The following is a 72,089-nucleotide window of genomic DNA, read 5'->3' as shown; positions in this document are numbered from 1 at the left end:
CCGGGTGCTCCTTTTCCCATAATTGAGCTGGACTTAACTTAGAGCTATAAAAGCGAAATATTTTACCGGAAGATTGTGGAGTTGGAGGTTTTTTAATAACGGGAACTGGTCGGGAAATATTAGCTGGTGACCTAGACACATCACTGTTGTGCGATTTCTGGACACTTTGTTTGATAAAATTTACATTAGTTCCTATGTTACGAACCTTTTTCGACTGAACTTGGACCCGTTTATTGTTCAGTTCAACTGGTTCAACTTTCGATACTTCCGGACTTGGTTTCCTAATAATTTTAATCGCTGTAACGCGATTTGGTTTATTGGGTTTTTTCTGTTCTGCTACCCATTTCGGTGGAGTATTCAACTTTTTATTGCTTCTTTTCTCCTGTCTGACACATTGAACGGCATGTTCTTGAACACGTTTTTCTTGGTAAACGGTAATCTGGCTCCTCGTCTGCTCGATGAATCGCTTTGAGTATTGGATCAGATCGTCAATGTCCTCTTCCTTCAAAATGTCCACCGCTTTAAGATTTTCCGAATCGTCGGGTTCACTATAATAAAGATTATCCACTTTTGGGACTTTTGAATCACACGTACTCAGCGCACTGATTTCATCGTACAGCTCCTTTAACTCAGAAATCGTTTCCTCTTCCATGATCCACTGAAAATAACTCACTCGGTTGGCTCAATCCGAAGGTAAACCTATTCGCGGTCGCAAGAATGTTCTGTCTTAAAATAAGGATACGTTACCAACAGTTGCCGAATGTCGTCTGAACACTGTAACGCACCTGGTGAAAGGGTCACTTTTCCCCTAGGACCTTCCGATGACGGACGGTTACGGTTGGATGCACCGGTTTCTGTTATGGTTTTTTTTCTGAATGATTCCATAAGTAACTAGCTTTCCAAACCGTTGTTTTGTTTGCCCCAAGGGAGTGGTGACGAATGGTTGTTTACCGCTTATCCCCTTGACAACCAGTCATACGTCACTGTGAATCAACTTATTCAGTTTTGAGGAAGATTTTTATGTTGAGTTGGACATTAAGTTGATTTGTGCCATCGGGTTTTAAAGTGATTTTCCCACACAATTTTTTTTATACGGGATAACTTATTGCTTGGAATGTTCCTTTAGTTATTTCTTCTTCATCTTTTTCTAGCACAAACGTGGTCAAAACTTGTATGCATCCTGGAAAACGAAAAAAATTGCGTTCTTCATTTTTCTTTTCAACGCAGTATCTGATACATAGAACATGCATTGCCGATACTACTACGGCCAGGCCAACTATGTGATGAAAACGCAAAAGGTACAGGAACGAAGGAAAGATGAAGCGTGGAGTTCCCTGCCGAACGCTTCTTTTCATATAATTATATACAGTTAGGTTATAAATGAATAATCAGGGTTGCTAGCAAACCGAGAAAACCAGGAATATCGGGAAAAAAAAATCGAAAATTTTAAAAATATTTTAAAATAATTTCTAATATTAGGAGTAGTTTTCGGTAGTCTCGACTCTCGATATAGATTTTCTTTTCTCTTATTAACGACTTTCTATAATTTCACTAATCTTCAGTTCGAATATATAGGGCACTGCTAAAGTTATTCTTTGTTGTATATATTTATGTTTGGTTCCACCATAGGGAGCAAGATTCAGTCCATGCGCGGTCCTATAGGGAGAATGATCGGGATGATCACACAAGATACGTCCCATTTGGTTCAAAATTGTGAAGTCCGAACATGCTTTTTTTCTGAAATAATTGAAAAATATAGGGGAATTGAGGGTAAAAACAGCCATAACTTCATGGGAGGGATGAATCATCCTAAAGGATGAAAATCCCGGAAAAAAAAGCCATAACTTCATTTTCAGAAGCGTGCGGTGGCTAAAACAGCCTTCATTCGATTTAGTTTTTAGTTTAGTTTTGTGCAAAATTCTTCAAATCTAAAATAGTTTTTTTTATGGGTTGTTTACAAAATGTAGGAGAATTAGGAGATAAAAAGGCACTCTAACTCCGTTCGTAGTCGCTCGTGCGGCGTCTGAAACTATGTACGTCCAATCGATTCTCTAGATACTTTCACCATAGGAAAGTATTTTTTCTTAGATTTGTTTCGTGTAGGAGGAAAGATAATCTTCACGGTTTATACACTTTTTTCCCCATTGTGCATTGAAGAAATTATTTCAAATCCAATTTATGTTCGCTAAAAATTCACAGTTTTGTTCTATGATTACATACAACTCCCACTGCCGGCCAAAAGTTTGGGATAACCCGCTAAAAACATGCAAATTTTGATCGTTCAAATCTCAGACGTCTTAGGACATATCTCCTGATCTCATTTGAAAGATAATGAGATTATGAAATTCCAAATGAAACCTTCCGATCTGCAATACGATGTTAGATGAAAAAGATATGAATGAGATAAATTGCAAGTTTTTAAAAGAATGATCCCAAACTTTTGGCAAGGATTTCTAACGTTACCAAAATTGTTATTATTAATATTATTATACATTATTTGAGACCTTTTAACCACCCGGGTCATTTGGATCTAATTGACTTAAATGATAATTTTCGGAAAATAGGTCCATTTCCAGTTTTCTCATGTTTCAAACTTTTCTAAGGTGTGGCTTTTGAATTAACATTGTAGATTAACATATTTTGAAACATTTTGCGCAAAAAGTAAGTTGAAGTAATGATTGGTAATGATTGGCAAATTTGGTTTTATGCTGATTTAATTTAACCCCTAAATTTTCGATTTTTTTTTCATGAAGTAGTGAAATAAAAACAGACATATATAACAGAGAAAGGCCATAATAATGACCTATATGGTTATCATTGCCTATCAAACATGATTCCAATTGAAAACTTAAAAACTTTGAAACGAAAGAAATGAATTTTTGTTTTTTTTATAACCTTTTAATTTTTTTACATTTTTAACTCTCTAGTGCCCTGCATTAAGACGGTGCTTACTAAATTGTCATAAAACCGCAAGAAATATCTATTTTTGCAATTTTTTTCGATAAATGATTAAAATTATGTGGTTCTGAGGTTGCATAACGGTGACAGTTGTTTGACATGTCTAAAAATATTTTGCTTGATAAATCAATAAGGTTTTTGTAAAACAAAAGTTGATTGTGATAACAAAATAGAACTTCTGTGAATTTTCAGCGAAAAAATGAGTTCTAGATTATTACTGGTAAGTCCTGATTTTGACAGAAAGCATCTCAAAAGTTCATTATTTTTCTTTGTAAAAGACAATTAAACTAACTTATAACTTTCAATCAAGAATATGCATTTTAATTTTAGGATCACACAACAAGTAGTTGAAAAATGTCCACGACACAAAAGCCCTAGCTCAAATGCGATTTCTTCTACGCCAAAGTGCCCTAGCTGTAATCTTTCCACCTATCAACTTTCATTTCCTAACAATAAGCCAGATTTTAACTTTATAATCATGTAAAAAGGGAACATATTCGAAAATGCAAAACTTTTTTTGTGAATAACTTTTGAATGCATGGACAGCAAAACGTAAACAATACTAAGCAGCTTTTGCGTCCATAACTTTTTTTTTTTTAAATATCTCCCCGCTAGCGGTCTAAATTTTTTGCGCACGATTCGATCACCGTATTTTGTTAAGTCATAATAAACATGACTGACATGAAGTCAGTCATGTTTATTCCACTCGAACTACTCAGAAAAAATTACTTTTTTTTATCACTTCCTCTGTGGAAATTTTTGGATTGCGCGCTTGATAGAACGGTTCTATTAGAACCTATCACATTCCTTAACTTCATGGAATCAATCCTCTTTACTTTTATTAAAATTTAAGCTCAAGCTGATAGATTTTCTACGACTGCTTGAACGATGAATGTTTTAAATCAATGCTATTTCCGGTGAATCATTGATAAATATATCTAAATGATTTTCCTCATTTTGAACTAAGAATTTGAGGCAAAATTAATTTTTAAGCGCAACTTACTCTTCAATAATCCACTCTCTCAAAAAACTGAACTTCAGAAACTAACCAAATAGACCAGAGCTAGCCGCTACAGTATCGTCTCTTGGTAGCCATATTGGTAGCCATTTTTAAAATTATACCGCTTCGATCAGACCTTGTTGATCGTAAGAATTTTAAAAATTTAAACGTTAGTTTTTTAATGTATAAGTAAGTTTCAAATGATGAAAATTAATTTCTGGTTCATTCGCAGTGCGACGCACAAAACAATGAAGTAATAGGGCAAAAAAGTGGACAATACGTGATACGATCCGATTGTAAGTAACATTATCAAATTTGTATGCTAATATTTAAGATTTAAGGTCAAATACATAATATTTTAAAATTCCCTGAAGATGATGCTAAATAGCAACGAAACGTCGGAATAATCGAATAATCGTTTTCGATTTTTTTTTATTGAACTGCCGAATAAAAAACGCAATAAATTTTCAACAGTCTATTTTTCAGATTTGAATTATATCTTTCCAAAACACACTTGACGACATACGACATGAAAAGTGAATTTTCGATTTTGAAAAAATCCATTTTGAACTTAGAAGGATTTATTGAAAAGTTGATGATTGAATTTAATTTGTTAAAAAAAGAAGGAATTGAATATTATTTCAAGAACGCCAGTGATCAAAGTCAGAGATAAAACAGTTTTCTAAAATAAAATTCTTCCAGTTATCAAAATAACAGACCAAAAAATATCAATTTTGAAGTTCTAAATATTAACTTTATAAATCATGTTCAATTAAACTGACAATGTGCATGTTGGGAAATGGATAATTTCGTGAACGGTCAGTAAGAAAAATTAAACAAAATAAGGAACTCCAAGTTTTGTTGTAAATATTGGAAGCAAAAAGCAAATACAAATTTAGTTAGTATTTCGCATTCAAACTTAGCTTTAAAGTTGCTACTTCGAATCATTTTTCGAACTTTTCAAAGATTTTTTAAAAAATCATAATCATTTAAAAAAACATGGTTATATATTACAAAAAAAAAAATCTTATAAAAAATCAGATTCAAAGGGTAATGTTTTAAGAACACAAAATTCAGAATTGAAAAATTAAGACAAACTTTTTAAAAAACAATGTCAAAAATTTAAAATTAAATTAATCAGGAAATAAAAAAAAACAGTTCGATAAAATTTGGTTAATTTATTCGAATATTAAATTAAAATATAAAGATGAAAAGTAGAAGTCGTTGAATGAGGTAAAGAAAACCAATGGAAAATTTATAACCGTTGATTAAGTCGCGAATGCCATAAATATGGTAAAACGACTATAATCGAAACAAAAAAAAAATAACCTTTTTCGCAGAATTCAAAATTACTTGAAATTTAGAGGAAAAATGTTAATTGATTGAAAACTTTTATTTTAAAACGTTATGTTTTTGATATGAAGTCTTGTCAAAAAAGTGAGGAAATTTCTTAAATAACTATTTTTATAAGTTGTTTAAATTACAAAAATCTGATAGAAAAATTGCATATTTAAATTCATGGCGCTCAAATTAGTCAAAATGTCTTTTAAATTTATTGCATGTCGAAAGAATCAAAGTTTGTTGGCCTTGTGTAATTCATCAGAGAATTTTTAATGTGAAGTTGAGCATTTTAAAGAACGAAAATCAAAAAATAAAATTGAAACTAATTTGTTTTCTTGGAGAATAACTCATATCAGCGTAACTGCGTAATGACATATATGATTTTTTGAATCAAAATTTTTAGTTATAAATTAGAGGACATAAGTTTAAGTTTTTTTTGTTAATTCCGTTGACCATCCTGAGTGGTAAACGAATTAATTTTGAAGTTAAAATAGTTGATTCCATACTCTGAACTTGTCAAGTTACACTTCCTAGCAAAAACGCATTCTTAAGATGAGTTAGCGTTTTTGTATGTAAAATTAAGAGTTTCAATACAAAAGGTTAAGTGACTCTTGACTTGAGTCAAATCAAAATAAACAATTAAAAATTATTTTCAATTCGTGAACGTCAAATATTGCCGTAAAATGAAATGTCTCAAGCCTATAGTAATTTAAGACTAAATTCTGCCCGAGGCGAGCCAAATTTCTGACTAGCTTGTTAACACTTATTTTAAAATACCGGCCAACAACTTTTACCAGTTGTTATTGAAAAAAAATACTGTTCCAGTTCCTCTCTTTGTCAATATCTCGTTCCAGATCTTTGTCAATATTTCAAAACTTTCACTGAACCTCTATTTTTGAAGTTTTTTTTACATCTCGCTAATCGCAGCAAGCTACGAAAAGCTTTGCGTGTAATCAATAGCTGACAATATTACTAGACATCAAATTTTTCTTTTTTTTCTGTTTGAAAAAAGTTTCTGGCTGGAAACGTGATTTTTTTTTAACCCTCCAAAGCCGTTCGGGTCAATATTCCAATATACTGATGAACTGGTAGTTTTGACATACCAAGTATGTTCTATGAAAATAATGATCAAATTAACGCCAAAAAACTAAAATTTGAGTTTTTAAAATCGGTTCATTGAGAAATGAAATACAGCTAAGCAAAGCCAAAACTGGATGTCGTTTTTTTTAAGTAAGACTTTTTTCTACCGGAGGATCTGTCATAGCGGTAAAAACTTTCATTGGACCCCAACATATCTATACATTGTCGGATAGATGGATTCTTGACAATTTCAAACATCAATGAAATAATTAAATACAGAAAAGCTGTCAGAAGTTATGAGTATTTTAAAAATAAAATTGATTTTTCGGACTTTTAACTTTCTGAACCAGTTTATGAAAACCTGGTAATACATATCGACTTTATTTTGAAATGTTGAGTAATTAGAATAAATTACCTACACAATGAATATAATATCATCAAAATCGATTAACATTTACAGCCAGGAGAACGAAATCAAATTACAACGCATATTTCCCCGAAACGGATATTTAGCGAACGGCTTTGGAAAGTTAAAGAAGTATCTCGTGGAAATGGGCCAAGTGCCCGTTAACAAGCTCGTTTGCTGTTTATAACGAAATATTTCTAAGTATCTCTGCACAAACGGTCCAAGTATTTTGCGCACGGTTTGACCACCGTATTTTGTGCATTTTACCGATGGCCAGCTTTTTTACCTTGAAGACGTAAAGTAAGGTCTGTTTATTTGACAGGTGAACGAACCGAACAGAAAAATTGACCTTCATTACCACTTTTTCAATCGGAATTCTTGGAACTCTCTGTCTTCTTGAACGATTTAGCATAGATGTTTTGACGTCTCTCTGTCTTGGACTTTCCTGGAATTTTTACGATTCTGCCCATTTCAAAAACCACTCGATAGATCGTCACTACATGACATCACTAGGTCGGTTCACAGAAAATATCATCAATCACTCTACAAATCTTTGATTTTTCTTTTGAAAATAATATTGTAAATGGCAAAAAGGTTTTGGCATTGAAAATGCCAAAGCACGTAGCAATTTTTGTAGGCGAAAGAGCGGTTAAGAATTTTTCTGACTAAAAAATTTGACGTTGGATTTCGGCTTCAGCTGATGAAAATTGTAAATTGCGTTCAAAATTTTAAAATCTTCACAAATTACTGGGATTGAAGATTTAATCATGCAACCAATTTTATCTGTTTGGATTTTTGCTGAAATTACGTATATGTATGATAAATAAGCTGTTCAAATAGATAAGCAGTTAATAAATAATAAATATGATTGTGGAAGAAAATCTTCCCAAGCAGTAAAAAGTTCCATATAAACTTGAATGCGCCTTTTCAAAGTAAATATTGGCTGAGATTTCGTAGTTTTTTTTTTTTTTGTATTTGGTTGGATTTTAACTTCTTCAAGTCATTCATCCCTGAAGAGATTTTGTAGGAAAATGGCTATTCTATCCACATCCATTTGGGGTTTATTCATATAACACAAATATCATCACTCGAACAAGCACTGATGAAATAAAAAAACAAAGTCACAAGCTCTCCGAGATGAATTTTCTGTTTAACTAATGGTAGAAAAGGTGTTCGACTTGCCCCACCAAGATATGCTGATTTCGCCTCTAAATCAGTAAATTACTGTAAAAAACGGGTTTTACAATAAGGCTGGAACAAATATCAATTTCTTCTTTTGTCACCCCCACATGCGAAATTTCCAAAATCCCGAAGGGGGGAATAAATAAAGTTTGAAGTATTTTAAGCAAATTTCAAATAAAAATTCAAATATTCGAAAGATTACAAAACCAAAAACCAAATTTTGGAAGAAGGAAGTTAATTCACATTTAGTATTCTAGATTTTATTGATTTTTTCGATAAAAAAAATACTTGATTTATAGGTTTTATGCAATGATTTAGTATGCAATTTGGTTGCATACAAGCTTTCGTGCAAATTATTCCAATTTATTTGTTTTTCGCATTATTTTTTATTGTCCCACGACCCCCCAACCCCCCCCCCCCCCCCCCTCGCGATGTTCCAACTCCGAGTGACAAAAGAAGAATTTGAAATTTGTTCCGGCCTAATTAAAGTGAAAAATCAAAGCCTCAATGAAGTGCAAAAACGAGGAAAAATGTGTTCATCATATTTCCGAGGAGGGCAGATTTGAGATCAGGTTATTTAATCGATCATAAATCTTATTTTCTAGGACTCGAGAATTATGAACTTTTCGTTATCTAAGAACTGAGGTGCTTACTTCGCTCCGGGTGCTCGCTATGCCCTTATTCCTCTTACATCCATAGGCAGTTCCATTTTCGCACTATCAAAGTTCACAGTGGCTTGGTAATGATTTCCTAGGAAATTTGCTATCTATTCCCTTCTTATGGATTTTAAGCTAAGGTTGCCAGAATTTTTATAGCACGTATCCGGTTGGACATTTGATTTCGAAATTGTCGACCAAAAATCCGGGCAATATCCAGGCAAATTGAACAATCCGGGCTTTTTAATGATATCCGGGCAAACCCGCATTCAACCGGGCTATCTGGCGACCTGAGCTTTGTAGCGGTCTTCTCAATCTTTTTTTTTGGAACTTAAATTTGGTTGGCATCAGCAACATTAAATAAGTCCGAATGCAGCTTACGAACCAAAGAACTGTTAGAAACTTTCGGTTGCTTGGACTGATAAAAACGGATGTATTCAATGTCAATAAAAGTTAAAAAATGAAAAAATTTAAAAAAAAGATTAACAACTGCGGATAAATTTCGGGTTTATTTGAAATAACAAAACCAACCAAGGACTAATAAAATCGTGTACACGAGTGGCGATTCCCGCTCGTCTACGATTTTTACCCGTAAAGGTTCGCCAAAGCGCGAGCAGGCTGTGAAAAAAAATCCCTTAGGTTCGCGAACCATAGGAAACACGAGCGAGGCAGTCCAACCAACAGACGATTCTTTTGGATTTTGAATCCTGTCTCGCTCGTGGAAATCGTAACATACATGAAAATTTTCCCCGCGATTTTGGCTCACGAACCATTTAGCGACAAGGTTCATGAACTTTTTTTTGGAAGGGAACGCGTGGTTATTCGATTTTCTTCCGAAGGCAGGCTGTGCGTCTCTTTAGGTACGGGTAATAAATTGTGCTTCAAGCAGCAGCAGGAAGTTCTTCATTTTCCACTGTTCTTTCAATTATTGTATGGAATATTTCTGTTTTATTTTTAAGTTTATTAAAAAAAAATTTTTTTTTTAAAACTTACAGCGTTTTAAGATTAACGAAACTCTAAATATGAAATCAAATTCATTCTGCCATGTCAACTCCTGGGTGGTCAATTGAATTAAACAAAGCTTTTTGACAAAATTATGGATTAGAATGGACACAAGAAGGCCCTAATAATGATCTTTAACAACCGTTTAAGGAATAAATAATCAAATCAAATCTTAGAGCCTTATAATTTCATCCAAATCACTACATTTCTGTAGTAGAGGTTGAGTGTAAAATTCCATAACTGTTTTTTAAATTTGGAAAAGACAACCACGATTCATATGTAAAGTTTCAATAAGAAAACACATGCAAACGTATCAATGATTATTTTGGATTAAAGTGAATATCATAAAAAATTGATAAATTAATTCAATAATCAAAGAAGAGTTTTCAAGTAATTTTTCTTAAAAAAAAAACTTTCTTGAGAGGTTTTGGATTGAGGGATACAAATATGTACGGAAAATTGCTTTTTCACCGTCTTATTCACATGCCCCCAGGGTGGCCACAGAACCGGAAAACCGGGAATTGAAAATCGAACCGGGAAAACCGGGAATTCAGACCCAAAACCGGGAAAATTAACAAGAGAAAACCGAATATCAGTTTTGTTTCTAAAATCAGGGATTCAACCCAAAATTCAAAATTCAATTTCCTGGTTAGAATTTAACAGTTCAAAAATGTGTTAGAATCATAAGTTCGGAAATTTTTAAACTACTCTCTGATTTCTCTTCAACTACCTCTAAATTGAAAAAACAAACTTTTTTTACCGGAACCTATAGTTCAATGAGATGAGAAATTTAGAAAGTCTCTTAAAATTTGTTGAAGTATCGCATTACAATTATTTGAAAAAACCATCAATCATATAAAATCAAGCAAATTAAAGTTAAATCACAGAAAACGTTAAATTTTGGTTGAAAATGTTAAAATAAGTAAATATTATAATTTTCCTGTGATAGTGTTTAATTTAAGAGTTAATTAATAATTTTTTATTGATTTATGATATTTTTTATTTGGTTGTAATAAATTTAGATATCATACTTAAAAATTCCTTTTGCAATTTTTTTCTATATTCATTTTGAAACTGAAATTTCTTAGTTTAGAATAGAAAAAAAAGCAATGGGTGAATCTGAATTGAATAAATGTTTTGAATTTTGTCTTTATCTCAAACTTTGAAATGCTGTTGAATAATCCCCAAAACTGTTTGATAAAGACTCTGTAACTTGTTGCCCATATTTTTTTAACTTTTAAAGTCAGTTACAAAATGTTATTTTTTAGCACGAGTCGTAAATGAAATCAACGGGCTTGCCAAGTTGGATAATTACGTCGAGTGCTGAAAAAAATTGAGTTTTGCAACGAGCGGCATACACAATTTTATGAAAATTTTGAAAATCCTTAGAAAATCCATTAATTGACCTACAAAAAGTGCATCTTACAAATGATCAATGACTAAAAATTTGTGATGAAGTAGATCTTGAACTGTACTTTTGCAGACAAAAATAATTTGGATTGAAAATTATCGCTTTTTGATAACTTTTTCAGTGTCTCAAAGTTAACTTTTTAGCACTGAATTACATAAAATACAATTATAATAACTATTCAAAAATAGAAATTGATTTTTTTTGCAAATATTTACTTTTCAATGTATAAAAAAATCTGTACTGAATTCTATAGAATATAAAACAGAAGACAAGTTCTTCGGAAAATGGTAGGATCAGCTAAAGTTATCATGAATAAAAATAATTCTTTTTCTTATATCTGTTCATAATTACCCAGGTTTATATGTTGAGATTCTTGTTACGTGAAAATTTTTAGTGTTGGCGATATATCTAGAGGAATCTTAACACTGCGTCTGGATACGATTAGTGGTCTTTAAAATTTTTCCCTTTATTGGTCATGGAGAATTTTTGTATTCACAAACGAACAAGAAATCTTGTTCATACAATCTCATATTCACAGATTTTAGAAACTGATAAAGTTATGTATAACGGTGTATTTCCAAGATCTTGCCGGTTATTGGTATTTTAAAAACTAAAGATAAGTCTAGATAATCAAACAATGCCAAGTGTTCATAATTGCCCCGTGTTTTGAAAAACATGGGAAATTATAAACAATCCTCTGTGAATCAGTATGATAAATGTTTGGCAAAAATTTATATTTATTACTGGCAATTATTACTGACTGTAAAACGTCTGAAAACAGCATTTTTACTGAATTTACTGTGACAAGGGAGTACGTGATTGTACGCCCTCAGAACAATTTTAAATTTTAGAGACGTGGATTTTGTGAGCTTTGGTAACACAATTTATATCTGTAATACATCAAAAAATTTGTAAACATGATTTAAAACCCCTTAACGATTTTGAAATTTGAAGTTCCAAACTTATATAACTTCCTCAATTTGAACTTCGGAAGAAACTTGAAAATAACAAAGGGGATACAATTAAGATGCCGAAGTAGCACATTTCTAGATTGGACTTTTATTTTTTTTTTATCCTTCCCCCACCCCATACATCTTTTTAGGATGCGGAGGAACTTTTTATCCTTCGGATAATAAAATCAATATTTTTTCTATCTGTTACTGGGCCAGATTGCATCCTTTCGAAACTCTATATACAAATTTGCCAAATTTCACGTTGTTTAACATCAGAAAGGACAAACTTCAATTCACAAATTATATACATCGTTTAAATTTACAACATTGTAAATTATTTTCAAGAAATTGTTATGAAAACTTTGAAAAATCGATTTATTTCATCGGTCCACGCGTTGCATTTGGCGCAATCAACAACCATGTGGAGACAAAATAACGAAACGGAAAACACGACCATCAAGTGTGCAATGCATTTTCCAATTTGGTTCACGAACCAGAATCGCGAGGTTCGCAAGGTTTTCTGCCACGGCTCGCTCACGATTTTCTGGCGATCGGATTCCCCTTGAAAAAAATCCCCTACAATCACGTGTTTGCTGAGTCGCGAACCTACTGTGGTCAGAACTTTTGTGAACTACGCGCGGTTTTGTTTCTTGGCTGCTCCGATTTGAATACGATTTTTTTAGTCCTTGAAACCAACTGCACCTTATGTACTCCAATTTGTTTGAAATATTTTGACTTTATTGTATGTACAAACATGTTTTTTTTTTCATTTGTGAGTGTTTCGCGTACAAAGTGTTTTTATCATCGATTTCGGTTTTTTTTATCTTCATTCGTTCGTTCCACAAAGTTTATATATATACGAACTTCCGAATTTCGAACTTCAAGTTACTCGAGTTCCGCTGTTTTTGTTTTTTTAGATTATGTCTTTGTTTCGTTTTTTGTTTTGTTTTTTTTATTTTATCAATGACTTCAATGCTTGAATGTTGATATTGTAAGTTTACGGAATAGTGATTTATTTTATTTCACTTCATTTTTAATTATTTTATTCTCAAACTGACCCTAAATTTATTCCAATCCTCGATAGCTATGATTTTCTACAAATTGAATCCTGTTTTTAAAAATGGCGATTTCTCTTTTCATTTATTCTATTGCTTTCTGGGTGTTTTGTTTTATGTTTTTCGTTCCAAGTTATGCCTATTTATTTCAATACAAATGGGAACATCCAAACGAAACTGATTATTTTCATCTTTCCTTTATCTTTCGTTTCTGACTCGTTCCTTTGTAAGGTTTAGTCAGATTTTTTTTGAAGATTTTTTTATAAGGATTAAGACCTCCTAGAGTTAGTATTTGCTGTTTTCTTTTGGGTTTTTAGATAGTTCACATCATGAGATTTCTTTCTTTAATGATTTTACATTTATGTACAGGTATGGCGAGTGTCGTGTTCCAATATGTTTGACTTTTTCGAAGCTTGATCGATGGGTTTCAATTCATTGTTCCGATCCGAAATAACGGTCCCCCCAGTCGACTCTGCTTCTTACAGTCAGTGAATGCGTAACAATCTGTAACGGAACCGAAAAAGAAAATGTTGTTGCATGTTTTTGACCATCACCGGAAAAATCGAGATGGCTATGTTTAGTAGCAATTTAACAATTTGGCATTATCCTGGTAATTTTGTGTTCCACCAAAAGTCCAATAAAATCTTTGTGTGTCACGAATTGCACTCGCTCTCAAATTGTTCGTTTTTTTTTGCCTTGGGTGAAATGGGTTAAGCTAGTGAACCAAAACTAGTCCGTTACGATCGATAATGACCTATAGCGAAAATGAAAACCCTCAGATCGCCATTAGATTCCACTTTTGGAGAATGGTAATGATTCGTGTGAGCTGTAAGAGGCAAAACAAGTAAGGTACACCGGGGTAAGTGGGGACGCGGGGTAAGTGGGGACGGTGGCTATTAAAACAATACTGTCCACTATTTTTTCAAACTTTTAATGCAGAATGTTAAATTTACTTGTAATCTATCCAATAACTGTAAAAGAGATACGGTTCCGACGATTGCGGATGTTTACGGTGACTTTGTGTAAATTTTCTATTTTTAACTACGATGTGGAGTTGATGTGCATCTTTTTCAATCGCAAATTTCTCGTAAACTAGCTGGTTCTTGACGAAAAACTCTACATTGAAACAATCCTTACATTCAAAACAACCAATTAGGAAAGGAACGACGGTTAAAAATATAGAAAAAAGGGTTTATTTGCAAAAATCTAAAATTTTGTTTCCAAACCCTACCTGGGGTAAGTGGGGACGGCTTTATAAATACTTGATGTTTACACATTTTTTTCAATTTTCTCTTCTTCATTCAATACAATTTAGCTTTATTTAACATTCAGATCATGAAAAGTTGGGAAAATTACTTGTTTTTTCTAAAATAAGTATATATTCTCGATAATATCGGATTACACACAAAAATCATTGTAAGATGCCTTCTAAATAGTACCATGAACTTTTTTCAAAATTTCGGACGGTTCGAGCAATAAAGTAACGTATTCAACCAAAAAAACACAAATTTGTTGAAAGTTTCCTGAAATATCAAAGGGAAAACCTACCGTCCCCACTTACCCCATAAAGCGGGGTAAGTGAAGACACCAGCAGTCCATAACAATTTACGTGATAACTTTTTTCGCTTTGCGTCTATCAAGCTCATCTCTTCAGCATTTGTGAACAACATGTTCTGCATCACATTGAACGCGATTCTATCAAAATTGACCCACTGCTGATTTTTTAATGATTTTTTAAAGTTGAACTATACGAAAAACCGTCCCCACTTACCCCGGTGTACCTTAAGTTGGTTTAAAATTAATAAGGCTTCTAGTTTGTTCTCGTTACTGTATGTGTAAGTGGATGTAGGTAGTATAATTGATTTTTACAAACGAGTAACAAGCCATGTCTCTCACTGTCTTTAAAGCTATTGGCAGAATTACATTCTGTCCAAAAAGCTTTAACGGTTCGCTGAACTTATCCATAGTTATTGCATTTACTATTGGTAGAATTTTTACTCAGGTTTCATGGGGGCCAAAACGAGAAACGATGGTTATAAATCAACTTTTTCACTACTTCGATAAAGAGACAGAGAGACGTGCGGCCAACGTAGGGACGCATCCGCTCCATAAAATAATGAACAAACAACAATTCTTGCTATCGCTGCATCTGCTTAGTGGTATCTGGTTCTATGCGTTTAGTTAATTATGTTATTTGGAGCTAATTGCTATCGAATATTCTGTTTCTTGAATCTAACGACAATCATTTCCGCGGGATCAAAACTACATGTTATGATTCAGGCGTTATCCTGTCTACGTGGTTTGGTTAATGATTGACCCGAAAACAAAAATCAGGCCTGAGGATATCCCGTAGTAAGATAGGCTTTTACTAAATTGTTCTTCTATTCATTCAGTTGTTTTACTCATAGCACTATAATAGCTGAAGTTCGCTCTTATTTTCGATGCTTCAAATTTTGAGCTGCTCCGTCTTATTGGGTTATTTGTTCTACGTACTTCCAATATGTACGTTTCACGGAATAAGTTTCAATGTTTAGGTGGATTTCACTTTACTCTCGTAGAATCTTAGAATTGGTTTAAGGTACATTTGAAGTCTTAAATGCAACCGGACAATAAATGTAAAAAACACAGGTTAGAAAAATAAATCAAAGAAACTTCAATCGATGTAGATATCTATCATGTTGCTTTGTATAAAAAATTTCTAAGTACCTATAAGATAAAACAGATCCGAAAAATGAAGAAAAAGCTAATTTAAAAATATATCGGACGTTTGGTAAACTTTTGAGATAAAAGTCTAAGCCTTCACTTTACATAAATATTACAAAAAATAGAACTTGAAGTTCCACTATCACAAGGTTAAATAATTACCAACTAACTGAACACCATAATATACATTTGAAAAACCCTAACAAAACTTGTCAAATGATACCGAAACTCAAAGAAAGGAAACATAAGTTGTGTAAATAGAAAAAAAAAATGCTCAAATAATACAACATACAATTTAAACTTCATTGCAAACTCGAAACATAGCAGAGATCAGCAAATCAAAGATGAAAAAAAGGATTTCTTCAAACATAAAATAAAAATAAATAAATCCAATACGCGTTCTTCACTGCATAGACTCATAGATTTGTATTTTTGAATCTTTTTTTTTCTTAACATATAGTAAACATGATCATTTGTTTGTATTTTTTGAATCACTTATTAATTAATAAATTAAAATAATAAACATAAATGTTCTTTTCGTTTTACTCTCTCTTGTTCAAACATTTATTTCTCGCGACTTTATGTACATAAAAGAATTGAAACTTTTAAAATTAACTAAAAGCTAGTCATAAATATGTGTGTGTGGTTCTAGCGAATTTTAGATTAGAAGTAAACAAACTTATATAGTTAGTTTTTATTCTTGTTTCAATTAAAAAGAACATGTTATCAATTAAGTCAACTCTTAAAATAGAGTTATTTGTATTTTCAACCTCCTCCTTCGCATGCTTCCCGTTGCTTTCTTTCTGTAGATGCTTCGTTATCGAAGACAAGAAGTCGATAGCTCTTTTTTTACATTGGTTTTCAAAAACTTGCGAAGAATGTTGACTGACTGTGTTAGCAGAGATTTTCTCCACAATCATTTTTTTTGCGGAAGTTAAAATCTAGAAATTCTTAACTCATAAAAAATCTTTTCTTCCTAAAACAAGTATAATAGTTGGGGAGCCGGGAGGGAGGGGTTTTTTTCATGGGATTTTCTATCCCTTTCTTTTTGTACAGCAGCGTTGTCTAACTTTTGCACGCGAGCAAAAGTTTTTCCAGTTGTGTTTGCCTTCTCCTTTGTAGAACATCCGGCTTACAAACTATAACTTATGATTTCGTTCTCGTCTGCTTACAAGACTAAATATTCCTGGCATGTGTGTTTATTCTCCGTTTTTTCTCTTCTCTTTAGAAAAAATAATAAAAACTACTAAAGAACCATTTTGTTTTGTATGTGATTTTAAATCCCGCTCGATCGGCCCTTTCTACAGGGATGTGCGAGATAGCCAAAAATTCGCCCGATAACCGTTCGGAAACAGACGGTAAAAGTGTTGTCCCAAAACTAAGGAACAATCAACGGCATCCAAATTGCCGAATTATTTTTTTTTTATAAACTGTATGGCTTATCCTATTTTGATTATGTACAACAATTGTTCATTTGTTATTGTTTTCCAAGATTTTTCCTTTTTCTCTATAAAATTTTCCTCCTGTTTTCTGTTTTTCCAATTGCTAAATCCGATTTTTACCAATGGTTAGCAGACAAAAACCCTGCCACTTTCGAGATTCCCTCTTCTTGTTTGCCAACTTGAACAACCAATTCTTCACTCCAACTGCTGTCTGAGGTCACTAAGCAGACCGCTGGACCGAGTTGAACTCCTTCCAACCGACCGCTGTAGTGGGATTTTCCGGATGATCAGCGCCAGTAGGACCCAAATTTACATGATTAGCGTTGGTGCGATAGTGCCGCAATCCGTTATCGGTCGCAATCCAGTGTCCAACAGCTGGTCCACTGCTGCCAGCCGGTTGACGGTGGTAGTAGGACAGCTCCTGATACGCCGACGCAGCCGAAGTCGAAGAAAACGAAGAAGAGGAGGCTGAGGAGGAGGAGGAGGTGGAGGCGGAGGAGCACAGGCCGTATGATGAGCAGCCCGTTGGTGTCGATGGCATCGATGTTGTTGTGTTCGTCGTCCCCTGGACATCAGGGTTGCCGCCCCTCTACGTTTCGCGCTCCTTCTTGACCTTGAGCTCCTCGCCCAGGATAGTGGCGATCTCGCCCTGCATGAAGGCCCACGGTATCGTCGAGTTGGCCAGCGGGCACTTTTCTCCACTGGGGCAGTACACCTCGGCACCGGAGCCCTGGAAATAAAAGATAAAATTAAGGTATGAATGATATGCCTTTAAGAAAATTGGTATGAGTATAGATTCTTAGTCAATTTTTCTAAGCTTTTGAGTTTCGGGGTTGTGTTTTTATTATAGCTTAGAAATATGGAATAACCGTCATTTCAAAAATCGTGTAGTTCAACCAAATTTTGGCTGCGCACTGTTGTTTACATCCAAGTGAAGTGAGCGTTGTCATTTTTTGATGCTTTTGCGAAGAAATCTGAAAATGCGTGGCTTTATTCCCGAGCAAAAAAGCAATGATTGCTGATCCCTTATCGTAAAGACTCGGGGTTGACCACACAAACCTGTCAGCCTTTAGGTTCGAGGCCTGAACTCTTCTCTAACGATTCGAAGTCCAACCTCTTATCTCCAGGATTCAAGGTTCGCCACCTTGCCCGTCGTGTGCCTGATCGAGAGCAGCTTATCCTAGACTCGCGACCGTCACGGCACATGCGCGGTTCTTAACGCAACGACTCGGATGATTCCCGGCGAAGAAGTCATCCTACTCCGACTCGAATGGCTCATCCGGCGTCGAAAGCCACTCTACCCGTGGGTCTTCCCCGAGCGTGGAATAACCCTTTCCCAACGATTTCCAATGCAAAGATGGTCAAGGCTTCTGTCGTTGGTAACCGCCCTACTCGGATACTCCTCGAAGGTGGAGCATCCTACGCACGAACGCGGCGCACCCACAGCATGCGCTACGCAGAAGGTGTTGCCTTATCTTAGTAGCTTCAAACCGTGGGGTCGGACGTACTCTACTCAGTCAGTCTACTCCGATCATTGTCCGGTCTTCTTTATCCCCTTTGGATGGCAACCCTAGGATTTCCGGCCTGCGGATTTTTTTGCTCGTTGTGTGCCAGATCGAGAGCAGCTTGTCCTGGACTCGCGCATATCACGGCATACGTTCAGGACTTAGAACGCTACGACTACATCCTACTCCGACTCGAGAGGCTCGCCCGGCATCGAGAGCCTCTCTACCCGTGGGTATCCCCCGACAGTGGTTAACCTTCTTCCTTAGTTGTCTGCTATCGTGTCGGGCCCACAGGCGGCAAATATGGGAGTACGTACCGCCGCAAACCTCGGACAGGCAAACACCACATGTTCGGGTGTTTCCTCCACGTCCCCACAATCTGGCCAATATGACGAAGCCACATGTACAAACCGGTAGTGGTATTTCATAAAGCATCCATATAGAAGTCCCCTTCACCGTACCTTCTTCCGATCCAGCTCCCGATGTGCGAGATCAGACGATGGGTCTACCTTCCTCTCGTTGAGCTGTCCCACTGCTGCTGCCAGTTGGACATCGAGTCCTCATTGGCGAGATCTCGTACGTTGGGCGTGCCTTTGTTGTCGTAGCAGTTAACATCCTCCTCAAGCAAAACCGAGATGGGCATGACACCCGCCACTACACAGGTGGCTTCGGATGACATGATCCGGTATCCGCTGATAACCCGCAGGTTCATCAGCCGCTGAACGCTGCTAAGTCGCTGCAGGTTACAGTTTCTTTCCAAGGCCTGCCTCCAGGCCGCTGCTCCGTACCGCAAGACTAATGTGGTCACACTTGCCAGGATCCTCCTTTTACTACTTCGAATTGCCGAGGAGTTCGGCATCATCCGTGTGAGTGTGGCCGTGGCCATTGCCGCTCTCTTGCACACGTTGCCATTATGGCTCGTAAAGCTGAGCCTGTCATCTATCATCACCCCTACGTACTTGATCGCGCGTTTGGACACAGTATTGCACGGTCCAACTGCAATGGTACCTGTTTGGGGTGAGATAAGGTTGGTGATTAGCACCATCTCGGTTTTGTGGTGGGCTAGACGCAGGCACTTGGAGTGCTACCAGCTTTCCACTGCCTGGATAGCTACCGTGGCCAGTAGCTCAACCTCCGCTGTTGAAGAGCCTCTCGCCAAGAGGACTACATCATACACAAATCCTACGAGTTCAGCTCCCGATGGGAGGCTCGTTCGTAGGAGTTCGTCGTAAGTGATGTTCCACAGAACCGTGCCGAGTATTCATCCCTGTGGAACACCCGCCGAAACCTCTTTTGTTCGCAAACCTTCACCGGTCATATACTGCAGTTGGCGATTGTGGAAGTAACTTTCCACAAGCCTATAGAGATATGCCGGGATCCTCATTCGGATGAGCGACGAAGCAATCGCTGGCCAACTGACACTGTTTAAGGCGTTCTTCACCTCCAGAGTGACCACCGCGCAAAAGCTGAGCCCTCTCCTCTTGGTTAACCTGGCTCTGTCCGCTACCTCGATGACCGAGCGGATGGCATCAAGTGCTCAAAACTGTTGACATGCTTAGATGAAAGTGAAATAATTGTCCATTTAATGTCTACATTTCACGTTTCCATCATTGCCCCCATCAGTCAAAATAGCAATCTGTGACTGACGGTTGAAAAAGTAACTTCAGTTTCGTACCCGTGAATGTGATCTTTTCAAAAACTCAATCATCTAAATTCGGAGATTTTGATAGAATGAACAACGATTTTTTTGGGATTTTACCGTGGGCGTTATTTATCCCCTACAAACAATACATTGCGGGGGTTCTCATTATTTTTTCAGGTTACAGTTTATTAAGAAACTATTAAATACTAATTAAAATAATCGTTTTCAGAGGCATTCAATCATACGAACACACTCAATGATACATTGTAATGATAGTCACGTTAAGTTGATTTTGCAAACGTTTAGACATCGTAGTTAGGAATCCGGAAGAAAACTTTTTCAGTTGTCTGGTAGAATAGAAAGTACATCCGATCATGTAAAATCCATTTGACCTGATTGTGTTTTTTGTTTACTGTCACGACGTTGTGGATTGAATGAGTGTGGTAATGACCAAAGCAAAGCATGTATTCACTGTCATTATGAAGTTCGTCTAGGCAAACATGATTTTATTTCATCGTCTTTCGAAGCACGTGGTGTAGAAATTTATTTTCTCTCATTCATGCCCCACTGCGGTCAACGAATATGATTTCTTTGAGCTCTGATGGCATCTACAGTGCTGCGACCTCTACGGAAACCAAACTGTTTTCCGAGAGTCCCTCGCTTTCAGTGTATCTCTGAAGTCTGTTCTGAATCACCTTCTCCAGGACCTTGCCTGCTGTATCCAGTAGACAGATCGGCCGATACGCCGATGGGTCTCATGGAAGCTTACCCGGATTTGGCAGAAAGACGAGTTTCTGCCGTTTCCACGTGTCAGGGAACATCCGTTCCGTCACGTATCGTTGCAACGATGTCCGGAACATATCGGGGAACTCCCTGATCGCGGCCTTCACTGCGATCTCGCGAAGTTTTTCCACCGTTATGCGCTCTTCGGCGCTGGTGTCCCAGTCATACGGGACTGTTAGCCAGCGGGTAACATCGTGCTGTGGGAACAACTCATTGATGATGACTCTCAGTTTTTCCGGGCACGTTTCAGGCGGTGCACCCCACTTTTAGTTCTGCCCATGACTATCCGATAGGCATCACCCCATGGACAGTCTTTGGCGTCACGGCATAACTGCTTGAAACGTGCCCTCTTACTTGCGTTGATGGCCCTGCGGAGGGCCGATCTCGCGCTTGTGAAGCGCCACAACAACTGGTCCTCTATGCTCTTGGCGCCCGGGGTGGTACCGCCTGCGCCTTTTTATAGGCGGGGTACCTTTGGGCCAATCTGTGAGCTTGGTCTGGTAATGTTCTAGGTCTACCTGCGCCAGTCTTCCTCTACGTTTGATGGAAAGGGACTTAAGTATTCCCCGGTTTGGCAGTTTACCTGGTCATTGTTGAAGCATACGGACCCTATCTAAGCAGTCCCAGAGCAGATCGACTCTGTTCACCAGAGATGTGGGAATTCGCAGTTTCTGACCAATTTCTTGACACCCTGGCTGAAATCAAGGAACTGGTAACACGAATAAAGAGAGAATTCAACCGGTGCTATGAATCTGCCGTAATCGTTACGGCTACTTCAAGCAAAATTACGGCTCACCCGTAAGCAAAACCGTGCAGGTTTTGTGAGTCGCTGCCTGCGGAATATTATCCGCGCTTGGTGACCTGGCAACTGGTTCTCAAACGTGGAACTACATCGCCGGTGTCATCAAAAGGCGCTAGAAATCGTGATTCGTGAACGTAAGTGGAGATTGATTGGGCACACGTTGCGAAGAGATGAAAACGAGATTTACAGAGAAGCACTTGACTGGAATCAAGATGGGCATCGAAGAACGGCTAGGCCCAGAAGCCCGTGGCGACGTAGTCTAGCCGCTCAAACCTCACAGTTCATGAAAACCTTGGCTGGCAGCAAATGAAGACGCTGGCTCCGGATCGCCAGCACTGGAGTTCTTTTATCTCAACCCTATACGTCGGTTAATCGGCGCCGGACCCTTAGAAGCAGAATCGTCAATTGAAGTAATAAGATAAAAGTTTATTCCAAAACCCTTAGCTATTATTTAAAGAATTAAGCCCCATCTCAGATTTAAAGTTATACTGCCATTTATCCCAGATGAGCTAAGGATGTGACTTCTTACCTGTCGTTTGATGCTCTCTCGACTGCAGGGGAAACAGAACTTGTGGTGGGCCACCGACGGGCACTGGACAAAGTGGGTATCTTCGAGTCGTTCCTGGCAGAGGGTGCACTTGAGGGTCGGGTTCGGGGCCGAGGGTGGAGCAGGTCCTCCGGGTCCACTGGTTGGGATGGGTCCGGTGATACCGGGCGGGCCTCCAGGTCCACCGGAACCAGGGCCTCCGGGTGCTCCTGGAGGGCCACCTGGTGGTCCACCGGCTCCGGGAGCCAGCCCTCCGGCAACGACGGCTTCCGGCGGTGGCTGAGGACCACCGGGTTGCGATTGTGGTGGTGGCTGCTGGGGTAGTGCAGGCCCTCCGAGAGGTCCAAGAGTCACTGGAGTTGTGCTACCGTTTCCGTTCGAGCCGTTACCATTGGGCGTACTAGCTCCTCCCGGAACTCCAGCAGCGTTGGACTGTTGCGCTTCGGTTGATGTTACAGTTGTGCTGGAAACGTGACGAGAGCCGGACGACCTTCGGCCGCTTGAGGATCCTGCGATTGGAATAGGGATAAACATTAAAAGTTGAATACTATCATCTTTTACTAAGGGGATTAGAAAGATATGAAGGAAATACTACTGTACTGTAACAAAAAATACTTTGGGGAACGTTTTGATGCGTGATAGCTGTGTAATACACTCTAAAGATCTAATTTAATGTTATGGATGGTAGATATTCCGATCAACACTTGACAAAACCTACCAGAGCTGTTGGGCGAATGCTGAGAGCCTCTCGATGAGGTCCTCGGCGGGTGTGGTCCCGGAGGACTTGGGCCGTTGCGCGGACTACCCGGAGGAAGCGTCTCGGTGATAGACATAAGGTTAGCCATCGGACTTTGCAGTGGCGCCACCGACGGGGTCGGCGGTGTGGAATCACCCATCGAAACCGGCGGAATCGGTATCACCGTCGGGTACACTAGAGAAAGATGAAAGGGAGACGAAAAGAGAGTAGGAAATGTGATTCGATTGCATTTTTGCGCAGGTTCTGGTAATGACGGATAATTTCAAGTCTAACAAAAATTCCATAACATTTGGGAAAACATCCCCTTTTTCTTATCAATGCGCTTGATTTTGATTATAAGTCTCACTGGAGGTTTTAAACTTGGTTTAATCTGAAAGGTTACGTAGTTCACAAACATAGACATATTGGCAACTATCCTCGTCGTGAATTGCAGTCGTTTATGAACGAAGGGCCCTTATCAGCAGCCATCGTTACGAGAAAGAAAAAAAATTGTGCAGATAAGAGCAGCGTACATTCCAGGTAGACGAATTTGTACACAACAATCGTAAACGTTGATAACTTACTAACGCTGTTGACGTTTGATAAATAGCTAATCAAGGAACACAGCTGAGAGTTGTGGTGTCTGTTCGGAGCCAATTATTTTTACTCGCTCCTCTTATCAGGCACCGAATGTTTCGCTGATAAGAACATTTTTTGTTGATAGTGCTCTCACAATGAACCCCATCGTTATCACATTGAATGTAGGGCTCTGTTAGCATTTTGCGTTACGTTTTAATCGGACAACCAACCATGGAACGGGGGACTGATAAGCGGACTGTTCCTAATTGGGATTCAGTTAAAGTTGATGATTGTTTTGATAGCAGTCAGTATTGTTGAATAAAACTCGCTACTGAATGATAGTTTTAATATTATCGAAGTTCAGTTTAAGCTTTCTCGTTCAAAAGTTGTACTCAAACTAAAAAAATAAAATTGAGAAGTATAGCAAAGATTTAGAATCAAAATGTAGACTCGAATACAAATTCAACATTCTAAATCTGAACTTGAAATGAGTTGAAAAACTCAATTAAAAAGATTAAAGAAGTTCAGAACCGTTCCCAGAACACAAGTACGGATTTTTAAATAATTATCTGGCTCTCGATCAGAGGAATATAAGTGACAAACTCATCGATTTGTGTACCAATCGATTTTTTATTTTCATTTTAAACATTTTCGCTTGAATCAAAACTTCTTGAATTCGAAAAACATGAAAAATTGAGCACATTGAAGAATTTAGGGCACGTTTTTTTGTGCCTCAGGTCAAATGCGATTCTCGAAACGAATGTCCAAATTTATAACTCAAGACAAAAATTTGTGATAAAGTTAAAAATTCGTTTGGCAGAATCAGAACCACAATCGTTATCGGATACTGTTTACTGTCTACTGTATGTCGAGATAACAAACCAATCTATGTATCTGGAATGGTAACCAAGAACGACGCTTGAGAAGAAATCCAACCGCGATGCAGTCCTGCAGTGGAATGTTAGTCATAATCTAAGCTATATAAGAAAAATTTGAATCAAAAGAAATGTATAGCATTGACAAGATTTTTTTTCAAAATTGTACATAATTTTCAGGCTCGTTGAGCGACCCCTTTCTCGTTATTTGATCGGGATCAAATTTTGTATAAAATAACATAAAAATTGTCATCCGGATCAAATAATGAATAAGCAAAGAAGATTTTGGACAGTTGAGGGTTTTTATCGTAGAAAACACTAGTTGTCTATTTTCCAAACTAGGTCACTCTCAAATATGGGAATCAACTCGTTATGTCTAAACTTTTATGTGTAGCAGTCACGTTAAAGTTTTAAGAGTAATTTAAAATTATATATTACGGGGGATTTTGTTTTTTTTAAGGAGCGTTTAATAACAAGAGATTATTGAAATTTGTATTGGTATGAGTTTTACGGAAATCACTTGAAAACGTGGTACCGTAATCCGGGGTAATATTGATCACTTTTTTCAATATTTTTCGATTATTTTTTCTGTTAAGGGGTATGTGGCATGCTTAATATTTTTAAAACCAGTACCAGACTCCTATGAACGTAAACCATGGTTGCGGAAATTTATTAGACTATTTTAAACTTGATTTAAAAATCGATTTAGTCTTTGTTCAGAATTTGATGCTTTGGGGTAATATTGATCACTCTCTATCTGGACGGTTTAAACGAGCTTTCTTGATCATAAAGGATACAAATCACCTTCATAATATTTACAAATGCTAGTTTATCAATTTTACCTTGCATTTGAACGTTTTCTTTCAAAAACATTTATAATCGAAAAACAGAACTATGATGCTGCCTACATTTAGGGGCAAAAATTATAACAATTGCTAAATAGTTTTAGCTTCAAAATATAAATGAAATTTTATCTCCACATAGTCCCCTAGGCCCTCCCATTATTTCCATTTTAATTTTTTCTTCAAAGTTACCCATTTTATAGGGTTCCTATCAATTTTTCCAATACAGGCTACTCTATGAAAATGTCCTTATTTTTTAAATATCACAAATTTATCATTAAATGACTGTGAAAATAGCACTATAACGATACATATACAAAGAAAAAAAGTTGTTCTATCAAATTCAACAACCCGTTTGCTTCTAAATGCTTTTTGGTATCATCAGGAGAGCTGTTTGTTTGCGAGCCCTGGAAAAATAGATATTTTTAGATTTTGAAATTACATTTTTAAAAACAGAAAAAAATTTCAAATTTCCCCTATTTGATACTCAAATTATAGGCTTTCAAACGTTGAAAACAGTTTTCAAAAATTCAAACTATAGACTGAGTTATTGATGATAATGTGGAAAAATTAATTGTTGGTCAAATTTACCCCGGTGATCAATGTTACCCCGTTTTACGGTATTGATTTCGTATGGGACCCCGTTGTTTAAAGAATTAAAAAGTTCATCCAAATCTATTAATTAGGCTTTTGTTTGTACCACATTTGATTAAAAAAAATTATGAAAGGAGTCTTTTAGTACGAAACATTTTGTGATATGAATAAAATTTAACAATTTCCTTGATAGCTCAGTCCGATATCGAGCAGAGCAAATTGAAACTCCAAAGCATTTGCTTGTTTTGGTATTAATACACATTTTCTTAGCGAAAACACCAATGTTTGCGCTCAATAAAATGTAGCAATCTACCCAGTGCAAATCTGTAGATTTAAATAAAAAATAGGTGTATCAGACGACTATAAAAAAAATGATAAGAGCGAAAAAATTGTCACGATCAGCGTAGCCACTTATTCGAGAAAATGTCAGGATTTTCTCTAATAAATCGGGAATTTTGGGCTCTGCTGCTAAGTGCATATGAAATATACTCCAATGCTTTAGGATAACTGTAAATCGTGAAACATATACTCAAACCATGTTCTCAAAAATTTAAATCCAAGCTTCGAGACTTCAATCCAGTTTTTACCGAGAAATAGGGTTTGCTGCACTACTTTGTATCCTTTAAGCGATGGTTTTTATATAATCATGTTTGTCTCATAAATGGGCAGGAGGTTTATATCTTTTAGAACATCTATTTAAAGTTCATGATCTAATATGCAAGTTTCAATGAAAATTTTCAACATAGGTTTTACCATTATTGAGAGATTTGCAAAGATATGGATGATCAAAACTTCCATCTTTGAACCTATTTTCCTGCTAAACTGGTACATTTTATTGGACTTAGAAATAAAATTCCTATAAAAAGTATGATTCTCGAAAATTAATAAATAAATTCATTAAAAATGTAATCTTCAAACAAATGTTATTATGAAAATGTATAACAAATGTTATCATGTAAATGTAACTTGTTTGTGTTTACTTACTTGTAGTTTATTTGCGTGAAGCTGACAAAAAATGTTATAAATGTGTTCAACATTGGTTCTGAGTTATGCCCCAATTAAAAAATTGCACCAAGTTTTGGTGATGTCAGGTGTAAACATGGAACATCAAAGTCGAAAGTCTCCTATTTTTGGACCCTTTAAAAATTATTCGGGTTTTCCATTGATTTTGTAAAAAAAAAACGAGATTTTTCCTTATATACTCTAATTTCTCGAAACAAGCCCCACTTATTTGGCTGTCCCTATCTAGCTTATGCTAGAAAAATGAATTATTTACAATTTTCGGCATTTTAGGACTAAAGTAGGCTCTAGGTCCAAAGTAGGAGCACTTACCCTAGTTGGTACAAATTTTGATTTTACGTTTGAATTTCTTTGCTGTCTTTAACATAGTATCGCCTGTTTAAATTGCATCTCCTTTTTTGTTAAGGTAACGGAATTTCTTAGCTTAAGGTTGCAAGAAGTTTTTCAGCACGTATCCGGAACGAACAAATCTGAGCTATTTTAACCTGGCAAAATCCGGCCATTTGATTACAAAATTGTCGAACAAAAATCCGGGCTATATCCGGGCAAATGTAGTTAAAACTTAGGAAACACTAAAACCAAGAAAAACAAACTTGAAACAATTTTTTTTATCAAAACTTTTTAGCAGATCTTAAATTGTATTTAAGGCTTTCATAAAGCCTTTCAGGGTTTTTTTTTAAATAAAATTTCGTTTTGGACGCATAGATACAAACAAATTATACCACAATTTGTTTTTTTTTCTAGATTTGGCAAACAAGGTGAATAAATCCGGGCACCTAGGCCGGACTTTTCCCAAATTTCGAATAGAACCTGGCTATCTGGCAAGCTTATCTTAGCCATAATTTCAAAAAAACATCAAATAATGTATAACATAATTGAAATTACAAAATGAACATGTGTTATTTAAATTGCATTATAAATAGCAACTTCGACTAAGGGTCGATATCGGTATATAAAGTGAAGTCTGAAATTCGTCGTTTACATTCTTTGATCGTTGAATCTTTACATAATGAAACGGTTAAAAAAAAAAGTACTTTAAATAAATAAACTTTCAATAAATGCATAGCGTTTGCGTAGAGTTTTGAAGTGTATCTTATTACTTGTGTTAGAATTTAATATTTTAAAACTTAAGGGAACTTTTTAACGAATATTTGGCTGGGTTTGATCAGGCCTACCTGAGCACCAAAGTCATGAAAAAAATTTGAAACAACAGATTTTGAATCTTATCTAAAAGACCCAGAAAGCAAATATGATTAAAGAGAATTAGTTCTTTGGATTAAAAACAACTGATTCTGGTTTTTAGAATTCTTAATTTTGTCTCTTATAGGAATGATTAAATTTTACACAATCAACTGAAGTTTATCGAAAAAAAATTCTGATGGCGTTTAGTATTGTCTGGTCGAATTTCGACTATTTGTCCTCCGGTAAAAAATAAAAACTGAAGGAATATTTAAAATTAAATATTAAGAAGGAAGAAATGAGCATTTTGGTATCATTGTGGTAGTATGAAAAAAATCAACGAGCAACACATCAGATATAAATTTACATGGAAAAATCAAAACAGTTTTTAAACTGAATTCTCCTCTTTCTGCTTTTTCTCCATGAGGCCAGTTCATGCTTGTAAACAATATTGCCAAGCAAGGTTGCTGAAAAGAATTCTGTATTTTTTGAAAAAAACAATCTGATTTTCTATGATTTAACCCAAAATTTTGTGAAATCTAAAATTTATTTTAGCCAAAAAAATTATAATTTTGGTAATCTATCCAAAATTTGAAAATTCTGTGAAATCTGTGATTATTTTAAAATTGTAATCGGTTAAATTTTAACTTTAGATGATAAGTTTCGTGTACCGAGTCATGTAAGTCAGTTGTTTAGGTGCTAAATTTAAGTCTTCTGAGTTAATTGTAGCAGATTCAAATGTAAACATCGAAATCGAATACACCAGCTAGATTATCAAATGTTAGTTTTCAACTCTGTCGTAAATATAAGTTTTGAACTATATAAAAATGTTGTTTGGTCCATGGGAACTACGAGAAATCTAATTCTGTTTTTAAGCTTTTTTTAGAACAACCACCAATCAAACAATTATTATTTATCAGCTTCAAAAACTTCAACTAATTTTGGTTGAATTAATACGTGTGAAACTGCCAGAACAAAACAAAACCTAATTAAATAATTGTTTAATGCAAAACAAGTGCTTTTCAGCATAAAAAAGTTCTATTGAAAATCACTTAATAAGAAAGTAAATTTTTAACCTTCACACCTGGCCTGGTCGGTAGAGTTATGAGAGATATTTGACGTTTGAACGATTTTTTTTTCTTTTTTATTCAATCTTCCTGTCCCAGATTCAAACGAGGTTTTCCAAATTAATAAAACACATGATTGTACACAACATTCAAAATTTAACTTCGTTTTGACTTGAATTTGCTTATTTGCGGCTGTTTTGAATCAGCTAAACGAAATGTGACATTTATAATAACGTTTACATGAGTAAATTTGAACTTTTTTGTTTGTATGGGAAAATTGAATATTTTTTGTTTCTTCTGTGAAACCGAGCCAGCTCATGTTTTTTGTTTCAATTTATAAACACTTTGATTCTTCTTGAGATGTATTTTATAATATTTTTATTTTTAGAATAATTTTTGATTCAACAAGTCTAAAACCGAGCATGCTTCGAAAAAAAGCATTTCTTTGCATGTTAAACAAACTTGCCCGTTCTAAATCTAAAAGCTCATGACTGAGAAAACAGCTGTCAAAACTTACTTTATTGATACCAACCAAAGCAATTGTTAGAAGCGATTGTTCGACTGCTCGATTTACTTACCAAAAGCAATTAATAAGTTCTTTTTCATATCATCTTCTATTCTTCTTATATCAAAACTTGTACGGTAACCGATTTTAATGAAAATCATTTTAAAAATGTTTGAGTAGGGTTAAATTTTTCGTTTAATTTGTATGAATGCCCCATGTTGGAAATGGTGTTGTATTAAAATTAAATTTCTTGTGTACTGAATTTGATAAAAATTATTTGAAAATGATTAGAATTGTGTCATTTATTTTGCATTAGAGTTCCCCTTTTTCCTCGTGAGGAGGAGTTTGAAAATACCTATTACATATATGAACCATTCTCGGCCCCGAAAACATACATGTAGGGGAGATTGGGGTATCGTGGGCCATGGGGAAACGTGGGCCACTTTTAATATCTCAGATGTGTGTTGAGATAAAAATCTCATACCAACTGTCATCGTCGTCGCTTTGCGTGAGCTTATATTCCTATGTGTTGTTGACTGAAACACGCATCATATGCTTCCTTTAATTACCAAGCTAAAAAAAGTTAGAAAAATTTACTTACATAATTAAAAAAACACCCGCTAATTTCATCGATGGGGAACCTAAAGTGCATAACAAAAATATGCTCATACGCTTATGATCTTAGTTTTGTCATGATCTTTCACGTGGAAAAGGAATTTTTGATGAAACATCAATAAGTCACACAAACGCAACCAATTTACAAATCATAGCTTGTGGGGAATCGTGGGCCACACATCTTGAATCACTTCCATTTTTATGTTTTATACACATTCAGAACTTAAAATACGTTTTTCCTATCTGTAAAGTTTTCTTATGCTAAATGAGGAGTTATGAAAAATATTTTGTCCATCCTATATAAGAAATTTTGCCAAAACGTTTGCGAGTCAGGTTTTGGAATCTATGCGATCATACACAGCTCTCTTTTTTATTTCATCGTCTGAAATTGCTTTAAAATAACGAATTGAATAAGGAAATCACAGTTTTGGGTCAACTTATAAACTTTGCATGTTATTTGATCAATTTGGATTTGGTGGCCCACGATTCTCCACCATTTTTCAAAATCCAAAAAATATTCCTTTTTTTCAAACAGCCAGAATTTGGGGAAAATAACTTATTAAAAATTAAAAAAAAAATACCTTATGATACCTTGATAATGTAGAAAACCATACCATTTTTTATTTTCATTTTATCTTTTATAATAAAGAATTTATGGAACAACGAAAAAAGTGGCCCATGATTCCCCACTCTCCCATATCTAATTCCCTGTCAAGAGAACTACCCTTTTTAAAGTGATTTCCAGTCAACAGAGATATCTTTCCATGTATAAGATTAGAAAATAGGGGAGAATGGCATAATGAGCACCGAGGGCATAAGTAAGAACTCCTCTTTTTCACGAAAATACTAATTGTCATGAGGAACAGTTTTGTATTTGCTATAGTATCAATTTTTCAGCAAAAAAGAAATCTGCTTATCATCTTTACAGAAATATTTAAAACATAAAACAACAACAACAACAACAACAAGGTTCTCAAGTGACGAAAATATTATGATTTTTGAGCATCGGAAAATAAGTTGTTATGATCGTTAAATCATCTTAATATATAAGATACGCACTTCAACATGATGTATGTACACCATGTCAATTTTCACCATCATTAAATTTTGATTTTATGCTATAATCAATTTTAAAACGCGTTTTTAACTTTAACTTGTTGACTTGGGGCGTATAGAGCAAAATTGATGGGGGCACGATGAGCATTTTCTGTCGTAGAATCTAGCGAATTAAACTCGATGAAGTCAACTGAGTTATAGAGCCACAGCATGACTAGTTTACATCAGCCGATTTAGCCTATTGGCAAGGTGTCGGAGAGGTAATCAAAATTAATTCTATAAACAGACATACATTTTTCTGTTATGTCTTTGTTTGATGGATCTACGACTCACTGTTTAGTGCCAAATGTATCGATCATGAATGGTAAATGAAAATAAATCACCTCGACCAAGAATAGAACTCGAGTCTTCTGATTACCTCTCCGACACCTAACCAATAGGCCAAATCGTCAGATGAATCAATTCAAGCTGTGGCTCTATGATTCAGTTGAATTCATGGAGTCGAATTCGCTTCTAGATTCTTAGGCAGCGGGCCTCATCGTGCCCCGATTAATGGTGCATATACTGCCCCAGGGGGGGTTCTCATTATGCCCCTGCAGAGACTGATTTTCAGCTTTTGGCAAAAAAAAAATTAAATGCATTTTTAAACGTTTTTGTCTACTTTTTCAAGTCCGTAAGGAAAAATACTTTGTTAGTGTCTTAACAAGAAATAATGAATTAACTCACAAATTAGAGCTGTTCTCTATGGTTAAATATGCGTTCTTCTTAAGGTGGCCATTATGCCCTTATCTACCCTAGATAATTCCCAAAATATTCGTATACTAAATGCTTTCAGAAATTGCATCTAAATTTTAGAACTCAGCTATTTCCTATTTGCGATCAAGGTTGCAGAAATCACAAACATGTTTGTTATGTCACAGAATTTTGAGCATCTTTTTTAAATGTTCAAAGGCTTTGATAAATTAATTAATTCTATTAATAAAGATTAATAATATTTATGGAAAATGGCAGGAATTAATTTAGTCATTTAGTATCTATTAAATCAGTGGAGTTAGCGAAGCCGAAACAGATTTTTTTCCTATCGAATCAAACTCTTCCAAGTGCAATTTCTTCCAGTGGTCACGTACGGTCAATTATTATGCAAGTTAAACTATGAGAAAAAAACAGTTCTACAATTTCACCCATCGTATCGTGGACGTCTTCGTCATCCGTCCTTCCGCCCATTTCTAAAATGGGAAGCGTCGAAATATTACAACGAAACGTGACGTCCGGCCACTGGCACTGGAGGCACGAACCAACTTTGAATGTACTTTGTGTTGTTTCCAATGATGGTTCAAAGTCGTCGCCAGCCAACAGCAACAGATGCGTGCCTCCTCGCCAAAGTGCCATTTACATGCCATCACGAAATGTTTCATTCGATTGCTGCCTCCATTAGGGACCCTCTACCGGGTCAATTCAGAAGCTTCCAAGGGGTTGTTGTTGATAGAGCACCACTAGAGAATCATTGATGGGGGACCTCCCGATTACATTCACCCCCGGAGGGTAATGGCGCCGTTTTACATAAGGGGAGACGCAGCAGATTCATTTACATTTATACCTACATACAACCATCATGTGTTGATTGTTGCAGATAAAATGTTTATTTGCCTTAACCTGCTGCTGCCGGATTGAAGTTCAAGATTGCCGCCGCCATCGGGCTGCAACACAAAATGGCACAGTTGGTTAGTTAGTCAGTCAGTCAGCCGTTAAGTCGACGAAAATACGGGGAGAAGGAGGGTCCAGTCGGAGATGCAAAACCAAAACAAAATGATTACGTTTTCCGTTGGGCAATGGAAATAATAAAAAAATAAAACATTCGTATAGACAGCAGCAAATATGGTACAGTACATAGTAAAATGAAAAAAAAAATAGAAGCGGAGCTATGCATTTTTTTTGCTATTTCGTTCGTTCATTCGTTTAACGGAATTGGAACGAAAGTGATAAGCCAAACTGAAACCGGCTTCCCCCCCCAGGAGTTACCTAATATGGCTGAATTTATTTTTGTTTTGATGCTTATTTTTAGTATACTCGAGAGCTACAATTCTCTTACTTTTACTTTGTTATCACGAGCTCCGTAGAATGCTTTTTCTTTTTTACAATTTGGGTAAGTTTCTTATCACAAAAGAATGTGACCTTGAATAGTGAAGTTATATACAGAAAAATATTTTCAAAGTAAGTTTAAATTTTTAGACTAAACTTTTTCGTAATTTAGGATCAAAATGCTCAAACAGTATAATGCCAAGTGTTTGAAAAATTTTCTGTAATCATTCGGAATTAATTAATGATTTTATTTTAAGCAAAATATTTTTAATTTACATTTAGGAATACAAAATTCAAATATTGTTTCAGAAATGATTTAGAAAAACAAAGAATCTTATTTCTCGAGAAATGTATGTAGGTACAAGCAAAGAAAAACAGTTGATGGATTTTGTGCTTCCAGTCTATTAAGAAGTGACAGAAAATTAAGAATTTGATAGCAACAAAGTTCGTTACTTGTTAATTTTGAAACTTCCTCAATAAGAGTTTTTTTTGTATCTTCACACCAGGTAAAAAGAGAGTTTCCATATCACTCGAAAAGTGTATCATTACAGATTTGATGCAATATTCAGTCATTTAATTTTCGAATACATGTAATAGATATGTTATGTTTTTTTTTCAAGGGTTTTTCAACTTACATTTGTAACGTTGCACAACTGGGGCGTTCACGTAAATGCCCATGTTTTGATTCTTTTGGTCTGTGAAAGATAGAGAGAAAAAAAGAACAAACGGGAAGAAAGTGGTCAGAAGAATCAACAAGATCGGACGATATTTGGGGTGTTAAATATTTGTGTATACATAGGTTTATATTATAAAAGTAAAGAGAAAAAAATATTTGGAAAAAAGGTTGGAAAATCATTCCACACATGTTAGCCTGTGGACTGTTCTGCCTTTGCGGGTCAATTTGTGGACACGACAGCGCAGCAGTGTGGTGAACCGTAATAAAGTCAGTTGGGTAAACAAATTGAGTTGAAAGTTTTCTTTTCAGTGGTGTTCCATTTGGAAAAGTTCGAATAAGCTAGAAATGTCCGATCTTGATCATCTTAGACAAGTTTAACTGATTCCAATATTTTTCAAAGGATGTGTGATTTATTAAAAGTTTATTAGTACAAAATTTCTGATCTCTCCATAGTCCATGTAAATAAAAGTATTTTTTTTTATTTTAAAAGATACAGCGGTACATTCCCTTGATAGAATGTGTTGATTTCTTACACACATTCCTTGATAGCTTGAGTTTGATTGTGAAAAGGAGAGCTGTGCATCGCCATAATATAAAATTTAGGTTAACTAAATTTAAAAATATACATACCAGAAACAACATCTACCGAGAAAAACATCGACAAACGCACGTAATGGTCCAAGACAAATTATTAATTAAAGTGGGGAAGAATGTGTAATAGAATTTAATGGTTTGGTTTAAAAAAAGTTTTCGTGATTGCCCACTGTGGACAAATACATTCGTTTCAGATTTATTTATGATTTCTCGATACAAATTTCTTCTTTCTCTTTATAGTTTGATTTTGAAAGATTTATTTTGATTTCCTTTTTAAAACGAAAAAGTCCGCTATATTTTGATGTGTCGTAATGATTATTAGAAAATATTGAAAAAGAAATATTAATTGTCTTTATATTAAGCCAGATTGCCCGGTTTCACTTGACCGGATATTTGACACAAACTTAAGAAAAAGTTCGTTCTGGCCGGGTGCCCGGATTTCGTTGAAAAAAGTCCGGATTTTGCGCTGGTTTATTCACTCTATTTGCAATATCTAACAAAGAAGTCTGAGTCATTATTTATTTTTGCGTCCAAAATTTTTTTTTTTTAGTTTTACCTAGTTTTGAAGCCTAAAATATGATTATGATATGAAGTCTGCTAATGTATTTTGATCGAAAAAACAATATTTTGAATATTTTTTTTCTTGATTTTTATTGAATAATTTCGTGGTTTCGACCAAATTTTGACAGGTATTGCCTGGATATCAGGTTAAAATTTTTAGATCAAATGCCCGGATTTTGCCAGGTTTTTAGATAAAAATGCTCGGATTTGGCTGGTCTGATGACATTCGGGAAAAAAATCTGGCAACCTTACTTTATATCCATCATATTGGAAAATGTCGGGTAAGCGTGAGGCGGATACAGCAGATGTAACAGGCACTATTTCGAAAATAACAATGTTTTGTAATGATCTAATGATGAAACTACGTTTGCTAGAGTGTTTCAACACATGCAAGACCCTCTGTTGGTTTCCAGCAAGCAAGGTCTCATAACAGCAACCCAAATAAAGAAAAGCTTTAAGAATGCGTCAATTTATGTAATTTTTTATATTCCGAAAATAGCCTATATCTCACAAAATTTTCAACGGTGGAAAGTTTATTGAACTTCTTATTGTTTATTTGGTTTTGGCTTTTCAGTCATTAAAAAAAAGTTATTAAGGGAAAATCAGTATTTTTTCTCCTCCTGTGTTAAATACCTTAAAATCCCCTTCACGCTTGAGACTCAAGCAACCCTTCCCCGTGGTCAGATTTCGCTGAAATTTGACATGTGACCTTCTGGCAAGCTAATGATCAATTTTAGCTTGGAGCAAGTGAGATTTATCATATTTAATTTTTCTTTCGTGAAACTAGTATAAAATGCAAAAATTATGGGAGGATGGGGATACTTGATCCGCTTTACTTATTTTTGTCATATATTTTTGGAAAAATTTAGCAACTCTCCGTCTTTTGCATTTTCTGACAGCGTGTAATTTCAAGTTTATATGCTCTAAAAATTGGAACGATACTTGAACCCGTAGACAAACTAGAAGCATTTTCGTGGGAGTAAAAAAAGGAGATATTTTTAATGTTTAGGGAGACTTGATCTTTTATTGAACGAGACTTGATCCTTTATTCCGGGGGTTATAATCCTTGGAGAAAAATTTCAAACAAAGATTCAAAATAGACAATTCGGTCATGTCTTTTTTCTTAATTCACAATTTATAAATGTCAGAAGAAGGAAATACCAAAACTATGCCTGAACTCTAGCCTCATTGCAGACTTTAAGGCGCTATTTTCTAAATTTAAGAGAAAATCAATTTTCTTAGCCCTTTTTGCCATACAATTATTATTGGATAAATATTGGATAAATGTTAGTAATCTTGTAATCAGCAATGATTACGATCTATTTAGAAGAAAAACATACCATTTTGAACTCTAGGGATCAATTGAACCTATAATGAACATTTTAGTATAAATATGGTATTATGCAGTTCATATTTCACTCTAACAAGTAATATATTGGAATATACATTTTTTTTTATTATAATTTTTCATGTTAGAAATATTTTAATGTGATAAAAAAAATCTTCAAATCGCATTTCGGGAAATTTACAAACAAAATTCACTAACTCAAAAAAAAAATTGTAAAATTTTTTGAGCTTATTGATTGTTGTTTCGCTTCATTTGACACATTTTTCTAGAACATTTGATCCTTGTAAGTCATTCCAGTTTTGAGAAATAGCTAAGTAATCAAGTATCCCAGGGATCAAGTATCCTCATTCTCCCCTTCTGTTTTAATAAAATAACCATAACTTCTTCAAGTTTCGACCGATTTTGATAAATAGCCACTTGAAATCTTAGTTTTGAATCGACATGTAAGTTTTTTTAAATACTTATTTTTATTAATTTTACTAAGAATAAGAATATTAAATCAAACCTAACTAAAAGCTCCTTGAAAAGTGACGAAAATACTTCTTGAAATTATCAAGGCTACAGTAAGGTTTTTTTACGCAGTAATCCGTACCGCGTAAAAAAACCGCGGTGCCGAGGACCTGACATGAATGTCATGATATGACATTGATAATGACATGAAAATGACATGATTTTGACATTTAGACCTAAGACATGAGACCTGAGACCTGAGACCTCAGACCTAAGATATGGGACATGAGACCTGAGCCCTGAAACAAAAGACATAAGACATGAGACTTGAGACCTGACATCTGAGACCTGAAACCTGAAACATGAGACAAGATACATGAGACAAGATACATGAGACAAGAGACATGAGACATGAGAAATGAGACATCTCAAGTCTCAAGTCCTATGTCTTTTGTCTCTAATCTCTTGTCTCATGTCTCATATCTCATTTCTCATGTCTCATGTCTACGTACCGCGTTTAAAAAACCGCGGTACCGAGGACCTGACATGAATGCCATGATATGACATTGACAATGACATGAAAATGACATGATAATGACATTTAGACCTAAGACATGAGACCTGAGACCTTAGACTTCAGAGCTAAGATATGAGACATGAGACTTGAGACCTGAGACAAAAGGCATAAGACTTGAGACCTGAAAACCAGAAACAAAAGACATAAGACATGAGACTTGAGACCTGAGAGCTGAGACCTGAAACCTGAGACATGATACAAGAGGCAAGAGACAAGAGACAGGAGACAAGATACAAGAGACAAGAGATAAGAGACAAAAGATAAGGGACATCAGACCAGTGTTCCGAAATTCACTCATTTTCAATGAATGTTTCTGATTGCACTTCGCACCTGAACGTACAGAGGTCGGGTTTCGTTATTGATTGCTACTGAACCTACCCGATCATCGATCGTTCAATTCATCGCTAAAATACAGATCACCTCGCACGATGCTTGCTGTCAAAACAGTGCAGCACCATCATAAAATTGGAATCTCACCTATGCGCAATGCATATGGCGAATCTTGTTGGTCTTCGATCAGGAGTGAATGGATCAGGCAGTGAGTGAGTGATACATGAAGCCGATCATTAGCGTATTTTGTTTGATTTGATATATAGCAAATTAATAAATTTATTTGTTGTTATAACGTTTTTTTTAACATCAGTATGATCAAAATCAAATTGTAGCTGTGTGTGTGTGAGGGAAAGATGTTCACTTTCGCCGTGTTTTCAATTTTTACAAGTTCTCTTATTAAACTGTCGTCCGTCACGTTAAAACTACTGAGAGTTTATGGTGTCCCGCACAACTGTTTGATTTTTCTCGTCCTGCAGAAAATAATTTTGAATTTCATATACTTCAGGCAGATACTGAGTGAGCTACATTCAGAATAGATCAGTTTGTATCTCACTCATCTCCGATATGCGATGTTTGCTAATCCGATGATTTTGAATGATGCGACTCGGCTTGCATAGCTGATAGGAGCGCTGATCGAGATTGCATACCAGCCAGGCGAAGCAGTTGCGAGAGGCGCTATCCCATTATACAATCAGAATGTTTCCAACAGGAAACGGGTGTTTGTTTTGATTGATTTTCGGAAGACTGCATCAGACATGAGACATGAGGCATGAGACATAAGACATGAGCAATGAGAAATGAGACATCTCAAGTCTCAAGTCCTATGTCTCTTGTTTCTTGCCTCTTGTCTCAGGTCTCAAATCTCAAGTCTCGTGTCTCATGTCTCATGCCTCATGCCTCACGGCTTATGTCTCTTGTCTTTTGTCTCTTGTCTCTTGTCTCATATCTCAGGTCTCATGTCTCAGGTCTCAAGTCTCTTGTCTCAGGTCTCAGATCTAAGGTCTCAGGTTTTAGGTCTCATATCGCATGTCTTGAGTCTCAGGTCTTAAACACAGGTCTCAAAAAGATACGAAGTGTTTTACTTTTAAAAGGACTTGAAATATTTTCTCTCAAATATCGCCTAAATACCAAAAACCGCGTAAAAAAAACTTACTGTAACTATCAAAAGATTTTCTTGCGAAACACAACTTTGTACCTATCAAATTGATGTGGTTTTAACTCTAAATTATAACAAACAAGCGACCAAAAGGCACAGAAGTACTCAAAAAGTAGCTTTCATAGTTCAAATTTGGCTGATTAAGGGGGAGGGGGGTCTGTTTGGTGACAAAATTTTTCCTATAACATTTTCGCTTGAACAATGCATCCATAAAAAAAAAAACAATTTAAAGGTTCTCCGGTTTGAGTTATTTAACGTTAATAGTATTTATTTTAATTTCTTACTTTCAAGAATAAGTCCTAGAAGTTGGCATTTTTTATTCAAAAAGCTTTAAAAAATAAATTAGAGATTGGAAGATTTAATTTTCAAGAAAAGTTTTTTAATTTTAGTTAAATTAGAAAATAGAAACCTGGTTCTTTTAGCCACGAGCATGACCATTTGAGGCATTTTTGGTAAAACCAATTTCAAATATTTTGGAATAAAAGTAAGACATTAAGTTTGCGGTTCAAATCATATACATTTTTCACTCTGGTAAACTCGACTAAATTAAAGATTTCAGTTTGAAACTTTGTTAAAGAAGGATCTGCATGCAATGTAAAAAATGTTGATCAATAAAACCATTCAAATATGTTTTCAGTTAAATTGAAAAAATAAAATTTAGGTTTCTCAAAATTCAATATTTTATTTTATATCTACTTCTGATTTCTTTTAGTTTGTGTTCCAAACTGACTCTGATTGGATTAAAAAAGTTTTAATTTGGATCCAGAATTAAAATAATGAAACTACGATCGCCTGTAGTTTGAATTCTTAATGAATGTTTCGAATTTTTAATTTCAATTCCGAATCTGAGTTCTGCCTTTTGAAATCTGAACTTCGAATCCGAAAACCAATTTTTAATCTGAGTTCCAGATAATTATTCTAAACCAGAAATCTCTTATTTGAATTCTGAATTAATGGCTTTGTATGTGAATTCTTTCTTCGGTTATTTATTCGAAATTCAACTAGTGAATTTGAAGTAAAATAGCAAATTATAAAACTATTTCAGATTTTTCAATTCATGATCATTATAAATCATTATAAAATTTTCATTCAAATCTTAAAAATGGTTTGTAATTTCAAATATTTTCTTTACATATTCTACACTGATGACGAACATGAAAGTTTGATTTTTTCTCAATGCTGATCCATACTGAAGTTCAGTAACAATAAACTAAATACAGAATCCGCATTCTTATCACAGACATCGAATTTTAATTAATGTTTTCATGCAAAATTGGAGCCACAAAATCCGGAATTATTCTAGCCTAAGCTTTTTAGATATTTTCCCAAACATCCGGGACGTGCAAATTATGGATATTTTTCCAATATCTAAATTAAAAAAAAAAACCTGAACAAATTTCAAATGCGACGAAATTGATATTTGATCCAGCCTAAATCAAAATCATGAACATAGCCACTTACCTTTTGTATATCGACAAAATACATCGAATACAATTTTAAATCATATTTTAGGCTTTCAAAAAATCTTTCACTTTAAATTTGATAAATTTAACTCAAAAAATTTAGACGAAAAACATAATTTTAATGATCTAATTTAAACTTTTGTTTGATTTTGAAAAATGCAAAAATTCGAGCAAAATCAGGGCGATCTGGGAAGCTAATGTTGTTGGAATTCGATATTCGGGACTAAATTTATATCAACAAGTTAGAAATTTTTTGAAAAACTGTAGCAGAAATATTGACCTAGGAAAAGATTTCGAAGTTTTAGTTTTAGTTCTGAGTTGAGGTTGTAACTCTTGAATCATTCGAGTCGGTCATCAAAAATATATTGGAAATTTGGAATTTTTAGTTTAGATAAGAACATTTTGCTTGGAATTTTTAGACTCTCATGGGGGTTTTCAAAATTCATGGGGGGTTCAAAATTTTCAGCATTACATCACATTACAAAGTTTCAAATAAACGAATTGTAAAAAAAAAATCACATTACAATGCGATTACTTTGAACAATTTTCCGGAACACATTGGAACCGCAAATTTGGACGCCTCCATTTTCGTTTTATCGATTTTTCCCGACAACCCTAGGGATTCATAAATTAGATTTTTCAGCATTACACCGAATTTCCAGGTGTGGAAAAAAGTCTTCCCCGTTTCGCTGGTTGGAGCAAAACATTTAAAAAAACGAAAAGAAAACCGTCAGGAAGTTGGAATGGAAGGCAAAAATGTAATCAACGGAAATCCCGGTTGCATTATTGATTCCTGGCTGGCTCTTTGTGTGTATACGTGTGCCTGCTGTTGCATATTTGACTGACGTATTGTTGTCGGTCGGTCGGCCGCCGCACTTTAAGTTGTTCTTTTTATTCTTGGGGCTGGCTGGTTGTAACACACTAAAAAATAGTAATGCACCGAGTCGTCGTACGAACGTATCAACCAAACGAAAGCTATTTATGGCCCGTTCGTGTTCGTTCACATTATGTATTTCTCGGATGCTACGTATGTATGTTTTAAGTGAACGAACGAAAAAAAAAAATCCGGTCAGTTAAAACTGGTTTGCTTACGTAGATGACGACGATCGACCGACTCGACACGACCGACCGTGTCTCGTCGTCGCTCATCGTCGTCAGCAGTTAAAGTCCGCTCGTTGCCCTCCCATTGTGGGGTACTCTGCCCTGGGCCTTCGCCCCTTTGTCGTCTACGTTCGGTTTCAAACTGGGGCTTATATCGTACCCCATTCCACACACTAGCACACCTTCCTCGCAGAGTCAGTCAGTCAGCCATTGTTGGGAGGGTGGAAGTGGGCGAAAGGGGAGTGACAGAGGGTATTTCGTTTGTCGAGTGATCTGCGCAGTAGTCAAAGCCCGGCACTGGTATGTATAGTACACAGCAGCCATACACGAACATTACCCGATAGCCCGTTGTATACGATCAACGCCAATCGGAAAGGGGGGATGATGCGGTGCCCGTTTTACGAAGAAGTGGCGGTGAGACGCTCGCGTCACGTCATGAAGTGACTTGACTTGTCAGGAACGAGGCATGACCGGTTTTGTGCTCCCCTTTCTTCTCCAAGGTCCCCCATTGCTCTCTTTCTCTGACCACTAGACTTGATTTAGCGAGACGACATCGCATCAGCCGACCCACCGACCAACAGACCGACTCTCCAACTCGTTGATGGTGCGGTATTTGGCGGAGAATTTAAAATGTTATGTGCTTCGAAGGAGATGCTTTGGTGTGTGCGCGAGCTACCAGTTCACACAGGCACGTCAAAGTCAAGGGGCTGGTTGGGAAAAAAAAGTGAAAGAAGAAGTCCCCCCATCGTTCGCTCGTAGTCGGTCAATCGGGATGGTGTAGCATTGAAAAACCAAGGTACATAAGCTGGCTACTCAGTTTACATAGCAGCTACCAATACTCGAAAGAAAATCACGGCTGTTTTACAGTCGACGGGGGGCGTTCGACGTTTCATTGGCAGAAAGGAACAGTATGTTCGCATGGCGAAAGGTGAAGAACAGAACGGCAACGGCGGCGAAAAAGAAGTAGAAGTCTTACACAGGCAGAGCAGTGAGAGTTTGTGCAAAATAATAAGAGAAAAATGCGAAGCGCAAAAAATCGAATCGCGAACACCATCAAGGACGCGCAATATTGTGTGGCAGCTTCGTCGTCTTCGTCTTTTCTGCTGAAAAAAAACGGCAACAACCGCAAAGAAGCCCAAGACACGACGAAGACATTTCTTCTTGGTTGGTTGTTGGTCACGCTCGGTTCAAATTGACTCGTTTTTTTCCTCTAGTTTTCGCACGAGAGAGTTTTTTTTTGTCTTCGTCAAAAAAGCAAAACCGGGAATGGGGGGATGAATGTTCAGCAGAAGGGAAAACTCGGAAACGGAACGACGACACCGCCCGAGATTAACACTTTCCCATCTAGCAAGATGTTTCTTTCAGTTGTTCCGACGGCATTTTTGGTTTTTGTTTTTCATCGCTCTGCTCGCTCACCATGTGAAATATTTATGAAAGAAATACGATTTGAAACTAAATGAAGTTGAGCTGTTTGGGCCGGGGAATGGTGTTTACAATTTTGGCGGTTTCCGATGTTCTAAATGTTTATCTTTGCTTCGAGGAAATTCAATCTGCGCGAAGTGAAAATAATACATATGTGTGTAAATAAACATAAACATACGATTGGAAAAAGAAATGTTTACTTTAGATGAAAGTAAGATTTTAGTTTCATTACAAACATTGCGAAATATGTTTGGTCATTTTTCTGAATCAAAATTATTCATTGCATATGGTTAGCTGAGCTGGTTTATCTAAACAGATGTAAATGGTTAAGGGGATAACGAAAAAAAAAAAGAAATTAACGAATATTTGTTGAAAAGCTGATCAACATATTCAACTTGTTCATATTCAGAAAAGAACTTTAAATTGCCAATAATCATCGACACATTTCGTAGTTTAAATTTAAAATTTTTATTTGAACCAGGTTTAAAACTTTGATTATTATAAAGTTTTATTAGTGGCACTTTGAAACTTTGATGTATATTCGACTATGATAGATCGATAGCAATATTGAGTTTTACAAATCATTTGAGTTCATGAGCATCAGACCGCTGCAAGCTTTGTATGGAAAATTCAAATTCTTAAATTTTTACATCGCCTTTATCTTTTTTTTTATTTTTGCTGCCAGAAATAGCAATAAAAATTTTGGAAGCGATTCATCCGGTCCTGAATTAGCGCAACGAGTTTTAATTTTGTATGGAAATTTGTATGGAGAATCCAAATTTTTTTTTCAAAAATCGCCAGAGATGTCCTGAAAGTTCCAAAGAATATAATTTTAAATGAAAAATATTTCTTGATTCTTGAAGTAAAATTCTTGTGAACTAAGCACAAACCTAACTTGTACCACAAAAATGATATTCGATTTTATACCAAAAAATCAGATTCTTTTTTTTATTATTTTAAGAAGAGAAATCACCGTGAATTTGTTTTATGAAATTAATTTGCGGCTTATCTTTTTTTTTTTTTTTTTATTTTAGCGCTTTTGACTGCTTATTTGAAAGCTGTGTAACCGTAGGATAAGAATAGAAAAAATCTCAAAACACTGCTTTGCATACCCAGAGAATTTATTGAAATATATAATCTTTGCGAAAAAAATCAGATTTTTTATTTTTAAATGATTATAACTTTTTAAATGAAATGTTTAGCGTCGTATACGCAAAAAATGAAGCTTAATAATAGTCAAAACCCACAAAATTGATGACATTACATTCCCAAACTAACTGAATACATTCTGAACAAATAATAAAAAAATCAATGAAATAAGACCTTCTTCTCATGATGTTACCATGAATATGAAGTGAAGTTTTTTCAATGGAAAATTTCATCGTTGCCAAAACAATCAAGAGTTTATAAAAAAATTTCCTGTGCGTATCCAGGCTATTTTGCCTAGAAACCTGACAATATCTGGCATTTGATGTTAAATTTTAATCCAAGTTTGGCCAAATTCAGGAACAACTCAACAAAATTCTTGTATTCGGTCGGCAATGTGTTGAGGTAGAAATATCAGTCACGATTATTTCGAATGAAATTTCCTCTGATTTTACTTTGAACTTGATGTCAAATCACCTAGATTGGACTTTGGATTTAGGGAAGTGATGAGGATATTCCATGAAATATTCAAGTTTATACTAAAACTTATTACAACCTTATCGTATTATGATCCATGTGGAGAAGTTTTCCTTCTAAAAATAATACTCTTTTTCCTGTCATTTTCAAGTGATTTTAACCTAAATTGTCTCAAATTTTATAAGGCTCTTTCGTATCTGGTAGAGTATTAAATTTATTTTGGACAGCTTTGAGAGGTGACGAAGCCATTTGGTGTAAACTAAAAAGCTCATATAATTTGATAGTTACTTTGTTAGTTATTTTGGACCACATGTTTCTGAATCGTCTCTAGAACTTATTTCGGACCACCCTTATACTTTTTAGTTATAGTTTTTTTTAAAGATTTTGCTATTGTTTTGACTTCGAAAATAGAATTTACGATTATAGCATTATAGTCTGCTAATGAACAAAGTATATTACAATTTGAAAGATTATCGTCGTAATCCTCAAATTTTCAGGGAAAATAGTGAAACACAGAATTTGTACAGAAACCTTTCTATCATCCCCTCTTTCGATTTTGATTCTAAAAAGTTTTATATAAGTACAAATAACGTTTGTGCAATTTTTCAAAAAATAAAATAAAATAAATAAAACCTATCCTGAGTATACTAGTTTCTTCTTTTAAAAAGAAAGTAAGAGAAGAAAGAAGGCTTAAGAGAGTCCTTTCTTAAAATTAAACAATTCTTAAAAATGTGGTTTATGTTTTTTACCTATCTTCCGATTTTTTTCTACGCTATGTAAAGACAGGTTGTAATCAGTTATAAGGCCCTCAGATCCTAAGGGATATGAGTGCCAAAATGATCGATTTTGAGATAATAATGCCTTACGATTTTTTTTATATTTCAAACTATATTTGGTGATTTTTTCAGAATTTGAGAAATTTTCTTAAAATATATGAAAAATGGCCATACATAGCAACTTAAAAGCGTGTTTTCTCGAAATTACTCAATTTCTCAAAAAATCTTATACGTTTAATTTGCATTAAAGAATCAGCACATAAAACTTGAAAAAAAAACAGCATTTAACCTACCAAAGTGGAAGCAATATATTCGAATATTTTTAGCTTTTGGCTTAAATGATAAGAATTATACAAAATGGACGATATTCAACACCTTCGTACATCCTGAAAGTATGCAAGAGAGCGCATGTTTTGCTCTCAATGCATGCAAACTGTTGCCAGCAACAATATTTACTGCTTTTCTCATTGAAATTTTCTTTTGCAAATGAACCATCTGATTTTTAGCAATCTGGTTGCCCTGCTTATCGCAGAGAGAACAAGAAGGTTGTTTTTTCACTTGAATCCCGCGCGGGAGAACATATTTGCAAACATGGCGGACTTATAATCATATCCGATTTATACCGACTTTAAGTAACAATTTTTACGATCGTTTATTTATTTGGTAGGAATTGCGATTCGCATTAACATTGTTAACGAATTGAGCTATCATTTCTAATACGATTTTATGTTTGCTGGGTTATACCCCTCTGACTTCAAGGGCCTCATATAAAATATTTTTTCGCACTAGAAACTATCCTAGTTAGGGTAAGTTGCCCTACTTTGGACCCTTTAAGCGATGGTTTTTAAATAATCATGATTTTCTCAAAACTGGACGGGAAATTTATATCCTTAAGGAAATTCATTTATAAGTCATGATCTTATCTGCAAGTTTCAATGAAAATTTTCAAAATAGGTTTCGCCGTTATTGAGAGATTCCCAATGAAATGGATGATCCAAAGTTCCAACATTGAACCTACTGTTCCTATTTTGGTACTTGACCGGTTCCTTTAAATGGACCTAGAACTAAAATTCATATAAAAGTATGATTTTTCGAAAATAAATAAACAAATTTATTGAAAATGTAATCTTCAATCAATTATTGTCATACAAAAGTATTACAGCTTATTAACCTTTAGAAAAAAAATTAAATTTCTGTTATGAATATCACAAACACTTTCATTCCCCGTCAGCTCTATCAGCAGAACAATAGCTGAAACTTGTTTGTGTCTACTTACTTGTAGTTTATGTGCGTTAAGCTGGCAAAAACTGTTACAAATATTCAATATTGGTTCGGAATTAGGCCTCAGTCAAAAATTCGCACCTTTGTTAATTTGTTGGTATTGATACAAAGTTTTGGTGATGATAGGTCTAAACATGGAACATCAAAGTCGGAAGTTTCCTATATTTGGACCCGTTGCAAACTTTCCGAGTTTTCCATTGATTTTCATGAATTTTAAGAAAACTTGGTAGGATGGCTCATAAACTTAACAGTGAAAGTAACTTTCCTTTAAACATTTTCTTGGAAAGTAATAAATCGTATTTTTTCCTTAAACACTCTATTTTTTTTTAAAATGCGCCCCATTAATTGAGCTGTCTGATTTACTACTGATGAGGGGGTACATTTTTAAAAACGTTGAAAATTTAATCGAAAAGGTTTTTAATGTCAAAAAACGGTATGGTTGGGTTCAGGAAGAATAAGAGTTCATTGTGTGCATAAGAATATATTAATTCTATGGCAGCAAAAAGAATAATTTACAATTTTCGACATTTTAGGACTAAAGTAGGCTCTAGGTCCAAAGTAGGAGCACTCACCCTAGTTAGAAATATATTTTTGAATTTGTGCGAGCTTGAAAACCGACAATATTGAATTTTCTCAAAGCTGTAAGCAAAAGTATTTACAATTGGTCACTTCAACAAAAACAAAACCCTACAGAAAACCACTTCAAAGTTGATTGCAGTTATATCACCACTTGATATGGTTTTGATATAGTTCAGGTGGAGAAACGTTAAAAATTACAGGCCAGTACATTTTAAATGAATCTCAGAAGTTACACTGGGTAAAATATCGGACTGCAAACTGAGATGCAGTGAGTTCGATTCTCACTATATTTTTTTGGGATGAATTATTCTATTAGGATGAAAATCCCATAAAATGTTTTTCCTGTTTCGCTTGAATGTAGTGGTCATGCATCATTTAGCTTGGGAGCTCGAGTCCTTATGCCAGTAATGCTTTTCCAAACATATCATCTTCGGTATAGTACACTTTTCAGTCCATTTTATTCACAAAAATTTTCTATTTAGGAAGGGGAGAAGCAGGCTATATATGCGCCTTTTAAGCAGAATACTGATTTAATCAAATATTACATCGAATATGTGTACAAAAACTATATACACATGCGCGGACATTTGTTTTCTATACATTGGAGTAATTTTTAATTTAATTTAATGTTTAAGGCAAAATTTCTGTTTTTCTGGCTCTATTTCCATATAACTTCATTGCAAATGCTACAAACTGATAACTTGCATACAACAAAGCTTAAGTTTTATAAACATCTATGTCTACAAAAGTTAGGGTATGGTATGGAGGAAGTTCATTCATAAGAAAAACTTTATCAAATCTGTTTTTAAATATTCAATTCTCTCTTAAGATGTTAATCAGAGCTTAGATTTGAAGTTTTAATAATAAAAATCTTATATTTATTCTATTTAACCTATAATTTTAGGATAGCGGCATTTTTATATGATTTTATTGTCTAGGTTTACATAGTAGATAAGTAAAATGTGTAACTATTTACATCACGGTCTGTTTTTCGTGTTTCTATAATGTAACAAATCATAGCAGCGAACTGTTTAAGAAAAAGTTTTTTAGTATTTCTTCAGAAACTTCGTAAGTTGGACTCAAGGTCCTTCTATCGACGCTACAAACATGATGGGGGCATACAAAAACACTCTCTTATTCCACTTTTAAATGAATTTGAAATTGTCTCTTTTCGAGTACGTAGTGTAATTCGTGGGCCTTGTTTCAAAACTTTCGGTAGCTGAACTACCTTTATTTTTCTTAACATGGTATGTTCTCCTAACCCAAATTGCTAGAAAACAAGTTGGCGCCGAAGAATCATATTTTATTAAATCACAAGGGTGAGGGTTTCAAATTGTCTTTCGGATTTTTTGTCTTTGGACGTGATTTGCAATTTGCAAACAAACAAGTGACTGCAACAGAATATAATTGCCAATATATTATTGTCGTTATATACACAGATTCCAATCGTATAAGTTGAGTCCAGATCATTTGAAGTGAGGGATATGTCAAAATTTATTTACTAGTGTCAAGTTGACACGCTCATTAGTGAATTTTCTATAAAATTCCAAACCTCAAATAGTATCAAATTTTTTACAAAATATGAAAATCGTTGCTCCCAAATATATGTGGAATGGTCTTTATGTTTTCTGAATTGGTGGAGATTCGATCTTGCAACGCCCAGCACTTAGCAGCCGCTTTCATCATTCGCCTTAGTTAGTAAAAAGAATAAATTTAACTGAAAATCATATCGTGAAAAATGTATCGTAGACCCAGTTTCTACAATATTCAAATTGGATCATTTCAACCGATGACCAATGCTCACAGCGTATACATTGTAACCGAAAGATAAATCAATAAAACGAAGCCGGGCAACATTGAGCTCATTTCAAGCCGGCCGAGAGTGCAGTCAGTGAAGGGCGCCAGCACCATGTTGTTGTTACAAAACGCCCATCGTCGTTCAATGATGTTGAAGCATCGTCGTCGCTTCGCTGTCGTTCACGAGAGGGCAGGCAGACTCTGGCTCTGGTAACCTACACACGAACCACTCGGTACGTGATTAACACCCCGTAAGTCGCGTTTTCGTCGATTTACTTCCAACCAACACGTCTTCTTCAGGCTTCACCCGGTACATATGCTAGCCGCCCGCCAACAAATCTGGTATTTGTTTTCTTCTGTTTCTTCCATAGCACACTTCTGATGTGCTCCACCTGCATTCTCCGATGGAGAATCGGCGAAACGGTCATTGCCATGCCTGCCGCTGCCTTCATCTCTCAGCGGTGCCATGCCATGCCAAAAACATGATCCAAAACCAATGGCCGGGGTTTCGGGCGGTCGGCACGCGGGAGCGAATCTGGTTTGACTGGTTTCGTGTGCGTGCTACAATTTACCGGTTCCATAAATTCCCGACCGACCCACTACCTCTTTCTCTCTCGATGACTCCATCCAGCAAGCTGCTCCAACTGCGTCAACAAACAACAACCCTCGAACGAACGAACGACCGTCCAATCGAAGAACCGGTGTCTGGTGAATGTTTAAAACACACGAACGCTCTCTATGGGGGGGAGTCCTCTGGCTGGAGTATGGTGTTGTGTTGCTTGTGTTGTGTGCTACGCGGCTTCAGTTTTGTTGCCTTTTTGATCGATCGATTTTCCTGAGTGCTCCATTGCTAACTTTGGCTTTAACACGCGCGTTTGACTTCAACGAACTTGCACCACTCACCCGTTCGTGGATTCCCATTTGCGTCAATTCAATCCCAGTTTAGCAAGGTTAAATATGCTAATTCGCCGATGTAAACATCATCTGCAAAACGCGTGTTTTGCGAAAAGAGTTGGGGTTTTTTTTTTTAAATTGAAAAATAAACAAATTAAGATTTAGGGTCAAATTTTAAAAGCTTAGCACGATAAACTTAAAATAATTTCGATAACCTGACCATCAGCTTTTTTCAAGTCATATTAAATAGCTTTTTCTGGATTGAATTTAACTTTCCCGAGAACATGACAAACTAATTTCTTGTTCACCGAATCGTGGCCAATCGACAGACCGATGATGAAAAGAATAATGTGTTGATGTAATCAAGGGATTGTTCCTAATGTATTCAGTCACGACTTCACTTAAAATTGTCACTTCAAAAACATTGTTCGCTGTATCAGTTGTTTACAATAGTGAATTTTTGCTTGCAGAGCTCCCAAATTTTTACCAACATAAAAACCTGAATTTCATTTACAATCAGCTTCATCTACAAATTACCTTGAACAGGAATCGAACTCGAATTATCTGAAAACCTTTTCGACTACTTACCAATAGGCTAAATAGTCAGATGTAAACTACTCAAGCTGTAGCTCTATACTTCAGTTGACTTCATCGAGATGAATTCGCTCTACTATTCTACGGCAGAAAATGCTCATCGTGCCCCGATCAATGGTGCTTTGTTTGCCCCGAGTCAACAAGTTAAAGGAAAAACGCTTTTTTAAATTGATTAAAGTGAAAAATCAAAAATTCAATGATGACGAAAATTGAGGAACAATGCGTAAATCCTATTGCAGTGCGTACATTACAGATCAAGATTATTTAACGATCATAAGAGCATATTTTCCGGAGCTCTAATATTATAATATTTTCGTCACTTGAGAACCTAGTTTTTTAATTTTTTTAATATTTCTTTTTTGCTGAAGAATTAATACTATAGGAAGTACGAAACTAATCCTCAAAAAAAAAAAAATACAAAAATACGAAAATTTATTCGAGCAAATACGCACTTTTGTAGAAAAGATGAGTGCTTGCTTACTATACCCCGCGAGTTCGTTATGCCCTTATCTCCACTCCACTATAAGATTAATAAAAAATGAAAAAATCAAGATTTCTGAACACCTCTTATTAAGAACACTAGGAAGAGTTTTACACAGGTTATGTAGCAGTCTTGAGTAACAAGTAATAGGGCTTAAAAGCGATCATAAATATGGATAAGATTTTTTTTTGCAACAAATTTTTGGAAACAAACAAATTCTAATTTGTGTTTTTAACTACGTGGATAAATCGCTCAGACTTCGTCTTCGTCTGCAGTAGGTATCCTCAAAGCAGTAAAGCGAGTAAAAAAGCGTTTCGTTCAAATGACCAGGACGTGCTGTTTCTCGAATTCCGAAGCGCGCACGTACCGTGGCCCAGCTCAATGGGAAGAAGTTGTCTACTGAAAAAAAAAATCCCGCGTCGGGACGTGGCTGAACCGCAATTGCGGTGCATTTTCTGCGAAAATCATTCATGAATCACCCGAAACCCGGACGTGTCATTTGTTCTGTTCAATTCTGTGGCGCACAAGCAGCGTCCCCGACACAATCGTGACTTTGATACCTGCTGCTAGCCGTCGTCGAGTGATGTGATGAGATGAAACGAGCAGTGCAATGCAGTAATCAACAGCAGAACCACCGAATATTTCGTGACACACAAGGCAATACCCTCCATCTCATCAACTGTGCTGGCGGTGGCATGCAGACAGACCGGATCGATGGATGGGGCAAGTGACAGAAATAAAACCCGACCAAGACCCCTGGTGCAGGTGGGTGATGACTGGTTGATGACGAATGCTCTGCTGCCTCCTTCGCCGTGCCAGACTTTTGGCAGTTCGAGCGAATCGCAGCCAGCAAACGTTTCGCGGCGAAGAATCAAGGAAAACAATATGTAGGTCCTACCACGTTTTAAGGGTTGCAAAGACACACACATAATGTACAGTTATAGCCAACGCGTTGGCAGGGAGCCACCCCGAAAATGTAGGTTATTGAGATTGAGAGGATTCGTGAGCTTGAAAATAAACATGTTTATGTTGTGTCTGTGTGGGCATTCTGCTGCAAGTATTTGCTTGACGCTGCGACGATACATTCCACGATACACATTGATAGAGTACGGACGAATCGGGAACACATGTTGTCGACAGGAGGAAGCTGCTGGTTGGGAATCCCGAGCGAAAAGCCCCGATACGGGTAGGATAGGTCGATGAAAGCAACTCCGTCGGAATTAGCGGTACTTGATTGATGTTTGGTGAAATTTTCAACATGGAACAACACAGTTTTTCTTAAATAAGGCGTTTCACCATATGAAAACGTCAATCTAAGCGTGTTAACGCTATTGGACATCAATCTCGTTGTTCAAAATTCCTCCAGTTTTCTCAAGAACCTCAAGTGATTTTTCCAAGTCACTGCTGCTATCCTAGTACACAGTGAGCGAAACACAAACAGAAACACTACAATCACAAATCAGACTCTACTCCAATAATGAACTTCCTTGGAGGTGGAATTATCGGTATAACATTCCATGCCAGACCGGCATTACCAAGCTTTCTAATTGTCCTCCCAGCACGACCGCATTCCATACATATGTCTGAAAGAAACCAAATAACACATACCTATTCCATATGCCATCACAAAACAAAGCAAAGTGAAGAAAATAAGCCAGCAAGGATATTGTCGAATGATGTAGCGAGCTGTGTGTGTTTGACATGACAATAAACCTTCGTTTTCTAACCAAATCAGATGTTGCACTGGGTAAGGTATCAAATTGGCAAGCCTAGGTGAGATGTTGCTGTAAGTTCGATTCTCACTATAATTTTTTTTGGGAAGAATTATCCAATAGGACGAAAATCCCATTATCTAAATGTTTTTCTTGTTTCGCTTGAATGTAGTGGTCATGCATCATTTTGCTTGGGAGCTCGAGTGCTTATGCCAGCAGTGCTTTTCCAATCATAACATTTTTGGCACAGTATACTTTTCAGCACAGAGATATCCTTAATAAGCATAGGATTTTTGCAACCTCTTTTATGGGTTAAAATGCTTAGAATATGAGTGATTGACAATCGTCAAAATTATCCTCTACAATTTGTTTTAAATTGTTTAAAGAATAACTCAAGCATAAATTTCTTTTTTTCCGATGAACCAATTGTCGTTGAGGACCAAAAATATGAAAAATTGTGCGATACAAAAATATTACCACTCATATGTTTCTCCTAAACCAAGATAATTTTGTAAGATTTAGTAATTAAAAGTGAATAATAATGCTCTTCGGAATTATTTGAACAGACAACTGCATATTTTCCCTTATTATTTATTTAAATGGTGTTCCGTCACACGGCAAAGCCTGATGAACAATATTCCTCCAGTGCACTCCAGTTGCCGAAAAAAAAATCTGTGTTTCTGAGAAAAAAAATTCTGACTTTCTGTGATTTAACCCAAATATTTTCTATGGCGGTTTTCTGTGATTCTATTTCCTTTGATTTAATTGAAAAGGCATGACAAATAGGGTCTTTTTAACAAACCAACCTGATAAAAGCAATAAAATTTACAAATCTTATCATACTTTTTTAATTCTAAGAAAAAAACCTAAAATATATATAGACCAAAAAATTATAATTTTGAAAATCATTCCAAATTCAAAAATTATGTGAAATCTGTGATTTTTTCAAAATTTTGTGTTCTGTAACACAGATTCTGTAATGAAAATTTGCTAAAAAATTCTTTGAAATTACAGATTTTTCTGTACTTTCGGCAACCTTGGTTGGTCCATGGCAACAGTTCTTTAGACTATTCCTAGTATTCCAACAGGTTTAATAAGGTTTTAAAGAGATATTTCTTTAGCACTCACGAATTTGACTTTGAGAGTTTGAGAACTATCAAACTGCCAAATTTCTTCAAGTATCCTTAATCATCATAGAACTACTAGTATAATTTTCAAATATGTGTTGAGTATTATTTCGATTAAAAAGGTTTAGTCTGAAGATCAAAGAGCAATAAATTGTAATTTTGAATTTTTGGTTAATTGTCGCGAAGTATTTTTGTTGTATTTTATCGACGTTTTTCGGTGAATATTACAAATTGAAAAACGTTTTCTACAAGTTATCTAGACGTAAAAAAACGGGGGACTGACATTCGGCCGAAGGCCGATAGGCCGAAAGATGTTAGGCCGAAGGTCGCTAGGCCGAATGGGTTAAAAGGCCGATGGATGTTCGGCCGAATAGGACAATAGGCCGAATGCGACATTAGGCCGATGGTTGTTTGGCCGAATATTATTTGGCCGAAAGGATGCTAGACCGAATGGTCATTCGGCCGAATGGCCATCAGGCCGAATGGACGATAGGCTAAATGGTCATTAGGCCGAATGGTCACTAGGCCGAATGGTCGTTAGGCCGACTGGTCATTCGACAGAAAGGTCGCTAAGCCGAATGGTCATTTGGCCGAATGGTCATTTGGCCGAATAGTCATTTGGCCGAATGGTCATTTGGCCGAATAGTCATTAGGCCGGATGGTCATTAGGCCGAATGGTCGCAAGGACGAAAGGTCGTAAGGCCGAATGGATGCAAGGCCTAAAGATCGCTAGGCCGAATGGTCATTAGGCCGAATGGTTCGGGCCGAATGGATGCTAGAAGGCCGTTAGGCCGAATAGCCACTAGACCGAATGGTTGTTAGGCTGAATGGTCGTTGGATCGAATTTATGCTAGGCCTATAAGACATATTATCGCTTTCTTGCATGTCAGGCCGCGCAGTAGTTAGGCCGATCAGTAATTAGGCCGAATGGTCGTTAGGCCGAATAGTCATCGAGCCGAATGGTCATCAGGCCTAATGGATTGCCTTGTGATCATTCGGCCTAACAGCCATTTGGCCCAACGACTATTCGGCCTTACGACCTTTCGGCCTAGCATCCATTCGCCCTTGCGACCATCCGGCCTTGCGACCATTCGGCCTTGCGACAATTCGGCCTTGCAACAATTCGGCCTTACGACCATTCGGCCTTACGACGATTCGGCCTTACGACCATTCGGCCTAATGACCATTCTGCCTTATGACCATTCGTCCTAATACCCATTCGGCCTTATGACATTTCGGCCTAGTGATCATTCGGCCGAACATCCTTTTGGCCTTGCGTCCTTTCGGCCTAACAGCATTCGGCTGGATAACCGTCGGTCGATTAACCCATTCGGCCTAGTGGCCTGTTCGGCCAGAAGGCCCATTTGGCCTAACGTCCATCGGCTGAATGACCTTCGGCCGAATAGCTTTCGGCCTCATGACTTTCGGCCGAATGACCCAGCCTCTAAAAAGCAACTGGTAAAAAACGTTTTCGAATTTGTAAAACTCGCTGAAAAACTACAATAAAATTAAAAAACAATTTAAAATTTTGTACAGCTTTTCATCTCGAATCTAAATAAAATGAGGTTTAAAATAAAGTTTAATGCTCTTTTTTTAAATTCGGAGATCTGGTTCCACAATTTGATATCTTTGGAATAAAAAAATTTAAAATAAATTTTGAAGATTTACAAACGAGTCTTGAAATATATTTTTTTGTTTTTAAACCACGAAAATGGTTCCAGTTTAAGGGTCCACATTTATAGCTAAAAATTTGAAATTTGATTGCTGTAATCTGATTTTAATATTCTGAACCACGAAGTTGAACATTTTAAAAACAAATTTCTTTACTTTGAATCACAGAGCTTCCAGTTTTCATATTTGTTTAGATTCTTAATGTCAACATTGAATCCTTATTAGAAATATTGTAATTCCTACTCGGGTTTCATTAGAAATCAACTCATGTGATTCTAGATTTGCATACAGTACGTGCTTGGTAATTGACACTTTTGGTGCTATGAAAACGTCCGATCGTTTGAGTTGAAACTAGTGTCATATTAAGTATAGGCAAAAAACCTGAATACAAGGGTTTAAGATCCTAAAATTAACGCTCTATCAGTGGAAGCTGTTGGAAGAAACGTTAAATTAGTAGAACATTTTTGAAGAAATTATAAGACTATAGAGAACAACTCGAGTAACAAACTATAGGTTCTGACATTTCCAAGATAGATTTTACACTCAGAACGAATGGGAGCTCTTGTAATGTTGTTCAAGTTAGTAATTCGGGATTCTAATTAGAGCGCCATCATCCCAAGGATTCCCCGGTAATTAAAAAAACCGAGAGTTACTGAATTCCGTTGAACGATTGAAAAATTTTGGGAATATTCATACCCAATATATGAACCTGAATTTCCAAAACTTCACATGACCTAAATTGGAAAAATGAATCAGATCCAACAAGGAAAATTATTGATCCTACTTTGATTATGGTTAAAACTCAAACATTTTTAAAGAAAAATTTGAAACAATGAATTAAAAAAAAAGTTTTGTTTGCCCGAAACGATTGTAAAAAAAGCAACATCGAATTTGTGAAACTAAACAACTCCAATGAAGAAACACTACGACACACTAGAAGAATTGGAATGCTCTGTTCGCAACATTTATCACTTAGAAATTCCTTTTCACAAACTGATGCACAAACTGGCAAAATTATAGCGGGGATTGTGGTTCAAATTGCTTGACTACTTTTAGGCGTTTTGCGGAATTACAGGGTGACCAATACGTTCGAGATTGAACACAAAGTTATCTAGAAATTTACGAGATTTATGAACAACCCGAAGTCTAGCAAAGCACTGTTTACCTATGGTTAAAAATCTTCTTAAAGATCTTCAAATATTTTTAGAAAGAACAAGTTAATTTTGTCGATTAAAGTATAGTATTCGACATTTTTTGCTGGTTTTGTCAAAAAATCCAAATAAATATGTTTATTGACTGAAGATTTTCATCTCAAATATGTTTGGTTTTATAAATCAGACTTTATTCTTGATCAAGAGTCTCAAAACAAAGTTTTACTATCTGTTTACTAAAACCTCTGGATGGTCTTGCTTTCGACATCCAATTTCAGTTTTCGATACCAAATGTTTTAGTTTTCGGCAAGAACATTCCCATCTCTTTTTTTGCAAAGGAATATGAATATTTGCATATTAGGATTGCCTGTCTACGTCACTGCGTTTTTACACCATGGAATCAGTATAACTATACACAGGAATTTGAGTGTTGAAAATTAGATTATAAGGTGAATTTTCAGTGCTAGATTTCGACTGCTTAAAAACAGTTCAAATGTCATAAAATTCTAGCAAAAATTAGAAGTTACCAAAAACACCTGATTCAGAACCTTTTTCATCCATTAATTCCTTTTATGTTGCTTTTATTCCAGTAAAAGGTTTTTAGGTTTTTAGTGATTCAAAGTCAATCTTATTTGGTCGATGACATTGAATTTAAGAGGTGATTTAGTATGCTACTTTTAATGACTTACTACTAATAAACAACTTATTTAGAATCATGTTAATACTCAACATATGCTGAATTGGGAGAGAAAAAATATAAAAATATGAAAATATATAGCTTGAGCAACCAAATAGAAAGATAAGCCTTTCATTAAAAATCTGTGGAAAAAAAACCTTCTGTCGAAATCCAGAGTGTCTATACTACTTATGAATTTAACCCTTTAGAGAAAAATGATTTTTTATTTTAGTCATACTCTCACCACAAATAATCTAGAGATTGAAAAAATTGACTGATGGTACGTTCCTTGCTAATCTTCCATTTATGCTAGATAAGCAAAAAAGGCAAAAACAAAGTTATTTATTTTCAAAGTTGTTTTTGAAAAATCGCTGTTATTTCTATAGATTTCAGAAATTTATCAAAATTTCAAGTTTCAACAGTCCAAGTATGAACACTCTTATTCTAATTCGCGATTAAGGAGTTTTATCTTAGTATCTTAACACATTTAGGACAAATAAGAGAAATCTCGTTTCCTGTTTTCCACCAGACTAAGAACAAGAACTTCAACGTGTTTGAAGGATGAACTTATGTACAGCTGCGTTCAAAAAAGAATGAAATCGCGTGAAGCTGCCCACCCACTTCCACTTTGAAAAGCTGTCATTTCTCTCTCGGTTGATATTTTTTCATGAAATTTTTACAAAGTCTAGTTCAACTATCTAACTAATGCTCTACCAAATTTGAAGTCTTTGCAATGGATGGAAACAAAGATACAGCTATTCCCGTGAAAAACCCGGCACCATTTTTAATCGCGTTAATCGATTTTTACGAAACTTGGCCAGTTACTTACTAGATCAAACATTTTTACATCTTTGGAAAAAAAAAATTAAGACTTATTGATGAAATTTGTCAAAGATACAGCAAATTGAGTGAAGCAATTCCAAATATCCCTTTTTTACGGGAATAGCTGTGTCCTTGTTTCCAGTCATTTTTTTAACGTTAGTTGGATAGTCGAACTAGATTGTGTGAAAATTTCATCAAAAAATATCAACCGAGAGAGAAATGACAGCTTATCAAAGTTGGAAGTGGGTGCGAAGCTTCACTAGATTTCATTCTTTTTTGAACGCAACTGTAGGTGCATCGATAAAATTCAACACGACACTCAAAAAGTATTTTAAATTCTAGTAAGTATATAAATTAGTTATGAGGTCTTAGATTTGCGATAGGACCACATTAACGTTTTAACGATGGTTCTTTTATCATAATTAAATGTATCTATCGATCACTCCAAAAAAACCAACTTAGCTCAACCACAGATTTCCTCTTATTAATGGTTCCCACAAAGTGTTGGACACATTCCTAACCAAAGTGCGAAAAACGACCATTCTCAAACCCAACCATGAAAAGTACTTAACCATTGGCCCCCGGAACAAATGCTCGGGTTTTAATTAGGGCCAAAATTATTGCACAAGCTCGGCCATAAAATTGATTTACGGCTCCGGGACTACGGATTTCCTCCTTGGGACGAACGCCCTTTGCCCAATAAGAAAATAACGGCAAATGATGGTCGAAGAAAGAGAAGGTCCTTCCAACGAACGACCCGCAGCACTCACACACAGACCTCTGAGCATGGGAAAACAAACTGTAAATCAGCGAAGGAACGAGAAGACTCTGCTCAATTTTTTCTTCTTTTTGCCGATTTATGAATGCAAAATATAAATGGACCTCGATTTTTCATATGCGGGATGGCTATCCTTCTATCGATCGATTGAAGTGTGTTTGCTACGGAAGAAGACGAATACAAAGTCAGGCTAAGAACAACAACCTTTTTCTTTCCATAATGCTGATGATGATGATGACAGAGCGCGTTCGTGAGCCGAGAAAAACCCAAACAATCACGAATATGATGAATGGGAATAAAGATTGAATAGAAAATTCCTTCGCTGATGGGCCAGGGTGAACCCGCTCTTTTGGTGGTGTTTTATCGGAAAAGCGTGCAGCAAAGCTTCTTCTTATTACTGTCGTGGATGCTGCTGCCTTCTAGCCCAATAAGAATGGTGGTGTTAGTGTGACCATTTATTACATATGAACAGCCCAAATTGGAGTTCCACCAGGAAAATGTATCGCACTCACACTTGCGAACGTTCGAATACCTTTTAGGTACTGACTGGGAGAGTCACGGTTCGCTGCTTTCCGTGTGGCAAATTTTTCATGTCGAATTCCGGCTGAAAATGCCTGACCTGAAGCATAAATAAACTCCGGTTCATCTGTGTGCTGTTTTTTTTTGTCTTCCTTTCGTTCCCTTTCATTATTTTCTGCTAGGAAACGAATGGTTGTCGGTGGAAAGGGAAAAAGAAAAACATAAATACGAAAACTTTAATACCAAAAGTGTCGGTTCGATCACCCAGAAGGGCGGACAAGTTTTTCTTAATTCATTTGTAAATATGTGAATTTGGGGTGTTTCTTAAAATGGGTGCCCACGATGAAATTACCATACAATGAAATTGCCGTAACTTTTTAACCGTTGGGTGAAAATTTAGGTGGATTTAGTTCATAGTGCATTGTTTACATCCTGCAAGTTTAAAGTCCTGTGATTAAAACTCGCGGAAATGGAGTCGAAAGAACAGCTCATGCATGATAAAATCTTGCGCATTCATCACGAGAACAAGGATCTCTCGTATAGTTCCATCGCTAAAACTTTGGGAATCGCGAATTCCACGATATCGCGAGTGATTAAGCGCTTCGAGGAACGATTGACCACCGATCGGAAGCCCAGAAGTGAAGAAAAAGTATTCCGTACAACACCGCGTAGTTGAGGCCTTCAACCTAAACCCGTACGCCTTCGTTAGGGATGTGGCTAAGAAGCTGCACCTAAGCCGAAGTTTTGCCCAGAAGGCCAAAAGTAAGGCTGGGCTTCGAACTTTCAAGGTACAAAAGGCCCCTAATCGCGACGAGAAGCAGAACAAGTCCGCCAAAGCCCGTGCCAGGAAGTTGTACCTCAACATACTGACGAAAGTTGAATGGTGCATTGTGGACGACGAAACATATGTGAAGGCCGACTGTTTATTACAATTTCATAGTAAATGAACAATTGTACACTATCGAATCGAATTGCGCTCCTAATAAATTTCATCTCACATTACCAGCTCAGAGTTTTGCTAGGAACTACTCAAACTGATTATCTGTATTTTCATACGAGTTCTGTTTGGACCAACCCGATAAACAACATCAATCTGTTGATATTTTGATTATTCAGTAATATCTTCGCATGCACAGAAGGACAGACTCTATGAGCCAATTTTTAAAATCTGTTGGTATAGTTTTTGGATCAAGCCTTATACTAAGTGTGGATCTAAGCAAACATATTATAATCAACATTGGTAACTCTCAGCATGCTTCATACAGTCCAGCAAGGACATGCACTTCAACACCACCTTCAAGAGAAAGTTCTTAGTAAAAGAGTCAAGTTGGCGTGTTTCGTCGAGAAATTTCTCGATTTGTTTTTATCAGTCATTCTTTTTGTCAACAATGTTATCATTAAAAAATAACGATGAATACTACGGCTATATGAATCTAATGTTTGGTCTTGAAAGACTCCCATTTTAAACAGGTAAGCAGTTAAGAATATTCCGGATATGATTTATGAAAATTATGTTATAATTCCGCAGATGTCTACAAATCCATCTATAGGTACCTGCTTCCGTTGCATCTGATTGCACATAATCCTGTTCGAATGAATGTCTCACCCACCCCGGGTTATTTGAACCGGATAGTCCAATCAGGGAATTGTCTGGTGATGTTTTCCACGAGGAACAAAACTACTTTTCAACTTTTCGAATTTCGATGACTTTGAAGCATTCTATGAAGATTGCAGATACTATTTTCGAAGGCAGAAAGGCAAATAAATAAATGCTGCAAATGCTGGTCAAAAACCTCCCAGAGACTTTAAGTAACTTCCGGACAGTCGAAAAGTGCCCAACATCTGGAGAAAACAAAATTGGCATTCTCTAGTACTAGAGTAAGAAGACCTTTTTTAAAAACGTACCTTAATGAAAATAAACTAAATTAATTAAAACTTTCAACTATCAAAGTCCCACCATGACATAAAATTTTTCCGAAATCCCGGACTGTGCACCATTTATTGCATTTTTCTGAATATCAAATCTAGGCTGACAGATTTTGTTTGAAATTCAAGTTTAAGGTTTTTCGGTTTTATTGGAGTACAATATTCTTGAGGATATACGTTATTTTTAATGAAATTCTATCATCGAATGCCAACAGTAGCAAAAGCATCTAGAACCAGGCTATCGAGAAGAAGTAAAATTCTCACACGGACACCATCAAAACCTAAAATGAGTGTTTCATGTAGGGCTAGGTGGGGTAATTATGAACAAAATTACCCAGTTTTTTATACTATCAGCTTAATTAAGTGGCTCTTAAATGTTAAAATTCTGGAAAGTAACCAAAAATGTAAGACTGGTTGCCTTCTCCATTTTAGGTTTTTTTTCATATCTTTAAGTTGCAGCTTGTGGGCGTAAAACCTTTGTTCATAATTACCCTGTTTGTTCATAATTACCCCCTAGTCTATGGGGTAATTATGAACACTGTAACGATTTTTGTTACGTGATGACTTTTGGTATTGGCTATATTTCTAGATTGAAACTACCTCTAAACAGTGCATTGTAGTGAGATTTGTTGATTTTTAAAATGTGCTGTTGAAAAGTTATGGGCTATTTTCAGTTTTACACAGTTGGGAGGCATCTTTTCATATTATCACAGATCCACAATTCTAAAAAAATTATAAATTAATGTTTTAGGCTTATTTTCAAGATTAGAATGGTTATCGTGATTTTGACGGTAAAAAATTAATTTTAATCATCAACCAATATGCTCAGCAAAAAACGTGTTCATAATTATCCCGTATCTTGAAAATTATGGGGTAAATATGAACACTTCTTTGTGCGTGGGTGGAATTTTTTTTCAATAGAAAATCTTATCACACCACATTAAGCATCAATAACTAAAGTTAAAACTTTTAAAAACAACATTTTATCTCCATTCACATTGACGAGGGAGTCAATTGATAACACGTCTCAAAACGATTTTCGTTTCTCAGAGAAATGAATTTTGTTAATAACTGTAACTCAAAAATTTGAATAGTTAGGTATGCCAGTTATTACTGTAACTTATCAATAGAATGACAGACTATCACATTTGATCAGTTTTGAGACCCTACTATGACCCTAACGGCGCTTACGGCGTTTGTTCGGAATTACCCCTTGTTCATAATTACCCCAATTAGCCCTAACATGCTCTTCGTATCATTTATTCTTCCATGATTTAGCGGGACGGCAAGCAGCACAAGTGAACTGTTCACGGACAAGGAGGTGTTTTCAAACCGAAAATTTTGCAAGCTTAAAAAGTAATATTTGTTTTTAAAAATCAGCCAATAATTTTTCAGTTTTGGTTTTCTTGCCAGCTCAAGGAATCGTACGTGACAGGGCGTATTTCACGCCGTTGGTTTTTGGAATTCGTTCTGGGAGTGTGAACTAGAATTCTTTTCACAGCCATCACCCAGAGTTTTTACGTTTGTTCTCGGGGGAGGCTTCTTTCTCATTCAGGAAAAAATGGATTCCGCAATGATCGGTGTTCAGAAAACCTAAAAAATCAAGCAGACAATAAAACGCAATTAAGGTGTTTAGATAAACAATACGAAAACTGACCACCGGTATCCTTATCCGGAAATAATATTGTTGAGCTCGAGCTTAACACAAATCCGACAAATTCTTCAAAACAACGCACCTTAAACAACATCGAAGAAAAAAATGTTGACAACAACTGTTTGATTACTGTGATTCCTATATATTTTTTTTATTTTTTTTTTTGAAAAATTTATGCCTGTGGCAACTTCGGTTATTTTCGTTTGTTTTTCTACGGTTAGTTAGAACTTTCTCCATATGTTGGCGCGCATGGCGTGTCTCTCATTTTTTTGGGAAGTGAGGTATATTGGTTTTTATTATATATGATCTAAGCTAAGATGCCGTTTTTGAGCGTAGGATGTGATCTTTAATATAGCCTAAAGTTGCCAGAATGTTTTTCAGCACGTACTCGGGCCGATCAAATCCGGGCTATTTTATCTAAAAACCTGGCAAAATCCGGGCATTTGATTTCAAAATATCGACCAAAAATCCGGGCAAATTTGATCAACATCCAGGAATTACTCAACACAAACCAAGAAAAAAATTAATTTTTTTTTTCATCACCAGTTTTAAATCGTATTTTAGGCTTTCAAATTATTTTTATTAGAAAATTTTTGAGCAAAAATTTCGTTTTGGACGCAAAAACAAAATGTTTTCCACACAATTTGTTTTTTCTGTTTGTTTTCGCTAATAAAATCAATAAATCCGGGCAAAATCCGGGCTTTTTTTAATGAAATCCGGACAACCGGGCCGGACTTTTGTCAAATTTTGTGCTAAATATCCGGGCAAACCCGGATAAACCCGGGCAATCTGGCAACCTTAATGTAGAAACTTTAGTAACTCCCGAGAGCATGTTGAACGTTGTTGCTATACTTGCAAAATATATATTCCGAAGGAAAATCCCGAGCTATCATAATAAAAAATAGGTTTTTTTTTTAAATTATTAAAGTTCTAACAATTTGCTTCAGTATAGGTATTTGATTTGTTGCGAAAGTTCCATAGAAACACTTTTTCTTTTTAAATAAATTTTTCATTAAAAGTGTGGTATTTAAGTAGTATTTTTTCGAATTTATACCGACGTAAAGTTCCAATGTCTATATAACATGCACCCTGAAGTCTGCAGTAATGTTTTTGAACCATTAGTGTACTTAAAAATCTGCGTGAAAATCTAAGAATCCTTTAGAAAATGGTTTAGCAGTTCGTTAAATACAAAACGTACTAGAATCTCCTGAATGGTATGCTGACTTTGCATTATGACTTCTCAGACAGTTAATTAGGGAATTGATGGACATTCTAACTACAAAAAACAATTCGTTGGATTAGCTTGATTCAGATGAAAAATAAGAGTCTAAAACTGTGTGTTTCAAATCTTCCATATTGTTAGCTCGATTCAAATTCATTTGAGACTTAATTAAGTTTTGAACTTAAAAAACTGCAAATCCGTTTTCAACGACTTAGAAGAAAAATTTGAATCTCAAGGTAGATTGCTTATTTGATTCGTTTAAAATTCGGACAAAACCCTAACATGAACTCAAAAGCTAAATGTATTTGTAGTCGTGGTCTGGATTCAAATTGAATATTGATTTAAATAATTCCTAGAACTTTAAATAGAACTCAATTTGTTACTCGCTGAAAATTCACAGAAGCTTAGTTTTGTGATTACAAACAACTTTCGTTCATCGAAAAATTGTATAGGTAAGAAAAGTTGTGACAATTTTTCAAAAAAATTACATAACCACAAGGGCTAAGGAAGTTGACTTTCAAATTGAAAGTTTCAATACATTTTCGGATGTAGTTTTAAGAAGCTTCAACCAATTTTTCTTAAATTTTTTCATTTGAAACATCCTGAAATGATTCTTATCACATATAAAAAGGGAATTTCTACTGTTTTGCATTCCTTGCATGTGAGATAATTTGAAAAATTGTTTCAGAATTGTGAGTCTGAGAGTGATTGGGTCTATCCTGGGTAAGTTCTTTAATGATGTTATTTTTTTTATTAGACAGTATTCGTCCAGATAAATATGATTTCGTGGTTCTCGTTCTAAAAAAAAGTTTGTTTTCTTCAGCTTTTTCAAAATATGAGTTTACGTAACAATTTTCAGCCTTCATTGAAAATTGGATATGTTTTATTAAATAAAACTTTAAATTACTCTGGTTTGTTTATACAAGATTCCTTTTTAATCTTCTAATTAGAGGGTATTTTTTAACTTTCGGTTCATACAAAAATTAAACAGGTTTTATCACACGAAACATGAAGTACTTGTGTGAAAGTCTCTACTTCTATAAAGATATCGTGAATTGTGGTGTGTAGCCCCAGTTTCGAGTGAATTTCTCATGTCATTTTGAATTATGATATGGTTCTACGGAATGTTTGTAATATTCCCTGCAGATCTTCTTATACGAGTGACTTTATAAATTTGCAAGTGTTTCAAATTTTTTCGAATGCTCTAATAAAACTTAATACAGATTTATTACATGGCAGAACTCATGTCAATATTCTTTAATCTCTTCGTCCTTAATTGTTCGAGCTTGTACGTCTGTTTTCTGTGTTGATTCGTTAAATTTCGTTTTTTCCAATCCTCATTAAGAAATAAAAGTCTCAAGTGTGTGGAATTAGACCAAGTTTTGTATTTGGTTTTTATTAAAAGTTTAAATACTTTATCTCGACCAAAAAACCATAAGAAAGATGCTTTCCCGTGTATGATGTCAGGGCTGGTTGTTTGGCTGACGGGTTGCACGTTCCCTCTCTGTCTTGTGAGCTCGGTCGGAAATTCATTCGCCCCGTAATGGCGTGCTTTGGCGAGGCAATGAAGAGAATGTTTGTTTTTTTTTTCACTTCTCCTCTGCTAGCTAGCTTTAAATTTTTCGCAGAACCAAAACCAGTTCTTTTTTTTCATTTTCGTGTTTGTGTGTGCGTCTGTGGTTGGCAACTACGAGCCAACCGAAACGTGGCAACAGTGTTTCTCGCTTCGAACGAGGGGGTGGTTGGTATTCCATTTGGGTGGACGGAAGCCAAGAAGCGGTTGTTTTTCTTTCTGTTTCCAAACTTCCTCCCCCCTAGTCCATTCCAATCAGAGATGGCCATGTGCGCTGTTGCCACGTTGTTTTGTGTACACACGCGGTCGGGAGATTGCAATTCGGCGACGCGACACGAAGGACTCGTCCGCCGTGTGTGTACATAAAGAGACACACACCGAAGCACGCGACGAAAACGTACTGGGCCCGAGCGCACGATATGGCGAGACGATTCGACTTCCCTTTTCGCTGGGTGGGAAAACTGGGTGGTTGGCGGAAAAGTGGAAACGCGCCGCCCGACACCAAACACGATCGGAATGACGACGTAATTATACGAATTATAGGTACATCCAACCAAATGCTGTAAGCGAAGTTGTGTTGGTTGCGAGTGCGAATGTCAGTCAGCTTTCAGCTTCCTTCCACACGCCGAAGAACGGGTGGACCGATCCTCGTCGTGTCGTCGTGTCGTGAGAGGAAAGGGAAAGGAGTGCACGCGAGGTTTTCTCGGTTTTCTTCTTCGCCGAATGCCAAAAAGCAGCGGCGTAAGGAAGACAAAAACCGGTTTAAATCGATTATTGTGGGCTAGCGTAGAGAGACTAGGCAACTTCATGTGCTTGCTCGATGGCTGGGCCCTGAACGAACGTTCTGTTAGCTCGCTGTTTTGTCTTTTGTAGTAGGGTTGTGGTGTGTGGCGCACATATGATTTTCGGCGACCGAACAAGCGACGACGACGGCGGCGAAAGGATAGCCGCCGCGACTCGTTTGCGACGTTGCCGAACTGTTTTAGCACGGTTTTGCAGCGAGCGCTCTAGCTGGCTGACGAACGATAGCGACGTGTTTCATGGTTTTTCTTTCGTTTCGAGGTTGTCTTGTTTCCATTTATTTTCTGGCGTTTTTTTTTGTTTTATGGGCACAACTACACAATTTGTGTGACCAGCCAAGCGGCGTACAATTGTGGTGGTTATTTTTTCCCGCATTTTTTTTCTGCTACAGGCCTCGCCGTCCGGTTTGTTTCAACTGTGAGGATTTGAAGAGTGTCGCCGTTTTCATGACAAATCAGCCGGAGCTAACGAACAGCGATGACGCGAAATGGCCTCAGAAAAAGCGATTGGACGACCGACTAGACTCAATTCACATGAATGTTCTGAAGATTGTTAACACCAAATGGCCACATTTCAAATATTTGCTGATAAACTTAGCGATCCGGATAAGGATTTGTCACGGTCGCCATATGGCTCCTGTGGGATGGAAAATACAAGAAAGCCAGTTGATTTCACATTTGGTTGAGTGAGATAATTACAAACTGTTTTAAACTTAGACCTCTTTTAGTACTCTAAGTAAACAAACTTATAAACTGGAAGGGCGGTTCAGTTACGAGTTTTATCTACTTAAGCACACAGGCAATCAACGTCTTTTCTGAAACACCGTTCATATTACAAGTGACTGACACCAATATGGAACTTCTATGTACCTTAGGTTACTTTTCAGTTTAACCTGACTGCATTCTTAAATGTATATATCGGATTCGAAGGATAAAGACAAAGTTTCCGAATAATGAGATAAATAAATTCTGTTATCTTAATAATCGAGCATGTTTCAGTGTCAGCGTAACCAGTTTTCCCCTAAGCTGCGGCAATTCTCCAAGTAAGCGCACTTCCAAGTTTTAGTAGAACTGTAAAACTCGAATTGCCTTCTCTTTATATCGAGCTTCCTTTCATCTAGTAGCTTTCTTTTTATCTTGATTGTGAAACCAGAACTTAAATTTTCAGCTGAGTAGCGTTTTAAAAACTGTCTTTGAAAGTGGTGTAAGATTCTAAAAGCTAGTTCCATAGAACGTTGGTTAATCGGGAAATCACGACTAGAAACAAAATGAATTGTCATGATCAACCAACTTTATTTTTGTTTCAACCAAACAAAAACGCTCGAAAAGACTGACAGCAGGCGAGTATTTCGTTTGACGTCAGCAAGCAGCACCTGAGAGTGCGTCACGTCAAGCCGGTTTCAAGTTCAAGGATACGCCCGACTCATCATCATCAGCTGGATCCTTACCGCCTGCCTAGCAACAACGTGAATACAACAACCCTTCCCGTTAAATCGGTCGGTCGTCAGCCATTAGCGTCAGACAAACAGACGGACAGGAGAACCGATCTGCACCAAACAGAACGGTTCGTCACAAGGCATGGCAAAGGCAGGATGATCATCAACCACACCCTTCGACGAAGGTTTTTCGAATAAGACGACTCGATCTGACTCTCGGTTGTGTTGTCATGCACAAATGCCGTGCCGGCAGACGACTGCCGGAAAACAGCTGACATTTCGATCGTTTCATCATCATTATCCGTGTTCGCTGAAAATTGCTTGTTTTTGCCAGTAGGCCTGGATGCATCAACGTCAGAGCTTCATTGGTTATCTTTTGCGGAGAGAAAAGAATCACAGTTGGCTAAAAAGCTGATAAGGTTTGTCCAGTTTGTCATCAGCAGTACTTATCATATTTCTAAATCAAAATAAGTAGGCTTAGTTTTATTTTTTCATGAATTTTTAAAATCAGTTGCTGGGAGTTTATTTTCCTAAAAATTTAAAGAAACAAATTCCATCAAAAAGCAGCCGTTCTTCCGCCTTCGGATAATTGCTATAAATAAAAGTGGGCAGAGAAGACATACAACAGGCAGAAGACGGAGGAAAGAAAATCCATCACGAACCGAGGAACATTGTTTAGAAACCAAGAATAGGGAATCGAATTGAAAACCGGAGGATTAAAAGAAGAGAAGTACCACCAGCAACAAACAAAGAACATCAGGAAAAAAAACCAACATCTTCAGAGAGGTAAGAAGACGATCACCTAACGGTTTCCAACCCAAAAGTGTTCGCTTACGATGGGGGTTTGGGAGTGAGGAAAACGAGTTTTTACTTCTAATTTCTTTACCGTTTCCTATTCCGATCATACATACGATATTGGTGGCACGTTTGAGAGAAATGGTTAGATGTTTGATTCGAGTCAGTGTTTGGTTTCATACTGGGAAAAAGGTCTTTATGTTGTCAGAGTTCATACCCATTCTGGGTCCGGGAACAAAGATCTTGTTTTACAGTTAGGTGCAATATGCTCTCGCATTCTTATAGGAAATTATCGTTAGTTTTTTCGAGGAAACTTAACGAAATGCAATTTTACTCTTCACTTTCTTGGGAGTTTGTTTACCCTTAAAAACTCTTTTCGGAACTTTTTTTTGTTAAAAACAAGAAAACGTTGGATTCCTTATTGAAAAGACTGATTAAGATCATGCTATATGGAAGGAACGAGACAACAGGACAACAGTTAAAGATCAAGATGGAAAACGGTACTCTAAAAAAAGATTAAGGATACTTCCTTCCAGTCATTGCTGACAAATTTGAAAAAATATATATCACAGCTCACACACTTCAAAACGCCCACATTTTGTTTGACAGATAAAAGAATAGGGAACAATCGATTGTTATTTTTAGAGGAATTTGTAGAAAAAGGTTAAAAGAAGTAGAAAAAGAAAAGTACAAACATTCACCAAAGGGACGAACTTACCAGCTGGTTTGAAGGTAGCTGCATCGAAAGAAGCCGTCCGCACCGGATGCTTATCCTTGTAGCTGGGCTGCCGGTCCGGAACGAACGGTACCGCCGGCAGTGACTCGCCGCGAGTCAATGGTGGCCGCTGCATTGGGCCCGAGGGGTCTTCGGCACCTCGTTTGGCACTTCCCGTCGGCCCGTCCATTGGCCCATGTTCGTCGTCCTCCGGCGGCGGACGCTTGAGGTTCACTGAAAGTGCCGGCGGAACTTGTTGCCGGGCAGCATGAGGCGGCATATGATGCGGTGGAATATGCTGCTGAAGCCTTGCCGGACGAACTCCCCCGATGTCGTGTGGTTCGTGTTTCGGAGTGAAATCTACCAAAGTTGGCCCATTTGGTCCGGCACGAACCGAGTAATGGTGATGGGCCTGTGGCACGGATCTGTGTGGCATTTCTCCATTTTCGTGACCACGTTTGCCGCCGGCACTGGGACCACTTCCAGAGCTCCCGCCACCACCTCCGCCGCCACTGGCGTGGATTCGTTTCATTTGCCGGGCTGTGTCCAGAACCAGCTCAATCCGGTCGGCTCCCTCGTAGTTGACACATCCCCGACAAACAGCCTCTGTGAAGTCATGAATCATGGCCCAGGGCATCCGGGGCAAATCGCACAGATAACAGTGCTGACGTTTCGCTTGAACCGACATTTTCACTCGAAAATTTTATCTTTCCAACAAACAAACAACTTCACCAATCTAACACAACTAGGTATTGTTTTATCCAGAGATTCACCTTAAACGCAATACGCCCAATCGAATGGTTTGCATCAATAATTTTCGCTGCCCCATCGGTGTTTCGAAAACTTGTCACAAAAGTCTAGCTTAATGCAACAAAACACCACTTCAAAGGTTAAATTTTTATCGGCTTTGCCACTTAACACCGCACAATGTTCCACAAGATAGAATCCACCCACCACGACGATATCCTTGCGCTATCAAAAATGTATATTCTAATTTCGTTTCCGTGTGTTTGCTGTCGCAATATTTCGTTTCCGTTTATGACTGCAGTCACATTTATCTCACCACCCTCTCCTCTTAGTGCATATGTACATGTGCTGATGTGCTACTACAATGAATAAATGATGCAATCATTGTTTCCTTTCCACGGCACTTCGTCGCACTTGACTTGCAATTTCACTCCCACTAGAGCCGATCGATCACCTTCACTGTCAAAAACACCAACAACGCTGCTACTCTTCACTGCAATCAGCTTATCGGGATGGGTGAATGATCAACGAGAGATATACGTACATAACCCTTGCAGCTGCACCGCCTCACTCAGACACCACATGCACCTGAATCGTTGCGCAAAATACTCCACTTCTGCCCGATCGATAAGTACTTTTCCATGCGTGGTGCAAAAAACAGATCACACACAGAGCCACGTGCAAGCGGCTCTTATTGCAGTTTCGACAGCTGCTCTGCTAAAACCAGAGGCAACCTACAATCCGTGACTTCCGAAAAATCAGGAGAAAAAACAATCAAATCAACAGTCAAGAACAATAGTGTATGCACTCTAAAGTCAAAAACTGTCTATCAGAAAACCGACGGATAGAGACTTAAAAACCGTTTCGATGCCACCGTGCGTCGTCGTCAAAGAAAAGCGTTGTGCAGCTACCAACGAACGCGTCACATTTGAAACGAACGGTCCGCTCAGGCCGCACTCGAACCCCTAGTTAGCTAGCTAGCAGTAGGTCTGGCTCCGAACGACGATGGCTGAGCTGACTGTTGTGTACCCCTCTGTCTTCTCCACCTCGTTCTGTTTCGATCCCTTACTTTGTGGCATTGGCGGCTGCTACCAAACGATTCGTGTATAACTGGTTTGCCTACCACCCTACAGCGGCAGAGGAGAGAGAGTGTATTACAAAATATTGTTGGTATGCGAGGCGTAGAAGAAGAAAACCCCAACAACACAACTCAGCCAGGGACAGTGTAGGTACTGTAGGTACCGTATTGTTCGGTTCGACGGCGGCCAGCCCATCAGCAGTTTAGCGAAAGGACCTACACAATCGAGCGAAAACGTTAGTCACGCATACCACCGCGAATGCGGACGACGACGTGAAACCAGCGAAACCAGCCAGCGAAAGCAAAAAAAACAGGATTCAGTGTCAGTGTGTGTGCACTTCTACTTCTTCACCTTCTTCCGTCTGG

The 72,089-nt window shown here is 36.5% G+C and overlaps 1 protein-coding gene across 3 annotated transcripts; it reads right to left on the bottom strand.

Annotated features, from left to right (window-relative positions):
- Positions 1-13,109: 13,109 nt before the first annotated feature.
- On the bottom strand, positions 13,110-71,578 carry LOC129750723 (interferon regulatory factor 2-binding protein 1-like). Of its 3 annotated transcripts, XM_055745731.1 has the most exons (5): positions 69,902-71,577; positions 34,251-34,310; positions 23,187-23,399; positions 22,451-22,977; positions 13,110-17,919 (listed from the first exon to the last, which is right to left on the bottom strand). In XM_055745731.1, exons 1-5 carry the CDS (start codon positions 70,584-70,586, stop codon positions 17,779-17,781), a joined length of 1,626 nt encoding a protein of 541 aa, XP_055601706.1. In that variant the 5' UTR covers positions 70,587-71,577; the 3' UTR covers positions 13,110-17,778. The 3 variants fall into 3 exon arrangements, with proteins under 3 accessions (XP_055601706.1, XP_055601707.1, XP_055601708.1); XM_055745732.1 differs by lacking the exon at positions 34,251-34,310; XM_055745733.1 differs by lacking the exons at positions 23,187-23,399; positions 34,251-34,310 and having other exon boundaries at positions 69,902-71,578.
- Positions 71,579-72,089: the final 511 nt, after the last annotated feature.

The sequence above is a fragment of the Uranotaenia lowii genome, chromosome 3 (genome assembly GCF_029784155.1).
Source record: "Uranotaenia lowii strain MFRU-FL chromosome 3, ASM2978415v1, whole genome shotgun sequence".
In the NCBI taxonomy this organism is placed as follows: Eukaryota; Metazoa; Arthropoda; class Insecta; order Diptera; family Culicidae; genus Uranotaenia; species Uranotaenia lowii.
This window is presented reverse-complemented; position numbering and strand designations above follow the sequence as displayed.

Coding starts and splice junctions, on each gene's coding strand:
- LOC129750723 (XM_055745731.1), bottom strand. CDS start 70,586: ATGTCGGTTCAAGCGAAACGTCAGCACTGTTATCTGTGCGATTTGCCC. Junction 22,978..23,186: donor GCATTCGCCCAACAGCTCTG/GTAGGTTTTGTC, acceptor TTCCAATCGCAG/GATCCTCAAGCGGCCGAAGG. Junction 17,920..22,450: donor GAGAGAGCATCAAACGACAG/GTAAGAAGTCAC, acceptor TTTTATTTCCAG/GGCTCCGGTGCCGAGGTGTA.